At 31.1% G+C, this 72,089-nt stretch overlaps 1 protein-coding gene and 1 long non-coding RNA gene across 2 annotated transcripts; one reads left to right on the top strand and one right to left on the bottom strand.

The window, feature by feature from the left end:
- Window positions 1-42,770: 42,770 nt before the first annotated feature.
- Window positions 42,771-43,717, bottom strand: LOC111288304 (uncharacterized). Its single transcript, XR_002690072.2, has 2 exons — window positions 43,275-43,717; window positions 42,771-43,174 (listed from the first exon to the last, which is right to left on the bottom strand). It is a non-coding gene; the product is annotated as an uncharacterized LOC111288304 (long non-coding RNA).
- A 9,326-nt stretch (window positions 43,718-53,043) lies between these two features.
- LOC111288954 (uncharacterized) lies at window positions 53,044-53,631 on the top strand. The gene has a single exon (XM_022879873.1). The coding sequence runs from the start codon at window positions 53,044-53,046 to the stop codon at window positions 53,629-53,631; it is 588 nt and encodes a 195-aa protein (XP_022735608.1).
- The last annotated feature ends 18,458 nt before the right edge of the window (window positions 53,632-72,089 follow it).

The raw sequence follows: 72,089 nt of genomic DNA, 5'->3' as shown, positions 1-72,089 counted from the left end.
AATGATTGCATTGATTATGCTCGTAAATGTCATAAATACCAGATATATACTGATAAGACTCATGCTCTACCATCTGCTTTACATGTTATGGCACCACCATGGCCATTCTCAATGTGAGGCATGGATGTCATTAGTCCAATCACCCCAAAGGCTTCTAACGGGTACAGATTCATTTTTGTGATGATCGATTACTTCATAAAATGGATAGAAGCAGCATCATATGCAAGTGTGACATGTTCTGTGATTTGTAAGTTCATAAAGAAAGAGATCATCTATAGATATGGACTTTTGAAAAGAATTATTTCAGACAATGCCAAGAATCTAAATAGTAAGATGATGCAAAAAATATGTACTCAATACAAGATCAAACATCATAACTCGGTACCATACCGTCCGAAAATGAATAGGGCAGTTGAGGCAGCCAACAGGAACATAAAAAAGATTTTGGAAAAAATGATCGAGACTTACAAAGATTGGTATAAGAAGTTACCATTTGCATTGCATGCATATCGAACGTCAGTTTGTAACTCTACTAGGGCAACCCCATTTTCTTTGGTTTATGGGATAGAAGTTGTACTACCAGTAGAAGTAGAGATCCCCACTTTGAGAGTTTTAAAAGAAGTTGAGTTGGAAGAAACTGAATGGATTTGAGAATGTTATGAGCAGTTAAATTTCATAGAAGAAAAGAGATTGATTGCACTGTGCCATGGTCAGCTATATCAAAAAAGAATGATGAGGGCTCATGATAAGAAGATTCGACCCCGTTGTTTTCGAGAAAGAGAGTTGGTCTTGAAAAGAATTCTTCTAATCCAACACGATAGTAGAGGAAAATCGACTTCGAATTCTAAAGGATCGTATGTGGTGAAACGGGCTTTTTCGAGTGAAGCGCTGATACTGATTGAGATGGATGGAAATGATTTACCCCATCCTATAAATTCTGATGCTGTGAAGAAATACTATGCTTGAAAAAAAATAAAAAATGAAAAAATGAAAAAATGAAAAAATGAAAAAAATGAAAAAAAAAGTGAATGAAAAAGGAAGACTCAAGGCGAAAATCCTAAAAAGGCGGTTTGAGTCATAAGGGGTTTGTCTAAGTTGAAAACCTGAAAAGGCAGCTTAGATAAGGAGAATACAGCATCGAATTTAAAAGTCTACTAACATGGAGGCTAGTAAATTCAAAAGAGTTCCAAGTTGTTAAGTTCATCAGAGGGTTGGGTTTTCAAGAAAAAACTTTGAGATATGTTATCATGATCATCTGATTGGTCATTTTTAGACTTCATCCCTACACTTATCCGTGTAATTCTTTCTTGGCCAAAGTTTGCCAACATTTTGTTAATAAAAGACATTCTATTTCATTCTTTATGTTTTTTTCTGATGACTGTTTCTCAACCATTCATATTCTTTTCTTCCTAATACCCCACCATAAAAGAAATGTGCAAATGCATTCTTACTTTTTGAGTTTGAAATAATGATTGATGAATGAATTACAACATGAAAGATTTTTACATTACATTGAATAAGTCAAGAGTGATAAAGGCAGAATTGAGATGTTCAGTTCTTGATTAGGACTTTGAATTTGGGAAGAGATTTCTTACAAGAATGTGAGTGGAAAAGACAATTGAGAGCTACACTGGTTCGATCTTAAGAGAACAGTGTAATTGGATCTTTGAAGAATCAAAAGGCTTGACACTCAAGAAAAAAAAAAGCTTGAGAAACTTGAGTAACATACATTGAATAAGAATTAATTGGCCAACATTTGCATAGCATGCATTGAAATTCATATGCATTACATAGCATACACTACTTTCAGGAAAGTATAGTGTATAAATTCAAGAAGCAGGAGTGTTCCAAGATCCCACATATAAAAGATAGATGTGAAGACATTTTCAAAATTGAAAAAAAAGGCTTGTCAGGTAAGTTCCTAATCCTTGAAATAGGATGTCTTTTGGTATCAGGGTTGATTTATAAGACCTTTGGGCATAATCTCCTGAAATTCCTTCAAACACAACTTTCAACTCCTTTGGACATGATTGTCAAGGAGCAATTTACTTTTCCAAAGTCGTGGTGCCTCTTTTTAGAGGAACAATTTACTTTTTAAAGTTGTGGTGCCTCTGTTTAGAGGAGCAATTTACTTTCCAAAGTCGTGGTGCCTCTGTTTAGAGGAGTAATTTACTTTTCAAAAATCGTGGTGCCTCTGTTTAGAGGAGCAATTTATTTTTCAAAAGTTGTGGTGCCTCTGTTTAGATGAGCAATTTATTTTTCTAAAGTTGTTGAGCCTCTGCCTAGAGGAGCTTTGATAAAAAAAATTAAAAAAAAAAAAAGTAAAAAGGTCGAGTTGAGTCTTGATTGGGTGTCTATGTCTTTGCGTAATTTTTGTTTCACAGAAAATGTGCAAAAAGGGGCAGCTGTAGACACCCAATTTGGTCTAAGCCCGGATCAATTGAGCCTAGTCCAAATAGGTAAGTCTATGTTCTTTTTTTTCTTCATTTTATTTTTATTTTTATTTTTATTTATTTTTTGTATTTTACATTTTTATTTTATTTTTATTTTTATTATTGTTTTTATATATATTTTTTTTCTTTTATTTTTTTTATCTTAGGTATTTACGTATTTATTAATATGTATATATCTTTATTATTATTTTTTTCTTTTTTTTCCTGTTAATATTTATGTATATCAGATTATGTATTATCTGTTATTTAATTTTAATTTATCTGTTAATTTTCTTGATTTATCTGATTTATTTTCATTTGATTTTTTTTATTTTTTTGATTTATATGGCTGGAAAATGGATTGGGATTCAATAAAAAAAGTCCATGTTGGATTCAATGATTGAATCCCGATCCAAAGAGGAATTGGGATTGATCAGAAATTCTTCTAATCAATCCCTATAAAAGGGATCCTCAGGAACATAATAAAACAGAAAAAAAAAACAGTGAGGAAAGAAGCTACTGGTTGAGAGAAAAGGGTATATAGAAGATTTTTGAAGGCTAAGAAAAAGTTTAGAAGTGTTAGAACAGCTGTAGGAATCGAAAAAAATTTTTAGAGATTTTTGGCGAAATTTTTTTTGGAAATTTCTGGAAAATTTCCAAATTTCGGTGAACTTTCCGACGAAAGTTGAATTTTTTGACGATAATTCCAGCCAAGTTTGAAGTTCTCGACCAGCTGCCCAATTTTCGGTGAAGATTCTCAGAAACCGACCAACTTTCTAACGAACTTCTGACGAAAAACCTAGATTCCGATGAAAAATTCCAGAATTCGATGAATATTCAACTAGAGTTCTTCGGCCGCTTTAGAGAGAAGGGAGAGAAAAGGAAGGAAGAGAGAGAGAGGGGATAAGGTTTCTGTCGAAAAAACAAAGGAAACAGCCTTATATACCATTTCAAAACGACGTCGTTTTTGCGTTAAATAACCCAGAGAATCAGCACGTTTTGTCAAGATCCGACTCGACCCGACCGTCGACCCGCTTTTCGACCCATACTTATTCTACCTCTCCGAGTCGTTAGTCGAGCCGAGCCAACGTCCCGAGCCGCTTCTTCGAGCCGTTTTTTTTCCTTGAGCCGAAACATTCTCCGAGCCGCTCTAGGTTTTTTTTTTTAATTAATTAATTAATTATTATTATTATTAGATTAGGTTTATTTAATATTTTTTTATCTTTATTTTTATTTTTTTTTTCACTTTTATTTTGTTATTTTCTTTAAATAAAATCAAAAAAATATTTGTAGGGAAAAGTTAAAAGTATCAATTTTTCTTAAAAATAAATTTTCAAAAAAAGGTTTTTTTTTTTAGGAAAAGTTGAAAGTATTAATTTTCCTTGAAAATCAAAGTTTTCAAAAAATATTTTTAGGGAAAAGTTGAAAGTATCAATTTTCCTTAAAAATCAATTTTCAAAAAAAGGTTTTTTTTTAGGAAAAGTTGAAAGTATCAATTTTTCTTAAAAATAAATTTTCAAAAAAAAAAGGAATTTTTGAGGAAAAGTTGAAAGTATCAATTTTCCTTGAAATCAAAGTTTCCAAAAAAAATATTTTCGAAAAAAGTTGAAAGTATCAATTTTCTTTAAAAATAAATTTTCAAAAAAAAAAGGGTTTTTGAGGAAAAGTTGAAAGTATCAATTTTTCTCGAAAATCAAAGTTTCCAAGAAATATTTTTGGAAAAAAGTTGAAAGTATCAATTTTCCTCGAAAATAAAAGTTTTCAAAAATATTTTTGGGGAAAAGTTGAAAGTATCAATTTTCCTTAAAAATAAATTTTCAAAAAATAAATTTTTTAGGAAAAGTTGAAAGTATCAATTTTTCCTGCACAAAAACAATTATTCTTTTCTTCTTTTTTATTTTTTAATGTTAAATATCTGACGATGGAGCCTCTGCAAGTGAAACAGTAGTTTTTCTTGCATACTCTTGAGGTGAGGGAATTTTCTTAATTTTTTGCTAAAAGTATTAGAGTCAATTGAGAATAATTTCCAATAATTAATTACTTGGTAAAATTTTAAGGCTCATTGGATAACATAAATTTAAGCTGGTACCATCTTTTGATGGGCGTTGTGAGGATGCTATAACCTTCCTCACACGTAACCGAACTCCCCAACCTTGTTCTGGTTAGTAGACCTGAACCTATTCTTTTAGGGACCCTTAAACTTAGGTGTTCCCTGAAAGAACAGATTCTTTAGGTGGCCAATCGCACCTAGATAAAAAAAGATTGGTGGCGACTCCCTTAAGTCAATGTCTAGCGATAGATCCCCGGATCTAGACGTTATGACACATGGTAAAAAAAATTCTTCATCAAATGACAGTGCTTCAAGTCTAAGCAATCATCAATTTCATATATTTTAAATTTATGGTTAATGTACTAAAACAATTTAAATATTATTGTATTAAAGTTTGTGTTACATGCATACTAGAACAAATTATGTATTTAGATATTTAAATATTTATAATATTCAGTTTATGAATTTAAATTCATTTTTATGAATTTAAAAATATTTATCTATTTTTTATTAATTATAGTAAATATTGAAAAAAATAAAAAAATAAATTTCCTAACCTAACAACATTTTTATTTATAAATACAGCTAAATTACAAAAATTAGTAGTGCTTGTGTAAAAAACCACCACTAAATTTAGTGGCATTTTTTTTTAAAATGTTGCTAATTTCTCTAATGTAAGTATAGTTGACATTCTTGTTATGTTTTTGGAAAACGTCACAAATCCTTTAGCAACATTTATAAATGCCGCTAAATGTGAAAAGAAATGGCTAAACACCTATTCCTATGAAGTGATTGTGATTCACTAAAATTTGTGTTCACCTTTTATCCCCCATCAACAATCATCATGGCTTCTCAAACACAACCATATCATTACCCCTCTGCTCTTAATGTTGGGAACTTTATTTTACTTAAACTCAAACAAATCAACTTTCTACTTAGGAAAAATCAAATCATGGGGGTTACTGAGTCACAAGACATGACTAGGCTTATTGATAATTAGGAATGTCAATCTTACCCATATCCAATGATAAATCTGATTTTTTATCTGAATGTAGATAAGGATGGATTTTATATTATGGGAATAGAGATGTGTATGATTTTATATTTTTATTTGTAAGGGGTTGGAGATTGGCAATATAGCACTCATCCCATACTTATACCCTACATATATATATTTAGTAAATAAATTTTTTATTAAGTAATATAAATTATTATTTTAGATTAATTAAAATTAATATATTTTTATTGAAAAATATATTAATATACATTTATAAAAAGAATTTACTTAAATATACAAGATAAAAAAAAAAATTTTTGTTTTTCTTTTCTAAAAGCTAACCCATACCTATTAAATACATGTTGAGATAGAGATAAATTTAAAATATCCATTGTGTATCCATACGTGGGTAAGTATAATATAAAAATTTGGCGATGGGAAATATTCTACCCTCTCCATATCTTACTAATTGATATCCTTGTTGATAATAGCCTTTCCTTCCCTAAAAATTGTCTAAAAATTTTTATAATTGAAGTTCTTGTAGGAAAGCGTGTGACAATCAATCCAAATTATTTAGCATGGAGAAAGTCGGATCGTTTTCTCCATGGTTGCATCATTGGTACATTGGCTGAAGAGGCTCTTGGAATTGTTGTTGGACTTGGATACATCTGTTGAAGTTTGGAAAACTTTGTTGAACGCTTTCGCTCAAAGCACTCAAGAGCATGAGTTTGCTCTAGAGCAAAAACTTCATTGCTATCACAAAGGCAACCATAATATGCCAGAATATATCAGAATCTTTAAAGAGATTTGTGATGAATTTACTGCCATTGGAAAGCTAATTAGTGACAAAGACAAAGTGTTTGCTCTTCTCACTGGATTAGTACATGAATATGAGTAACTTGTCACAACCATGCTAAAACCTCCAAGGCCCACTTATGCTGAATTGGTCTCTTAACTTCAAAGTCATGAGATGATTCAAACTATGAATTCATAATCTATTATAGGAACCAACAATAATCTTCATGGTTCAACATTAATGAGGAAGAGGAAAAAATTTTCACAAAAAGGGAGACAGCCACCAAATCAGTCCATATCCAAGGGGCGTGGGTTTACTCATTTTGCCCAATCCTCAACTAGACATGACAAATCCTCTTTTAATCAAAATACCAACTCCTCTCAAAACAACTCTAAGTTAAAGAAAGACAAAATTGTTGTGTTTCATATATGCAAGAAAGCAAAGCACACTGCTCTTGAATGCCATCAAAGATTTAATCATGCCTATCAATCAGAAGGTATTGATCAACAATTTGCTGCACTGTCCTTGGATGAAAATCTAGATGACTCACGGTTTCCTAACGCTACAGCATGTTCTCAAATGACTTCTGATCTTGGTAATCTTACTTCAATTATTCCTTATCATGGCTCTGGAAAAATAATCATTCGAAATGGTGAGGATGTTGATATAACTCATTTGGGTTGAACAAAATTAAATTTTGGAACTAATGAAATAAAACTTTAATGTGCTAGTTGTACCTGATATTAAAAAAAATTTAATTTTTGGTAGTTAACTTACAACTGATTTTCCTTATAATATTGAATTCCCATCTAATGTATTTGTGATAAGTGACAGGAAAACAAGATCGGTGATTGCCACAAGGACTAGAAGTAATGATCTTTATTCATTGCAACCAGTACATGGAGTAGCCTTGTTTTTAAAGCGATTCAGAGTAGTTAGCACTTAGGCTTGGCATCCACTATTGGTTCACTCACAATTGCATGTGGTCAAGTACTTAGAAAGAAATAAATTTATTCAAAGTTCTAGTGCTAAAGTTGGCCATTACCTAAATTTCATTGTGATTTATGGGGGACCATTCCCAATAAGTTCTTTCCAAATTTCACCATCATGTCATTTTCATTGATGAGTGCACTCGGTTTACATGGTTTTTCCACTAAAATGCAAAAAATATTTTTTAAAATGTTTTATAAACTTTCACAAATTTATTCAAAATCAATTTGATAAAAAAATTAAAAGCTTTTCACTTTAATGGTGATGGAGAATTTAAAGATTTTTTAAAATGTTTTTAGTGAATGGTTTCCAGAAACAATGTCAACCTTGGTTCAAAGAACATGTTTTATGGAGGAAAGGTCAACTAGCAATTTTTCAATGCTTAATGAAACACCAACATCACAACCTAGTTTTAAAAAATCCTTCATCCACCACATATTCAGACACTTGTACCACAATCTTTCAACTCAAAACCAAGTTTTACTACATGAAAGCCTCGTAGAATTCACTACTTTAGTTAATTGCACTCATCTCATTAATGCACTTCTATCTCACGATTCTAGTTTAGAACCACCTTTAATTGAGCCACCCCATCAATCCCAAGAAAATTGTCATTCCATGATTACTCGATCCAAGGTAGGGGTTGTTAAACCAAATCCAAAAGTTTTCATGACCACTATTCCAATTGAGCCGAAAACTGTCCATACAACCTTTAAACATCTAGGCTGTCATAGAGGTATACAGGAAGAAATTGATGCTTTACATCACAATGATTCTTGAAAGATAGTTCCTCAAACATCATATATGAATGTTGTTGGCTGTAAATGGGTGTTTAAGACTTAGCTTCATGTAGATGGAACTCTTGAGCACCTTAAAGCTCGTCTAATAGCAAAAGCGTTCACCCAAATTTCAAGTATTGGTTTCTTAGAAACATTTTCCCCGATTATCAAGCCAACAACAATTCAAGTGGTTTTGACTATTGCATTAGCCAATAAATGGGATATACGTCAACTATATGTGACGAATACATTCATTCATGATCATGTAAATGAATTGATACCATGGGTCATCTCAACAAACTAGTATCATGGAACAACCACCAAGTATCATAAACAAAAATAATTCAAATCATGTGTGCACACTTAGGAAAGCCTTATATGCACTCTGTCAAGCTCCTAGAGTATGATTTGATCGATTTGCTTCTTATCTCTTATCTATGGTGTCATAATAGTTTTTTGTCTAGGGGGACTCGATCGCTGGACTTGACAAAAATTTTCAGAGTCGCCACCAATCTATTTGTAGGGCATGATTGGCCACCCAAAAATATTATTTTTTTTATAAAAATCTTAAAATTAATTAAGATTTACTAAAAGAAGTTTAGGTCTGCGAAATCAGAATTAGGTCTGAGAGTACTGCAGCGAGTAAGGAAGGTATAAGCACCCTCATGTCACCCGTTCGAATAATGGTACCAACTAAAAATGTGTAATCCTATAATCTTGATAATGTGGTCTTTTTTATATATTTAAATTTAATTTCTTAAAATTTATTTATGAAAAAAAATTTCTTTGTTGTGAAATTAATATTATTATTATTTCTGTATTCTATAAATTTTTCAACGCTTTGATAGAATTTATAAAAAATCTTTATTAAGAAAATATTTCAAAAAAATTGACCATTCACAAAATTCTTGAAATCTCATCATAAGATATTTTACTTATAAAATAAGATCATTTTTAGGAACATCCTGACTCTTTAGTGAGTTCCTAAAATTTATTAAATAAATTTTAAGATTATCTTGACTCTTCGACAAAATCTTAAAAATTTTGAACAAGTTTTGGGATCATTTCAACTTTTTGACGAGATTTTAAATAAGAATCATTTTTTAATTAAGAGATTTAATTAATTAATTGTTATTGTGATTATTTTAATTATTATTGTTTATTGTTTTTATCTTTTTTTATCATATTATTTAAAAAAAATTAGATAATCCCGACTCATCGATGAAATTTAAATATTTATCTTTTGCTTGTATTAATGAAAATCAAATTCTTTCAATTTTCTTTAAAAAACATTTTTTTAAATTATTCAAAATATCAATTACTATTATTTTTTATTTTTATTATTTTTATATTATTTGAAGAAACCTTTATTCTAGTAAAAATAATTCTAGATCATTTCAACTCTATGATGAAATCCAAAAAATTATTTTTACTTGCAATAATTGAAGAAAACTAAACTCTTTTAACTTTCTCTAAAAATTTCATTTAAGAGATTCATTTAAGCAACTTATTTTTTTTATTTTATTTGTCATTTTTATTTTATTTTTTTAGCAAAAATTACATTTTAAATTATCTCAACACTTTGGTGAAATTTAAATAACATTTTTGCTTGTAATAAAATTTTATTTTCCTTAAATTGTTATTATTATTAAATTTTTTTGCATATTATATTTTTTAGGTCCATATTTTATTTTATTTTTATTTTTATTTTTTTATTTATTTCTAAAAGAATTATTCTAGTAATAATATAAAATAACAATAATAATATTATTATTATTATAAAAAATAAAAATAAAATAAAATAAATAAAATCAAAATCAAAATCAAAATAGAAAATAAAATGAAAAAGAAAAAGGAAAACCTATGAAATAGGTCGGTTCGACGTGCAGGTTGACACTCAGATCCTGCGCTGGTAGGGCACGATTCAGATGCCCAAAATGGTGTCATTTTGAAGTGCCTATAAAAGGCTTGTTTCAGTTTTTTTTTTCTAATTTTTTCTTTCCCCTCTCTCTACCCTAGAGCTTTCTCTTTAAAATCTCAGCCCTTCTCACTAGCCGTTGTAGCAACCCAGATTCTGATTGGTGGCCATCGTGCATCGATGGTCAAAATCTTCAACAAGGCCAGAAACTTCAAATTTTCTCAAATTCCAACAATGAACCCAGATTCTAATTGCCAGAAAATTCAACGGTCACAAAAAAAATTCAAACTTTTTCAGTTTTCAATGACCCAAAAAATTTTTTAAAAATTTTCAAAAAATCTCAAATTGGTCTTTTTTGTTTTCTAAACACTCTATCCAAACTAGATTTTTCAAAAGCAAAAAAATCTCAAACCTCTTAGATTGAGAATTTTATTCTCGAAGATGTTTTTTGAAAATTTTTTTGTGTTTGCTGCTGGTTCCTCTGTCAAAAAAGACTGTGATTGTCTTTGTTTTCATTTTTGTAGAACCCTTAGGTTTTCCCCTTTTTTTTTTCATTCTCTCTCCCTTGGTTCACTATGTCCTTTTTTTTTGTAGAAATTCGTTCTATTAACAAAGCTTTTGGGATTCAAATTCCATATCTCCTGGGATCTTTGTGTGGAAAATTTTGGATCCTGTTTGGTGACTTTTGGTCAATGGATTTCATGCTACCAAGTTAGGTAGCGTCAAAGAGAAAAACATCACTTTGGCAACTTGATTTCAGCTGCCAAAGTTGAAACCAAAAGATTTTTTTGACTTTGTTTAAAAGATTAATTAATTAATTAATTAATAATAATAATAATAATAATATAAACAAAATTATATTTAAGATAAAATCAATGTTTACAACTACCCCTCTTTGCTTATTTATGAGAATTAAGAATAAAGCAAAGACAAAAAGACACCAATTTTGTTTAGGCAAACACATACAAAGGACAAAACATTGAACATAAAGTTTTTTTTTGAAAGAAAATTGGAAAGACTCCTCTAGACAGAGGTTATGAAATTTTAAAATCAAAAGACTCCTTTAACCAAAGGCAATGAAAGTTTGAATGTTAAAAGGCTTCTCTGACCAAAGGTAACATACTTTAAATTCAAAAAGCTCATCTCACTAGAGGTAATGAACTTTAGATTCAAAATGCTCCTTTAACCAGAGGCAATAAACTTTAAATGTTAAAATGCTTCTTTGACTAGAGACAATGAACTTTAAATTCAAAATGCTCCTTTAACCAAAGGCAACAAACTTTAAGTGTTAAAAGGCTCTTCTAACTAGAGGTAACAAAATTTAAATGGCTCTTTTAACTAAAGGCAACAAACTTTTTATGTTAAAAATCTGATAAAACTTATAGATTATGCCATTTGGTCTTATAAATCATGTCTACTTTTGATAGAGTCCTTTCATTAGAGGCTTTTAAAATTAAAAAGCTCCTCTGACCAGAAGCTATAAAACTTTAAATGTTAAAACACTCCTCTAACCAGAGGCAATGAACTTTAAATTCAAAAGGTTGAGACGCAATGGTATTTGAAAGATTTCTCTAAACAGAAGGTTCACATTTTTCCTGCGTTTGACTTTTTTTTATTGGTCTTGGACTATCCTAAACCCATATATCTGTTGTATCACATGTGTGTGTCAATGGCACTTTCATGTTTTTGCAATGCTATGCAATGAATGATGATCATGATGCAAATGCATTTATTATGCAAATGAAGAAACCATCTTCTTTCTTTCTTTTTTCGTCATTTTCTTTTAATCCTCAAAATTTCTCAAGGTTTGTTTCTTTTAATCTTCTTTCCTTTCTTTTTCTCTTGAATCCTATGCATTTCACTAGTTAATTAAGTTCAAATAAAAAAAGATTTCTCTTTATATTTCCCATATTTAATGTCAACCACTTTTATGACTTATAGGCCACCCTTCTCATTGACTTTTGTTCCTTAATATTTTACTTATCTTTTAAAATCTCTTTCAAAATAATATGTATGTCTTTTATGGTCATTGTTATTCTTTCATCATCTTTTGAATTTCACAATAATTATAACATATTGCACATTTCTCTTTTTAATGAGAGGGACAAATGAAAGATAAATAAAGAGGTATTTTATTTTGGTAAAAAAGAAAAGTGTTTCATGCATTATCCAAAAGAATATAACAAGGAAAACAAGTAATCATCTAACAAATATTTAGATCATCATGAACTAATTCATCATAGATTTTTTTTTTGAAAACTCTTGATTGATGCTCTTAACTTTCCAAAAATGTAGCAGACTAAGCTAGTTCAAAACCAATGAGATCTTTTGGCACATATTGAGAATTGGCCCACTCCATTCACTATCCCTTTTTTTTTTTCTAAACGACCCTTTCAGGTTTTCAACTCAGATATCTTTTCAATTTATTTTGTTTTTTTAATCTTTTTTTAAGTATAGTACCTTTTTACTGTGTTGACATTGACTGGATTTGGCAGATCATGTTCATCCATTCTTGCCAAGATCAGTGCCTTACCAGAAAAGACTTTTTTTCACCACATATGGACTTTCTCAATTAAGAGTCCATTTTCCCTGAAGATCATGTTGATTAGAAAAAATCTTCTTTAATATTAATTCTTCCTCTTGAAATTATCATGGGTAAACTTTCTTGTCATGAGCTCGCTCTTCTTTGATAAAGTTGGCCATGAAAAAATGTAGTTAATCTCTTTTTTTCAATGAGATTCAATTGTTCATATCGAACACGAACCCACTTAACTTCTTCTAACTCAACTTCCATGAAAATGTGTAAGGAAGGAATGTTAACTTCAATGGGCAATACTACCTCTATCCCATATACTAATGAAAATGGTGTAGCTCTTGTAGATGTGTGAATCAAAGTTCAATAAGCATGTAATGCAAATGGTAGCTTTTCATGCCAATCTTTATACACATCTGTTATCTTTTCAACAAATTTTTTTATGTTCTTATTGGCCTCTTCAACTACCTCATTCATCTTTAGACGACAAGGAGCTGATTTGTGGCGTTTGATTTTGAATTGAACACATATCTCAGTCATCATTTTATTATTCAAATTAAAAGCATTATTCGAAATAATCCTTTCTGAAAGGTCATATCGACATATGATCTTTTTCTTGATGAACTTGCAAACCACCATTCTTATCACATTAGCATATGAAACCACCTCTAACTACTTTGTGAAGTAGTCAATTACCACTAAGATGAATCAATGTCCATTTGAAGCTTTTGGTGTAATAGGTCCTATTAAGTCTATTCTCCATATAAAAGAAGGCCAAGGTGTTGACATAGCATACAAGGACGTTAGAGGAACTTGTATCTTATCTTCATAAATTTGACATTTATGGCATTTTCTAGCATAGTTAATGCAATTTTTTTCATTGTCAACCAATAGTATCCTATTCTCATGATTTGCTTAGTCATCATGTGACCATTTGCATAAATTTCATAAACACCTCTGTGGATTTCTTCTAGCAACTTTTTGGCTTTAGCAGTATTCACACATCTCAATAGTATTTGGTTTCAACTTCTTTTATATAAAATTTCTCCATCTAGAAAAAAAATCCATTGCCAAATTTTTTTAAAGTTCTCTTATCATTCTTTGATATGTGCTCTGGGTATTGCTGATACTTAACATATTGTAATATGTCAAAATACCATGATTTTTCATCAACTCTTTCCTCAATATTTGAATAGTGATCTGGTTTCTCTCACAAGCTCAGTTTGATAGGTTGGATTTTAGCATTTTAATTTAACTTGAACATTTCTGCCAATGTAGCCAAAGCATCAACCATCTGATTCTCTTCTCGGGGTAAATGATAAAAATGAATATTCTTAAATTCTTTGATCAATTATGATATGTACTTTTGGTATGGAGCCAATTTTGACTCTCTAGTTTCCTATTCTCCTCACAATTGGTATATGACCAAGGTAGAGTCTCCATAAACTTTCAATGTATGGGCCTTCATTTCAAAAGTAGCTTGAAGACCTAGAACGCATGCTTTATATTCTGCCTCATTATTGGTGTAATCAAAACTTAGTTTTGCAATGATTGGGTAGTAATCTCCTTATGAAAATATCAAAATTACTCATATTTCATGCCCCAAAGCATTCGATGCACCATCAAAATATATCTTTCATAAATCTTTGTTATGCTCTTCTTTATCTATGTGCAGTATAGACATTAAGTCTTTATATGAAAAATCAAATTTCATAGGCACATAATCTTTATGAGCGCGTTTTGTAAGAAATTCAACAATAACACTTTCTTTGATTGCCTTTGGGACACATAGATAATGTCGTATTCAGAAAGTAACACTTGTCATCTTGCTATTCTTCCCGTCAATGAAGGCTGTAGACACCCAATTTGGTCTAGGCCCGGATCAATTGAGCTTGGCCCAAATAGATAAGTCTATTTTCTTTTTTATTTTTTATTTTTTTTATATTTTTACACTTTTATTTTATTATTATTATTATTATTATTGTTTTTATATATATATTTATTTTTATCTTATGTATTTATTATTTATTTATTTATTACTACTATTTATTAATATATATATCCTTATTATTTTTATTTTTATTTTTTTCTGTTAATATTTGTATGTATATTTATCAGATTATATGTTATAATTTATCTGTTATTTAATTTTAATTTATCTGTTAATTTTTTGATTTATCTGATTTATTTTCATTTGATTTTTTTTATTTTTTTGATTTATTCGACTGAAGATTGGATTGGGATTCAATCAGAGTCCATGTTGGATTCAATGATTGAATCTCGATCCAAAGAGGAGTTGGGATTGATTAGAAACTCTTTTGATCAATCCCTATAAAAGGGATCCTCAAGAACAGAAGAGAACACAAAAAAATAGAAGGAAAACAGCTACTGGTTGAGAGAAAAAGGCATACAGAAAAGATTTAAAGGCTAAAAATGGTTTAGAGGCATTAGAATAGCTTTAGGAATCGGGAAAATTTTTTTTGGAGATTTTTCTGCGAATTTTTTTTTTTGAAAATTTTTGAAAAATTTTCAGATTCCAATGAATTTTTCGATGAACGTTGAATTTTTCGACGATAATTTCGGCCAAGTTTGAAGTTTTCGGTCGCTGCCCAGTTTTCAGTGAGATTCCCAGAAACCAACCAACTTTTCGGTGAACTTCCGACGAAAAACCCAGATTTCGATGAATTTTTTAGAATCCGATGAATATTCAATCGGAGTTCTTAAAAAATTTTAGAGAGAAGGGAGAGAAAAGGAAGGAAGAGAGAGAGAGAGAGAAGAAAAGGCTTCTGCTGAAGAAATGAAGGAATTAGCCTTATATACCCTTCCAAAATGATGTCATTTCTGCGTTAAGTAACCCAGAGGATCCGCGCATTTTGCCAAGATCCGACCCGACCCGAACGTCGACCCACTTTTCGACCTACGCATGACTCGCCCCTCCGAGTCGTTAACCGAGTCGAGTCGACACCTCCGAGCTGTTGATCCGAGCCGTTTTTCTTTCTCAAGCCAAGCTGAGCTGAACCTTAAGCCGAGTCGTTCAAGGTTTTTTTTATTATTATTATTTTTTTATTTATTATTATTATATTAGGGTCGTTTAATATATATTTTTTCTTTTTCATTTTATTTATTTATTTTCATTTTATTTATTTTTATTTATTTCATTTATTTCATTTTCTTTAAATAAAACAAAAAAAAAATATTTTTGAGGAAAAGTTGAAAGTATCAATTTTCCTTAAGAATAAATTATCAAAAAAAAGATTTTTTTTTAAGGAAAAGTTGAAAATATCAATTCTTCTCGAAATTAAGAATTTCAAAAAAAAATATTTTTAGAGAAAAGTTGAAAGTATCAATTTTTTTTAAAAATAAATTTTTTAAAAAAGGTTTAGGAAAAGTTGAAAGTATCAATTTTCCTCGAATTAAAGTTTCTAAAAAATATTTTTTGGGAAAAGTTGAAAGTATCAATTTTCCTTAAAAATAAATTTTCAAAAAAAAAGATTTTTGAGAAAAAGTTAAAAGTATTAATTTTTCTCGAAATTAAACTTTTGAAAAAATATTTTTGGGAAAAAATTGAAAGTGTCAATTTTCCTTAAAAATAAATTTTCAAAAAAAAAGGATTTTGAGGAAAAGTTGAAAGTATCAATTTTCCTCAAAATTAAAGTTTTCAAAAAAATTTTTTGGGAAAAAGTTGAAAGTATCAATTTTCCTTAAAGATAAATTTTCAAAGGGATTTTTGAGGAAAAGTTGAAAGTATCAATTTTCCTCGAAATTAAAGTTTCAAAAGAATATTTTTGGGAAAAAGTTGAAAGTATCAATTTTTCCTGCACAAAAACAATCATTCTTTTCTTCCTTTTTATTTTATTTTTTTTAATGTTAAATAATCCGATGATGGAGCCTCTACAAGTGAAACAGTAGTTTTTCTTACATACTCTTGAGGTGAGGAAATTTTCTCAATTTTTTGCTAAAAGTATTAGAGTAAATTGAAAATAATTTCCAATAATTAATTACTTGGTAAAATTTTAAGGCTCATTGGATAACACAAATTTAAGTTGGTACCATCTTTTGATGGGCGTTGTGAAGGTGCTATAACCTTCCTCACACGTAACCGAACTCTCGAACCCTGTTCTGGTTAGTAGACCTGAACCTATTCTTTTAGGGACCTTTAAACTTAAGTGTTCCCTGAAAGGATAGATTTCTTAGGTGGCCAATCGCACCTAGATAAAAAAGATTGGTGGCGACTCCTTAAGTCAATGTCTAGCGATAGATCCCCGAATTTAGACGTTATGATAGCTTGGCCACTCCACTGGGGATCTGAGAGTCAGGCCAGCAAATAATTTGTGTTATCCAAAAGCTTAATAAAATTGAACCTTTTTGTATATATGTGTTATTATTCATTCATGTTTATTTACTTTGTTAATTATGTCATTTATATGCATGTGTATAACATGAGCTCTACACCCGAGCTCCGTCCCTCTAGGAGGGAGTAAAGTACCTATTGCTTTCATGAGGTCTAATGTCTCCGCAGTGGCTAGCGAAATACTCCTACTCAAATTGAACCTTTTTCGCTTGTAGCCTGTAATGGGTGAAGATTAGGGTGCCTTACTATTCTGTGATGGACAAGGATGTAAGAAGCAATTTGGAAACCTTTAGACTTTGACCTTAAAACCGCATATAGTGAACCTTAAGTGTGCCTAACCTATAGATAGAGCCATCACTCTTTCCTTTTAGAATTGACCAAAAGCATAGGATTCATTCCTTTTACTCTGTGTGATGTTTAAATTTACTTAGTTATTTATTTATTCTTTTTTTGGGTATATTAACCTTTTTCTTATTCTTTTGCATTGGTTCATACGCATATCATAAAGTTGCATAAAGAACATTTGCTTGAAAAATGGTCTTCAACAAATTTTTTTCATGGACTCCACTAAACGACTAGTTTGTTCTTCATCCGTATTAGCACCTTGTGGGACACCCAATGAAGTAAGGGCCCAATAAAAAAAGATTCAACTGAAGATGGGAGATTGCTTGCCAATCAGGTATGATTCTACTTTATCTCCAGAAACATCTATCCTCCTTAAACAGAATAATTTAAAGGATTTGGTTGATATCTGAAAGAAGATGAGTCCGTCAAGACAAGAGCAGTTTTGCCAGAGACATGGGCATATAGCACACCTTCTAGTAGTAGTTATTGATGATCAACTAATCAGAGCTACAGCACAATTCTGGGATCCTGCATACAAGTGTTCCATCTTTAATGAAGCTAATATAACTCCCACCATTGAAGAATATTCTATTCTGCTGGGTTTGCACCTCAAGGCTCCTGACAAGATATATGTCAAAAAATACAAGTCAAGATTTCGTAAAGGTCTGGCTTAACTCATGGGGATAGACAAGGAAATTGTGGATTCTCATACAAAGAAGAAGCAAGAACAGGTTTGCCTACCTTGAAAATTTTTTCATGAGTTTCTGATGCAACATGCCAATGAAGAACGGGGGTTAGATGTATTTGCCTTGGCCATATACGGACCAGTGATCTTTCCAAAGATTTTAAGATATATTGAGATAGCGGTGGTTGACTTCTTCGAGAGTGTGATCAATGGTTGTAATCCTTCAACGGTAATATTAGCAAAGACTATCAGATCTTTGAGTTATTGTCATCGGAATGGAAGGCGTTTTATAAGTTACATACAGTTATTGTACTTATGGATGAAAAGCCATTTTGAACAGGGAAATGGTGCTTTCTCGAAGCTTTACATCCGTAATCGTGTTTCGATCAAAGAATTCTGTAAAAGTGGTGGTCCGAATGAAAGTGTAAACAAGAATGGATAACTTTCTTACAAAAGTTGAAAAGCACCAAAGTGAGATGGTTGGCCCTATGGATGAATCGTGAGCCTATGTTGTACCAATGTGGGGATAGTACAGTGGTCCCACTTTTAGGTTTATGAAGAGCAACAAATTATGCACCACTCTTAATGAGAAGGCAATTTGGGGGAGAACAGTTCATTCCTATGACTTATGGGCTTCATCAGTTAGATTTTTCTTACAGTGAGCTAAAAGCATTTCAAAGGATGAATGAGATGATTAAAGCATAGAAAAATCCTTGAAAAGTGAGTCCTGGACCGTTCACTGATAAAGTCACCCCAGGGTACTTGGTTTGGAGAACAAAAAAAAGACAAGAAATGGTATTCACTTATGAAATCTCTCAACCACCAACAGAAGAAAAACTTGAAAAGACACCATTAGAATTAGAGCTTGCAACAAAAGAATTTGAGTTTGAAAAGGGCAACTTAAAACGAGAAATCTAGAAGCTTCAAGAAAAAAAAGCCCAGTGGAAAGATAGAGCTGAAAGTCATGAAGTTAAAGTTCATAAGATTGCTAGAGAACGTGATACAGCTATTGAAGATCTAACAAAGCTACACCAAGAACATAAAAGGTTATGTGTGAGAAAAAAGGGCCAAAGAGATAACCATTGTCTAGCTGACTGAGGAAAATACAAAATTGAAGCAAGAGTATGCTGAATTGGAAGAAGAAAGTACCAAAGCACAGGCAGAGAATAACATGCTAAACAGTTACTTGAGTAGACTAAGTCAAAAGTTGAATGAACAAGGAGACCACATTGCTGTATTGGTTAGGGAACATAAAGAATTATCATACCAAGTCTAGTGTGGTAAAAGAGAGAACTTAGGAAGGCAGAAATACAATGAGCACCTAATGACCCAAATCTGTAAAAGGGTATGCAAGGCAAGAGAGATGATGGAAGAGGCAGAGGCATTAAGACAAATGGTGACCCCAGTAGGAGAACATGGACAGCGTCGTTGAACTTCATCGAAGAAGCCAAAGCCCAATATGAACAAATCAAACAATTTTATGGCTATAATTCTAGGATAATAAACACAATGTAGATAAAAAATTTTTTGGAATAAATGAAATCTTTTAGTTGAATACCGTTTTTAAGGCAAATGTTCTTTGCATCATGTATTTTTCATTCATTACATTCTCATTCATTACGCTTAATAAAGTAACCATATGATAGTCATACAAATTCACTAATTTTAAGATATGGTACTCAAGGTTCAAGGATAGCTCCATCTAGTAAGAACCTTACCCATCGATACAACACAAGATCTAGAGCAAGGCAAATGGAGCAAAAAAATTCTCACAGATTTGAAAAGATAGAAAAAGTATAGGAGAAGATTGAAAATGAGTTGAGCAAGATTCTAGATGCTCTTAATAACCTGAATAAAGGAAAGAAAGTTGAAGAAAATGCAAGCCAACAAGTTCCCCCATTGCAAAAAGTGGCTGACTCTTTATATCCTTCAGGTTTTAGCCCACCTCAAGCCCAGTCTGCTCAAGAGGTTCCACCGTAACACTTCACATATCCAACATATCTTGGAATATCGTCAGCTTCCAACCTAGGGTATTATAATAGCTATGTAAATCCTATCTTTATTGAAAAGGTAGTAGAACCAATTCCTGATCTAGATGATTTAAAAGAGAAAGAGAAAGAAAAGATAAGAGTGGAAACTCAAGAAAGCTCTAAGATTAGTATGCTAGAGCAAAGGCTACGGGCTGTGAAAGGATTTGATTTTTATGGCTCAGTTGATGCTACTGGGCTCTACCTAGTCCCTGATGTGATCATTCCTCATAAGTTCAAAGTATCAAAATTTAAAAAATATGATGGTACGAAGTACCCCAGAACTCACATTACCATGTATTGCCAGAAAATGGCAACTCATGCTCATGATGAAAAACTCTTAATGCATATCTTTTAGGATAGCCTTACTGGCTCTACGGTCGATGGTATGTTCAACTGAACAGAACCCGTATTCGCTCTTGGAGTGATATGGCACATGACTTCATCAGTCAATATCGATATATTATCGATTTGGCCCCTGATCGTTTGTCTTTACAGAATCTAGAAAAAAAGGCAAATGAGTCTTTTAAAGAGTATGCCCAGAGGTAAAAGGATGTTACTTCTCAAGTACAACCTCCTCTGACTGAGAAAGAGACTACAGTATTGTTTGTTAGCACTTTAAAAACCTTTCTATTATGAAAAGATGATAGGGAATACAATGAAGAACTTTGCTGATATGGTAATTTCGAGAGAAATTATTGAGAGTGCCATCAAGAATAGCAAGCTAGAAGAAAATGAAGCATCTAGCAAGAGAGTCCCGAAGAAGAAAGAAACTGAAACTGAAGCTGTGAGCTTTGATAGACAGTAATTTGGAGGCTATCAACCTTACTCACCACCAGAATATCTACCATATTATCCTACTATAAATAACACTTTCCTTCACCCATACCAACCATTTGCACAATCACCACACCCCCAAACATATCAAACCCTTTATAGGCCTCAAAATACCATGTACAGTCCTAACACTTAGCCTACCCCAAGATTCTAAAATTGCCTAACTAACTCCATTGGTGGTTCGCGAGAGCAACGAACTACCCGTGAGAAACCTGTGTTTGACCCAATTCCAATGACTTATACAAAATTATATAAAGAGCTTTACAACAGTCATTTGATTGCTCCAAGTAAATTGAAACCTCTCAAGCCACCTTACCCTAAGTGGTACGATCCCACAGCCCACTGTGACTACCATTATGGGATCACTGGTCACTCCATCGAAAATTGCACCACCCTGAAAAACAAAGTGCAACGGTTGATCAAGGATGGAATGATCTGCTTTGATACAGGAGGGGTGACTGCACCGAATGTTAGTGGCAATCCCTTACCAAATCATAATGTGAATACTATAAATGAAGAACAGGAGCGTTATGTGAAGAAAAGAATGACAGATATTAAGACACCTCTCAGCCAACTATTCGAAGTTTTATGGAGAGCCAACATGATACAATTAGTAAGTCCACATAGCTATCATGAAGCATATATAACTGGTACTAGTTGTAAGTATCATAATGAGGTAATAGGCCATTCCATTAAAACCTGTGAGCAGTTTCACTAAGAGGTACAAAAACTCTTGGATTCATATCAGATGGAGGTCTATGAAGAAATAGAAGACTTAAAGAATGTTGAGGTGTCCATGACTGATAGGCCTGTAAAGCTATTTCCAAAACCAGTGACAATTCAGTGTGGGAACAAACTGAAGTCAATCATAAATAAACTCATCCCCAGGTCGATAACTTTTAAAGTTTTGACTTTTTTCCTGTACAAGGATGATAAAGCTATACCTTGGAGATATGACTATGACACTGTAGTCCATGGGTAAAAAAAAGATGTCTTCAAAATCGACGCTTTTAATATAACTGGTGTAGGAAGCATTACCCGAAGTGGGAGGTGCTACACTTTAAAAATGTTAGAGAAGGCTAAAGAAGAAGAAATATGAAATAATCTTGAAATAGAACCTGAAAAAGATCGTCCAAAGCCAGTATCAGAAAGAGAGGTTTGTGAATTCCTAAAGTTGGTAAAACATAGTGAGTATTCAGTTGTAGAACAGTTGAATAAAATGCCAGCTAAAATCTCATTATTATCACTATTGTTGAACTCAAAGCCACACCAAAACGCCTTACTGAAAGTGTTGAATCAGTATATGTGGCACATAATGTATCTGTTGAATATGTGAACCACCTGGATGGAAATCTAGTCATGCCAAATCACATTTTATTCAGCGATGATGAGATTCCCTTGAAGGGGAAAGGAAATGCCAAGGCTCTACATATCACAGTTAAGTGTAAGAGTCATATCATAGCCAAAGTCCTTATCGATAATGGCTCTGCTATCAATGTCATGCTTATGTCAATTTTGGCAAGACTACCCATTGACTACTCTCATATGAAAGACAGTCAGATAATTGTGAGAGCTTTTGATGGGACCAAAAAAGAAGTTCTGGGGGACATTGAGATACCTTTATAGATTGGGCCATGCACTTTCAATGTAAAGTTTTAAGTTATGGATATCTCTCCATCCTACAGTTGTCTATTAGGAAGGCCGTGGATTCATATAGCAAGAGCTGTGCCCTCTACTTTATGTCAGAAGATCAAGTTCAATGTAGAAGGTCAATTAGTAGTGGTAGTTGGAGAGAAAGACATGCTGGTAACCCAACCATTGAATACTCCATATGTAAAGGCTATCGAAGAAGCATTAGAATGCTCCTATCGATCTTTTAAATTAGTTAATTCTGTAGGTGAAGGATTTAAAAGTCAACCCTTTTCAAGGATAGTGATGAGCCAAGTCATCAACAAAGTCTGTTATCCAGGATCAGGGCTAGGCAAAAACTTACAGGGGATAAAAAAACCTCTGACAATAATAGACAATAGTGACAAGGTAGGCTAGGCTATAAGATGGCAGAATAGGAGGTCAAAAGAAAGCCATCAAGAAAGACAGCAAGACTAATGGTTATCCTGCACCTGTATGAAACTTTTAGACCTGAAGGATTCATGTACCTAGATATAAGAAAAAGCGTGAGAGACATTTTTGCCCAGTTAACCATTAATGCTGTTGAAGATGAAGTGGGGTTTAATCAAGAGGAGTGGGTTGGCCTTTGTCTGTCAGATTATGAGCTGAATAATTGGAGTGCCATCAAGATGCCTATGACTTTTGAGACTAATACAATGTAATTGTAACATCTCAATAGTTATTGCCCAAGGCATTGGGGTGATTTTTCTTGTTTGGGTCGTTTGTCTTTTATTATTTTTAACAAAAAATAGGAAGGATGCATTTTCATTCATTTTTTCTTGTGTTTTTATTATTTCCATCTTTCCAAGCACATCTTGCCAACATATCCTATTTCATTCAATTTCAGGTCTTTAAATAAACATGAAGATAATCATGATAACAATCAGGAGGTTAGCTTTGAGAATTCAATTAACACTGATGAACTTGACAATAAAGAGAATTCTAAAGAATATGTTATGCCTCCAAACCTAATGAGATTGATTGAACAAGAAAATAAGCCAATTGAGCCTTATCAGGAGATAGTTGACTTAGTTAATTTGGAGGATGAAGAGAATAAGAAAGAGGTCAGAATGGGCACTTCACTTTTATTAAGAGATAGGCAATGATTGGCAGACCTATTTCAAGAATTTGTAGATGTATTTGCTTGGTCTTACCAGGATATGCCAGGGCTAAGCATTGAGATAGTGAAGCATAGATTACCCCTAAAACCAGAATGTAAGCCAGTTCAGTAGAAACTGAGACGGATGAAGTCCGAAATGCTACTAAAAATTAAAGAAGAGGTGAAGAAACAATTTAATGCAAGTTTTCTACAAGTGGTTAAGTATCCAGAGTAGGTAGCCAATATAGTCCCAATTTCTAAGAATGATGAAAAGGTATGAATGTGTGTAGACTATCGAGACTTGAATAAGGCTAGCCCAAAGGATAACTTTTCTTTACCTTATATCGACACACTAGTAGATAACACGGTTAAGCATTCGATTTTTTCCTTTATGGATGGTTTCTCAGGGTATAATCAGATAAAAATGGTTACAGATGATATGGAAAAAACTATTTTCGTGACCATGAAGAACTTTTTGCTACAAAGTCATGCCTTTTGGGTTAAAGAATGCTGAAGCAACATATCAAAGGGCCATGGTAACACTCTTCCATGACATGATGCATAAAGAGATCGAGGTGTATGTAGACGATATGATTGCAAAGTCTTGTGAGGATGAAGATCATGTCACTAGCCTCAGAAAGTTATTTGAGAGGTTGAAAAAATTTCAGCTTAAATTAAACCCAGCCAAGTGCACCTTTGGGGTAAAGTCAGGGAAGTTGCTAGGCTTTGTGGTCAGTGAAAGAGGAATTGAAGTCGATCCCGATAAGATACAGGCCATTCAAAATTTGTCACTTCCTAGCACATCAAAAGAAGTTCGAGGTTTTCTGGAGAGATTGAACTACATTTTTCGATTTATCTCTCAGCTTACTTACAAATGTGATCCCATATTTAAGCTTCTTCGCAAGGATAATCCTGGGAAATGGAATGAAGAATGTCAAGAGGCGTTTGATAAAATTAAGCAATACTTATCAAACCCTCCAGTGTTGGTGCCATCTGTTCCAAAGAAACCTTTAATTTTATATTTAACAATATGTAAAAATTCAATGAGATGTGTGTTAGGGCAACAAGATGAGTCTAGCCGAAAAGAGAAAGCTATTTACTATCTGAGTAAGAAGTTCACAAAGTATGAATCTAAGTATTCTCCATTGGAAAAAATGTGTTGTGCATTAGTATGGATTGCCAAAAGACTTAGATAGTATATACTCTATCATACCATATAGTTCATAGCAAAACTAGATCAAATTAAATATATATTCGAGAAACCTTCTTTGTCCGAAAGAATTGCTAGATAGCAAGTAATGCTCTCGGAGTATAATATTATATATGTGAGCAAAAGGTAATAAAAGAGGGTGCTATAGTGGAGTTTCTTGCAGATCGTGCTACTAAAGAATATGAGCCAATGAAGTTGGAATTCCCTAATGAAGACTTAATGACTATTTCTCAACTGAAGAAATGAAAACATGAAGAAAAAGGTTAGAGAATGTATTTCGATGGAGCTGCCAATGCTTTGGGACATGGAATTGGGGTAATTTTGATCTCTCCAAAAGAACAATACTACCTTGTAACAGCAAAGTTAAAATTCAATTGCATAAATAACATCACTGAATATGAGGTATGTGTCATGAGCTTATAAGCTACTATAGATAGAAGAGTGAAAGTACTAAAAGTGTTTGGAGACTCAGCTCTAGTTATATATCAGTTGAAAGGAGAATAGGAGACGAGAGATTCAAAACTTGTTCCATATCATAAGTATATTCTAGAGTTGACGAAACAATTTGAAGATATCTAGTTTGACCACTTACCTCGAGAAGAGAATTTGATTGCTGATGCATTGTCTACTCTGGCTGTAATGATTCAAATTAATGATAATACCCACATTCAGCCCATCAAGTTAGATGTTAAAAATATACCAGCTTATTGCTCTAATGTAGAGAAAGAAAAAGATGGAAAACCCTGGTATTATGACATCTTACAATATATTAAGGATCAATAGTACCTAGTTCAAGCAACAGAAAATGATAAAAGGGTCATCCGAAGATTGGCTATGAGCTTTTTTCTGGATGGGGATGTCCTGTACAAAAGAAGCAGGGATCAAGTATTATGAGGTGCGTAAGTAAGACTGAAGCGAGAAAAATCATTGAAGAGGTGCATGATGGAATATGTGGGGTACATACTAGTGGACATATAATGGCGAGACAGATTATGAGAGCAGGATATTACTGGTTGATGATAGAGAATGATTGCATTGATTATGCTCATAAATGCCATAAATATCAGATATATGCTGATAAGATCTATGCTTCACCATCTGCTTTACATGTTATGGCACTACCATGGTCATTCTCAATGTGAGGCATGGATGTCATCGGTCCAATCACCCCAAAGGCTTCTAACGGGCACAGATTCATTTTTATGATGATAGATTACTTCACAAAATAGGTAGAGGCAGTATCATATGCAAGTGTGACACGTTCTGTGATTTGTAAGTTCATAAAGAGAGAGATCATCTGTAGATATGAGCTTTTAGAAAGAATTATTTCAGATAATATCAAGAATCTATATAGTAAAATGATGCAAGAAATATGTGTTCAATACAAGATCAAGCATTATAACTCGGTGCCATACCGTCCGAAAATGAATGGGGCAGTTGAGGTAGCCAATAAAAACATAAAAAAGATTTTAGAGAAGATGATCGAGACTTACAAAGATTGGCATGAGAAGTTACCATTTGCATTACATACATATCAAACGTCAGTTTGCACCTCTACTAAGGCAACCCTATTTTTTTTGGTTTATAAGATGGAAACTATACTACCAGTGGAAGTAGAGATCCCCTCCTTGAAAGTTCTAAAAGAAGTTGAGTTGGAAGAAGCTAAATGGATTCTAGAACGTTATGAGCAGTTAAATTTCATAAAAGAAAAGAGATTGATTGCACTGTGCCATAGTCAGCTATATCAAAGAAGAATGATGAGGGCTCATGATAAGAAGATTCGACCCCATTGCTTTCGAGAAGAAGAGTTGGTCTTAAAAAGAATTCTTTCAATTCAGCGCGATAGTAGAGGAAAATGGATTTCGAATTGAGAAGGATCGTATGTGGTGAGACGGGCTTTTTCGGGTGAAGCGTTATTATTGATTGAGATGGATGGAAATGATTTACCCCATCCTAAAAATTTTGATGCTGTGAAAAAATACTATGCTTAAAAAAATAAAAAAAAGAAAAAAAGTGAATGAAAAAGGAGGACTCAAGGTGAAACCCTAAAAAGGCGGTTTAAGTCATAGGGGGTTTGTCTAAGTTGAAAACCTGAAAAGGTAGCTTAGATAAGGAGAATACATCATCGAATCTGAAAGTCCGCTGACATGGAGGCTAGCAAATTCGGAAGAGTTCCAAGTTGTTAAGTACATCAGAGGGTTGGATTTTTTTTTTAAAAAAAAACTTTGAGATGTGTTATCATGATTATCTGATTATTCATTTTAGGCTTTACCCCCATACTTATCCTTTTACTTCTCCTTTGGTCGAAATTAGCCAACATCTTGCTAATAAGAAACATTCTATTTCATTTTTTGTGTCTTTTTTTTTATGACTATTTCTCAACCATTCATATTCCTTTCTTTACCATGGAAGAATGTGCAAATGCATTCTTACTTTTTGAGTTTGAAATAATGATTGATGAATGAATAACAACATGAAAGATTTTTACATTACATTGAATAAGTCAAGAGTGATAAAGGTAGAATCGAGATGTTCAGTTCCTGATTAGGACATTGAATTTGGGAAAAGATTTCTTACAGGAAGAATGTGAGTGGAAGAGACAATTAAGAGCTATACTGGCTCGATCTTAAAGAGCAATGTAATTGGATCTTTGAAGAATCAAAGGGCTTGATGACCAAGAAAAGAGCTTGAAAAACTTGAGTACCATACATTGAATAGGAATTAATTGGCCAACATTTGCATAGCATGCATTGAAATTCATATGCATTGCATAGCATATACTATTTTCAAGAAAGTATAGTGTATAAATTCAAGAAGCATGGGTGTTTCAACATCCCACATAGAGAAGACAGATGTGAAGATATTTTTGAATTTGAGAAAAAACTTGTCAGGTAAGTTCCTAATCCTAGAAATAGGATGTCTTTTGGTATCAGGGTTGATTTATAAGACATTTGGGCATAATCTCCTGAAACTCCTTCAAACACAATTTTTAACTCTTTTAGACATGATTGTCAAGGAGCAATTTACTTTTCAAAGTCGTGGTGCCTCTGTTTAGAGGAGCAATTTACTTTTCAAAGTCGTGGATTTTCAAAGTCGTGGTGCCTCTGTTTAGAGGAGTAATTTACTTTTCAAAGTCGTGGTGCCTCTGTTTAGAGGAGCAATTTACTTTTCAAAGTCGTGCTGCCTCTGTTTAGAGGAGTAATTTACTTTTCAAAATCGTGCTGCCTCTGTTTAGAGGAGCAATTTACTTTTCAAAGTCGCCTCTGATTAAAGAAGCCATTTATTTTTCCAAAGTCGTTGAGCCTCTGCTTAAAGGAGTTTTGATCAAATCTTAAAAAAAAAAACAAAAAAAGAGAAAAAATGTTGAGTTGAGTCTTGATTGGGTGTCTACGTCTTTGCGTAATTTCTGTTTCACAGAAAATGTGCAAAGAGGGACAGCTGTAGACACCTAATTTGGTCCAGGCCCGGATCAATTGGGCCTGGCCCAAATAGGTAAGTCTATTTTCTTTTTTCTTTTTTATTTTTTTTTGTATTTTTACACTTTTATTTTATTTTTATTTTTATTATTGTTTTTATATATTTTTTTCTTTTATTTTTTTCTTATGTATTTATTATTTATTTATTTATTACTACTATTTATTAATATATATATCCTTATTATTTTTATTTTTATTTTTTTGTCTGTTAATATTTGTATGTATATTTATCAGATTATATGTTATAATTTATCTGTTATCTAATTTTAATTTATCTATTAATTTTTTTATTTATTTGATTTATTTTCATTTGATTTTTTTTATTTTTTTGATTTATTCGGCTAAAGATTGGATTGAGATTCAATCAGAGTCCATGTTGGATTCAATGATTGAATCCCGATCCAAAGAGGAGTTGGGATTGATGAGAAACTCTTCTGATCAATTCCTATAAAAGGGATCCTCAGGAACAGAAGGAAACACAGAAAAACAAAAGGAAAACAACTACTAGTTGAGAAAAAAAGGCATACAGAAAAGATTTGAAGGCTAAAAAGGGTTTAGAGGCGTTAGAATAGCTTTAAGAATCGAGAAAATTTTTTTTGGAGATTTTTTTGTGAATTTTTTTTTGGAAATTTCTAGAAAATTTCCAGATTTCAGTGAATTTTTTGGCGAACAGTGAATTTTTCGATGACAATTCCGGTCAAGTTTGAAGTTTTTGGCCAGCTGCCTAGTTTTCGGTGAAGATTCCCATAAACCGACCAACTTTCTGGTGAACTTCCGATGAAAAACCCAGATTCTGGTGAATTTTCCAGAATTTAGTGAATATTCAACTGGAGTTCTTTAGAAATTTTAGAAAAAAAGGAGAGAAAAGGAAAGAAGAGAGAGAGAGAGATGAGAAGGCTTCTGTTGAAGAAATGAAGGAATTAGCCTTATATACCCTTCCAAAACGACGTCGTTTCTGCGTTAAGTAACCCAGAGGATTCGTGCATTTTGCCAAGATTCGACCCGACCCGAGTGTCGACCTGCTTTTCGACCCATGTGTGACTCGCCCCTCCGAGCCGTTAGTCGAGCCGAGCCGACACCTCCGAGCCATTTTTCTTTCTCAAGCTGAGTCGAACCGAGCCTTAAGCCGAGCCGCTCAAGGTTTTTTTTTTAATTATTATTATTATTTATTTATTTATTTTATTTATTATTAGTATATTAAGGTTGTTTAATATATTTTTTTCTTTTTCTACTTTTTTTTATTTATTTTCATTTTATTTATTTTTATTTATTTTATTTATTTCATTTTCTTTAAATAAAACAAAAAAAATATTTTTGAGGAAAAGTTGAAAGTATCAATTTTCCTCGAAATTAAGAATTTAAAAAAATATATATTTTTTTAGAGGAAAGTTGAAAGTATCAATTTTTCTTAAAAATAAATTTTTTAAAAAAAGTTTTTTTGAAAAAAAGTTGAAAGTATCAATTTTTCTCGAAATTAAAGTTTTCAAAAAATATTTTTGGGAAAAAGTTGAAAGTATCAATTTTCCTTAAAAATAAATTTTCAAAAAAAAAAGATTTTTGAGGAAAAGTTGAAAGTATCAATTTTTCTCGAAATTAAAGTTTTCAAAAAATATTTTTGGAAAAAAGTTGAAAGTGTCAATTTTTCTTAAAAATAAATTTTCAAAAAAAGAGATTTTGAGGAAAAGTTGAAAGTATCAATTTTTCTCGAAATTAAAGTTTTCAAAAAATATTTTTGGAGAAAAGTTAAAAGTATCAATTTTCCTTAAAGATAAATTTTCAAAGGGATTTTTTAAGAAAAGTTGAAAGTATCAATTTTCCTCGAAATTAAAGTTTCAAAAGAATATTTTTGGAGAAAAGTTGAAAGTATTAATTTTTTCTGCACAAAAACAATCATTCTTTTCTTTCTTTTTATTTTATTTTTTTTAATGTTAAATAATCCGATAATAGAGGCTCTGCAAGTGAAATAGTAGTTTTTCTTACATACTCTTGAGGTGAGGAAAGTTTTTCAATTTTTTGCTAAAAGTATTAGAGTCAATTGAGAATAATTTTCAATAATTAATTACTTGATAAAATTTTAAGGCTTATTGGATAACACAAATTTAAGCTGGTACCATCTTTTGATGGGTGTTGTGAGGGTGCTATAACCTTCCTCACACGTAATTGAACTTTCGAACCCTATTCTGGTTAGTAGACCTGAACCTATTCTTTTAGGGACCCTTAAACTTAAGTGTTCCCTGAAAGGACAGATTTCTTAGGTGGCCAATCGCACCTAGATAAAAAAGATTGGTGGTGACTCCTTAAGTCAATGTCTAGCAATAGATCCCCGAATCTAGACGTTATGACAAAGGCTTTTCAAAGATGTACTTGATTGGATCTATTTTTGCAATAAGCCAAGTGGCATGATATAACATATATTGTCTAAGTCAATGAGCTGTCTAAGCTAGTGCACAACATATCTTTTCCAATGGTGAATATTTGGACTTGTAATCAGTAAACTTTTTGCTTAGGTAATAAATGGTTTATTCTTTCCTTTCTATTTCATCATGTTGCCCCAAAACACATCCCATTGATTTTTCATGCACCATCAAATATAGGATGAGAGGTCTTCTAAGGACAGGTGGCATGAATCTGGTGCATTTGATAAGTATTCTTTAATTTTTTCAAATGCCATTTGAAAATCTTCATCCCATTCTTTTGACCCATGTTTTTAAAGAATCTTGAATATGGGATCACACTGGGCTGTAAGTTGAGAAATAAAATGTGCAATATAATTCAATCTCCCTAAAATTCCCCTTACTTTTTTTTGTGTATGTAAAGGTGGTAGCTATTAGATGGCATGTATCTTATTTGGATCTATCTCTATTCCTCTTTTACTGATAATAAATCCAAATAATATTTTTTAGGTTACACCAAAAGTGCATTTAGCTGGATTGAGCTTGAGCTAAAACTTTCTTAATCTCTTAAATAACTTTTTGAGATTACTCACATGATTTTCTTCCTCACAGGATTTGGCAATCATGTCATCCACATATACCTCTATTTCTTTGTGCATCATTTCATGAAATAAAAGTCACCATGGCTCTTTGATAAGTTGTCTAAGAATTTTTCAAGTCGAAGGTCATGACTTCATGGCAAAATGTTCCCTATACTATCATAAAGGTAGTTTTTTTCCATATCTTCATATGCCATCTTATTTGATTGTAGCCTGAAAATCCATCCATGAATGAAAACAAAGAGTGCCTAGCGATATTGTCCACTAAAGTGTTAGTGTAAGGTAATGAAAAATTATCTTTTAGACTTGCTCTATTTAAATCTCGATAATTAACACATATCTTCACTTTGCCATCTTTCTTGGGTACTAGGACTATATTTGCCACCCAATTGAAGTATTTGACCACTTCTAAGAATCTCTCATCAAATTGTTTTTTTACTTCTTACTTTATTTTCAACAACATTTTAAGTTTCATCTTTCTTAGCTTCTGTTTAATTGGTTTGCACTCACGCTTTAAAGGTAGCATATGCACTACAATTTAAGCATTCAGCCCTAACATATCTTGATACAACCAAGTAAATACATCTACATAGTCATATAATAACTTTATCAGCTCTTACGTTAGTGGTGATGACAGCGAAGTACCAATCTTAACCTCCTTTTTAGTTTTTTCATCCCCCAAATTGATAACTTCAATGGCTTCTTGATAAGGCATGATTTGCCTTTCTTCTTGTTCTTTTAATCTTAATAATTCTAGGGATATTGCATGATCTTTCACATTTTTTTCATCATCAAGTTCATCAATATAAATAAAATTTTCAAAATCAAATCTCGAAATATTATCATGATGATCTTTATATTCATTATTCGAATACCTAAAAATAAGTGAAATGGATGAAATGTAAAAAGATGTATAGTAATGCAAGGAATTGAAATGAAAGAGGCAAAAAAAATGGACAAATGTGCAATGTTTGTCATTTATTCAATTGAAAATAAGGAAACAAACACATATAAGACATTTAATGCTTTTAACAAAAGCATTTAGATTAGGTTCAACACATTACTTTGAAAAAAATTTAAAAATAACAGGCAACTCATCAATATGCTAATTCTTCAGTTTTGTACCAGAATAAGTAAGATACACCAATAAATAGCTTGAATCTTTGTTCATTTTTTTTCACCCACCATTTGTATTGAAAGTTTAGTAAAGATATCTTCCAATAATGGTGTAAACCCCTTATCTATGTTTCCTACTACATCTAGATAAATATAGCCAGCTGAGATGAAATTTTCATAGAAGGGAATAAACGATAGGCCTTCAGTTTCTACCTCTTGTCCTAAAAAACAAGCCAACATTTGTTTTTCTTCTACTAACTTCATTCTTCCTTTTTGAGCTGGCTTGTACCCTATACCAAACCGATCATCTTTCTTAGGCATTATCCACGGTTGTTGTATTCCTTGTAAGTTAACCCATACTTGTTGTCCTTTTCCTATCACTTCTTTAAGGGCCATCTTGAAAGCTTTAGATAAACATGGAATAGGCACTTTTGATCCTTCATCCACATAGGTTGAATTAACAAATTTAAAGGATCTAAAAGAACATTCTGTGGCTTTTTCAGCTATTTCAATATATAATATAGTAAAGGGTTTAGTTACCAACAGATTTTTTTCACCAGTAATAATGACCACATTTTCATCAATTATAAATTTTACCTTCTGATGTAGAGTGGAAAGAATAGCTCCTACCATGTGAATCCATGTTATTCCTAAAAGATAGTTATAGGAATGAGTGATATCCATGACTTGGAAGACTATATCAAAAGTACATGGTCTAATTTGGATTGGTAGCTCGATATCGCTTATCACTTTATGACAAGTCCTATCAAAAGCCCTTACTATCATATGACTTATCTTCATATAAGACATGTCAACTGGCAATCTAAATAGTATAGTCATAAGCATGACATTCAAAGAAGATCCATTATTAATGAGCTCTTTTGCCAGTGTATGGTCCTTGTATCTTATGGAGATATGCAAGGTCTTAGCATCATCTCTACCACCAGGTGAAATTTCATCATCTCTAAATGATATAAAATTTTTTACTGTGATATTTTTTACTATGTGATCAAGTTTCTCCACAGATATATTGTGTGCTACATAAGCCTCATTGAGTACTTTGAGCAAGGCATTTCTATGAGGCTCATAATTTAACAATAATGAGAACATAAAAATCTGAGCTGGTAAGCGATTTAATTGCTCTACGACACTATATTCACTATACTTAATAAGTTTCAATAACTCATAAGCCTCTTTTTCTATAACCAAATTTTTACATTCTCGGTTTAGGATTGGGGTTGAGTGAGTCTCTTAATCGTTATGTAATTTATCTTTTTTTCATGCTTGTCTCTCATTCCTTTGCTTTTTCTTTTCGTGCCCTCTCAAGCACTTCTGGGGTATAGCACGCCATTTCGAGTTATGCCCTTACATAAGTTATATTTGCTAAACTTGCATCACATGAGCCATATTGAAGGGAACCATTATCCAAACCTTGTGATATGATATTACAATCATATTTTCAAGGGACTACCTTATCAGATTTGTTCAAAAATTGGTTAGGGACCTCAATTGTCACTTTTGGCATAGTTATACAAATTGGTTCATCAATTTTAGCATTCAATTTCTCATCATAAAAGATCGTGATAGGCTCAAAATTCATATGAACTAGCTTATCAACCTTAACACTTGAATTCTTTTCATAGAAAATTGTAACAAGCTTAAAATTTATTCGGTAAGGCCTACTTTTGGTTTAGTCTCCCATCACAACATTCACTAAACTTTCTTCATGTTTCTTATAAAATTCAACCAAGAAAGAATCTATCATTCTCTGTAACTTCTGTCAAAATGCTTTACTATCTTGAAGCGAATGACCAACCATCCCCATATGGAATTCACAAGTGTGATCTAAATTATATGTGAAATTTTTATTATCTGAGTTTTCAGGTATTGGATGAATCATATTAGCTTTTACAAGGGTAGCAAATATTTGATCCATAGAGGTTTTAATCTTACTTATTTCTCTTGTAATATTCTAAGTTGTCTCACTATTTAAAGCATTTATTGATTGCCCACTATGATTAGGTAAAAGATTGGCCTACACACTTGGTTCGACCATGGTTGTGAAATTTAAAATTTCATTACCAATCAGGCTTTGCACCCAACGTTTGAAAGCTGTAAAATTTTTTAAAAAGTGACCTTGAATTCTATAATGATAGTCATAGGAAGCTTCAGGATACCACTTTAGATATAAAGGTTTTAAAGGCTCTATGGGTTGTTGGGCCACCAAGTGTTTATGGAATAACTGAGGGAACAATTCTATGTATATCATAAGAATTTGATGAAATCATTGTTGCTCTTAATTATTTCAGGGTTCCCTTTGATTAAAGTCTATGGTATTTGACTGAGAGAAAGGTCATGGTGAAGGTGCTTGGGGATGAACACTGGTTTGGAAAGTAGGTGTCTAGGTTTGCACTAGGTGGTAATGGTATGGGTTTTAGGAAATGTTAAAAATGGTTGGGTAAAAAGGTTGGTAAATAGGATATGAGTGGTATGGGATAAAAAGTCTTGCTTTTGGTTTTTCAATAATGACATCTTGCACTTCTACTTCTTTCTTTTTGGGTAGTCCTCTTTTCTTTGATCCCAAAGCATCACCTCCATTAATCTTTCCATTTTTAATGGCAGTTTTTATTATCTCTCCCATAATCACCATATCAACAAAGTTTTTCATGGCATGACCAATGAGCCTATCAAAGTATAGGGCTTGAAGGGTATTAATGAATAAAATAGTTATTTTTTTCTCGGTGAGAGGAGGCTAAACCTGAGCGGCAACATCTCGTCATCTCTGGGCATGTTCTTTAAAATTTTTGTTAGTTTTTTTTTCCATGATCTACAATGACAGTCTAACTAGAGCCATGTATATGACATGTTTATATTGAGTAACAAATTCTTTGGCTAGATCTTTCCATGAATGAATACGACTCCTGTCTAATTGAATATATCATCTGGCAACTGGTCCGATAAGATTGTCCTAAAAATAATGGATAAGCAACTTGTCATTATTTGTATGCTCGATCATTTTTTGATAGAACATAGTGATATGTGCCTGAGAGCATTTAGTTCCATCATATTTTTCAAATTCAGGTACTTTAAACTTTGGTGGGATTATCGAATTTGGAACCAAATTGAGTTTACTGGCATCAATTAGGCCAAAAATATTTACACCTTCAATAGCTTGTAGCCTTTCTTCCAAGAGATCTAACTTCTGTTGTGCCTTTGTATCTTAAATTGTTTGGATATACCTTTCTTTAGTTTTTTCTATTCTCTTAGGTCATCTAAATCTGGGACCATAATAAGCTCAACTTGACTTGCCCCAATGTTTAGACCAGCATGTCCTTGACTATGTGGTTGAACCATGAATGGAGGTAAATTAAACTGAGCATGTAGCTACCTTTCAGGCTATGTCATTTTCGGATGAACTTGATGAAAAGTTTAAACATAGGGTGGGGTAAATCTTGATGGATGCAATGGATCTTCCTTATCACTCGTATTTTCTAGAGCTTGAGGCTCTTTCTCAATAGTCACTTTTTCAACTATCCATTTTTCTTTGATCATTTTTCTGATCATATCCATCATTATAGCCATTTCTTTTTGAGTTTCTTCTTGAGATCTAGTCATTTGTTGTATAAACTCTTGTTGAGACCTAATTATTTGCTCTTACATATCAAATTGAGCTTTTTCCATCCTTCCTATTCTAGATGTTTGCTCACTTTTCATGATTCTGACTTATGAGCAAGTGTTGTAATGATGATGAGTGATTTGATCTATGTTTTCTGATGGCCTAACTATCCTTGCACTCGATTGAGTTAAGGGAAACTTTTTGAGATTTATTATTTCAAGGCCTTTTTCTTTTAGTCATGATGCATAAAACACACATATGATGCATGAATGCAATAGATGTGCTTGCTATGTATCCAATAGATTTTAAGTCTAAATTTAAACCATGTATCCAATATTTGCAAAAGATTGTAAATTTGAATTTGAACCACTATATCATAACATCACATTATTCTTATGGAATACTTCTTTCATTATAGTATTAACATTTTCAAAAAAAGCACCCTACATGCTTATACTGTTCATAAGCATTATCTAGAAAATTGGTCAAGCGCTGGCTATGTTATCATGGGTAAACTTCTTCCTTTACTTGTTTAGCTTCTTTGGACATGTCTCTTACTTTGAAGCTGACTTCTCTTATTTGTTCTGCTAGGTGAGTGGCTTGAAATTCTTTCAATTAACATTCTTGCTTCCAATACTGTGCTTTCTATTCAAATTGATCTTATTCCTCTTTCAAAACTTGAATGGCTTCATGTTGATAGTGCATTTGTTGTTTCAAGTTCTTTACGAGACTTTGTAGTATCTTTTTTTTTCACAGATTGACTAAGCTCTTCTTTCTTAGACAATAAATTGGACCGAAGTTGTTTTGCATTCTTTCTAAATTCTTCAAGCTTTATGGTCATTGAAGTGATGGACCTATACCAGCTTTCAAAAATCTCTTCTTGTTCTTTTTCAAGCTTTCAAGATTATGCTTCACTCTTATTAGTCTTGTTTTTCCAGTTATTAATCTCATACTGAAGCTTCTTCTTTTCAAGCTTCCATATTTCTTTTTTTTCTTCAAATTTATGCTTTATAATCTTCATGTCTTCAATGATCTTTTCACAATGGGTATGTTCTTGGTGGCATGATCTGCCTTTTTTAGGGCCAACTTTGCTAGTGATAGGTTGACTTCTCCATATCAGATATTTAGGTGTGGCTTTATCTATATACCCCTCACGATCTTTTCTTCGGGTTCGCTTTCATTTTTTAATAATATCTGTCACATTTCTTAGAAATCCTGGCTCCTCGAAAGAGAATTCTAATTCTTGAAGCTCATGAGTCACCAGAACAAATTGCTTTGATCCTAACTGTCATTGAACCATTGCTGGAGCATAGCTTATACCTCTCTATAGTCCTAAGAGTAGGACCCATGGCTTCTCGTGGCATTCATGGAGCTCTCCATATAACTTGAGTACTGGTGATATTTTGCAAAATCAATGCCCAATCTTCCTTGTTCTTTGATTTTGGCCACTCAATATTGCATTATTCTTCAATTGGCCTACTTTTATTGCTACAAGTAGGATGAAATTTGCCCACAGGATGTTGAAGATGACTTTTTGCCCAAATGTAGAGCAATTGTGCATACCCTATGAAGCGTATTCTTCTTTTTCAATAGTGATTCAATGATCTAAAAGTTTTTACCAATATAGAAGGAATATGATTGATTTTGTTGTCCACTTGCTCGAGGAAGTCAATTACTAATAACTCAATGTGCCCCAGGACCTTTAGGAAAATGATCAAACCATAAATTGCCAAAGCTATCATTTTCATACCTTGTTCATCCTCTAAGTATTTAACGATGTAATCACATAAGATTCCTCATGGGATGCAATCACTTTTGCCTTTTGTTTAGATATATGAGTTCACATTCTGAGTGGGGACCTTTATCATACAAGTAAGTTTTTTTTTAGATCTAAGTTTTTGACCTACCAATTGATTTTATTTGGATTGGGAAGATGCAACCATAGCAATGTAGTATACTTTTTAATCATCAGGGTTATATCTATTTCATTGAATATGAAACATCTATATGCAGGGTCCCAAAACTGAACTAAAGCTCTTATCAATTGATTTTCTATAGACACCTCAAATAGTGAAGCAATATGGCCATATTTTTCCTCGAAAGCCATCTTCCTAGGAGTTGTTACACAGTGTTAAATCTTGACCAACTCAAAGATGTTATTTTGCTAAAGTACCAATTTGATTTCTTTAGGGAAAATTTCTTGTTCAAATTCTTCCAGATAGTTTCTCATTATACTTTGGGCTTCTAATGATAGAGTTATCACCATATTAGTCTTTTCACACACAGTGAGCTTCAATGCTGAGAACATCAGATGGTATTTTCAAAGCAAGATTGAAAATCTTTTGACTGATATTGGCATATTGATAATCACATCCCGTATGCAAGTGTTTATGATGATGCGTGGTCATGAAACAAAAGGAGAGTAAAACAAAATAGGGCTAGTAATCATGTTATAATAAGTATTCCCTTATGTGTCCTAATTTAGGGTATAATTTACAAAAATGGTATGGCCCTATCTAAGGTTGGTTTCTTAAGGTTCACTATATGCATGGTTTGGTAATTAACATAGGCTAAAAAAGTTTCAAAATTGATCCTTCCTATCATCTACTTTGGACTAGTAAGGCCCCCGATCTTCATCCATAATGGACTGTCGATGAAAAGGATTCAATTTGAGTGAAAGTATTTCGTTAGCCTAAATGGAGGCATTATAACCTCACCAAAGTGTAGGTACTCTACTCCCTTTTAAAAAAGGATAGATTTGGGAGCCCGGATATAGAGCTCATGCATGAATACAAATGTGCATGTGTGTGAGGGAACGTAACAATTATTAATAAAATTAACAATATAATTAGCAACAATATAAAACAAGTATGATAACATAACAAAACTAAATGAAACCATCAAAAAAAATTTTTTACTTTTTTATTCTAAGATGAGATACGAAATTAAAATTAAATATAAAAAAGATCCTAAAATCAAATTTTGGATGATGCTTGTTTAATTTTTTGGCTTGACTCTCAAGTGTCTCCAGTGGAGTCGTCAAGTTATCATAATAATTTTTTGTCCAAGGGGACTTGATTGCTAAACTTGATAAAAATTTTTGAAGTTGCCACTAATCTATTTGTAAGGTGTAATTGGCCACCTAAAACTATCATCTTTTAATAAAAATTTTAAAATTAATTAAGATTTACTAAAAGAAGTTTAGGACTACAAAATCAGGGTTAGGTCCAAGATAAGGTTACGAGTGAGAAAGGTATTAGCACCCTCATGTTACCCGTTTGAAGAACAATATCAATTAAACATGTGTAATCCTATAATTTTGATAATGTAATCTTTTTTATATATTTAAATTTAATTTCCTTAAATTTATTTATGAAAAAAAAATATTTCTTTGTTGTGAAATTAGTATTATTATTTCATTATTTTATAAATTCCTCAACGCTTTGGCAAAATTTATAAAAAATCTTTATTAAGGAAATATTTTGGAAAAATTGACTATTCACAAAATTTTCGAAATCTTATCATAAAATATTTTATTTATAAAATAAGATGATTTTAGGAACATCCCAACTTTTTCATGAATTCTTAAAATCTATTAAACAAATTTTAAGATTATCTCGACTCTTTGACGAAATTCTAAAAATTTTGAACAAATTTTTAAATTATCTCAATTTTTTGACGACATCCTAAATAAGAATCATTCTTTTAATTAAATGATTTAATTAATTAATTCTTATTGTGATTATTTTTTTATTATTATTTACTATTTTTATCTTTTTTTATCATATTATTTAAAAAAATTTAGATTATCCTAACTCACTGGCGAAATCTAAATATTTATCTTTTACTTGTATTAAAGAAAATCAAACTCTTTAAATTTTTTTAAAAAAAACATCTTTTAAAATTATTCAACATATCAATTACTATTATTATTTATTATTATTATTATTATTATTATTTAAATAAACCTTTATTCTAGTAAAAATAATTTTGGATTATTCCAACTCTATGATGAAATCTAAAAAATTATTTTTACTTGCAATAATTAAAGAAAATCAAACTCTTTCAGCTTTCTTTAAAAATTTCATTTAAAAGATTCATTTAAACAACTTATTATTTTTTATTTTATTTATCATTTTTATTTTTTTAGCAAAAATTATATTTTAAATTATCTCAACACTTTAGTAAAATTTAAATAATATTTTTGCTTGTAATAAAATTTTATTTTCCTTAAATAGTTATTATTATTAAATTTTTTTTGCATATTATATTTTTTATAGGTCCATATTTTATTTTAGTTTTATTTTTATTTTATTTATTTTTTTCTAAATGAATTATTACTAGTAATAATATAAAATAACAATAATAATAATAATACTTTTATAAAAATTAAAAATCAACATAAAATAAATAAAAGCAAAATCAAAATAGAAAATAAAATGAAAAAGAAAAGAAAAAACCTGCAAAATGATTCGGGTTGCGTGTGGGTTGACGCACGAATCCTACATGGGTCAGGTGCTATTCAGATGCCCAAAACGACGTTATTTTGAAGTGCCTATAAAAGGCTTATTTCAAATTTTGTTTCTTAATTTTTTTCCTTCCCTTCTATCTTCCCCCAAAGCCTTTTTGTTAAAAAACTTAGCCCTTTTAGCTGGCCGCCATGGCAACCTAGATTTCAATTGATTATCACCATGCACCAGTGGCCGGAAGCTTTAACGATGTCGAAAACTTCAAATTTTCTTAGATTTTGACGATGAACCCAAATGTCGGTCGTCGAAAAATTCAAACTTTTTCAGTTTTCCGTTGACCCAAAAAAATTTTAAAAAATTTTCAAAAAATCCTGAATTCATCATTTTTGTTTTCTAAACACTCTTTCTAAACCAGATTTTCAAAAAAAAAAAAATCTCAAACTCCTAGATTGAGAATTTCATTCTCGAGTATTTTTTTTAAAAATTTTTTTTATGTTTGCTGCTAGTTCCTTTGTCAAAGAAGACTGTGATTGTTTTTGTTTTCATTTTGCAGAACCCCTAGGCTTCCCTTTGTTTTTTTTTTCATTCTCTCTCCGTTGGTTCACTATGCCCTTCATTTGTAGAAATTCACTTTATTTATAGAGCTTATGGGATTCAAATTTTAAATCTCCTGATATCTTTGTGTGAAAATTTTTTTATTCATTACTTTTAGTCACCGTATTTCATGCTATCAGGTTAGGCAGTTTCAAAGAGAAAAACATCATTATGGTAGCTTGATTTAAATTACTAGAGTTGAAACTAAAAGATTTTTTTTTTACTTTCTTTCTTTTTTTTTTAAAGATTAATTAATTAATTAATTAATAATAATAATAATAATAATATAAAAAAAATTATATTTAAGACAAAATTGGTGCTTACATATGGGATTTATTTGTAGCTTCTCAGATTCTTCATTATTTATTCATCGTAATAATTGTGGAATAATTTTATTGTTGCTTTATGTGGATGATATAATCCTTACCGGTGATAGCTTCGAATTTCTAACAGGGTTATTGATTGTCTTAGCAAGGAATTTGCAATGCAGGATTTAGGACCACTTCATTATTTTCTTGGTTCAAGGACCAAAGAATGAGTTATTGTCTCTTTCTTAATAGAGCAAAATATGCCACACAATTGCTAGATCATGCTCAAATGGCAGGTCGCAAGCCAGTCTCAACTCCTGTGGTTACAAAGTTAGCACCACCAGCCAATGATAAGCCATTCAAGGATCTGCAACTTTATGGTAGTGTTGTGGGAGGATTGCGATACCTTACTTTCACATCCCCTAATATATCTTATAGTGTGAATTATGCTTGTCAATACAAGCATCGTCCTACCAACTTTCATTACCAACTTGTTAGACGAATACTTCGCTATGTCGCTGGAAAAACCACTCTTCCTATTAAATTACACTCTAATAATCCATCGGTGTTAAACGCATTTTCAGATGTAGATTGGACAGGTTGCTATCTCACTCGACGTTTCACCACGGGATTCAGAACCTTGTAAGAGGAAATTGTATTTCCTAGAGTGCCAAGAAACAACCCACTATGACGCGTTCCAGTGCTGAAGCAGAATGCCTAGCCTTAGGTTACGCTACAGCAGAATCGACTTGGCTTTCTTTCATTCTACACGTGACATTGGCCTTGCATACCTCAAGCTCCAACTCTGTTCTGTGATAATATTTTAGCTTTCCAGATGACATCAATCCAGTCTTTCATGCTCGCACTAACCTTGTGGAGATAAACTATCATTTTATTCGAAAAAAGGTTACTATTGGCTAACTTTTAACACGCTTTATTGCATCTTCCAAGCAAGTAGCAGACATATTCACCTAAACATTAGCAAGGCCCACTTTTGATGCTTTACAGACCAAATTTGGCCTTAGAGTTTCACCTAGGCCTAGTTTGAGGGGGAGTATTGGAGAAAATCGAGCGAAGAATCTAGCAACCGTTAGAATTCAAATCATCGAACAGCACACAAAACCAATGCGGCAAAGTTAGCTCAAATAGTCAAGGATACTTACATGTGTTTATTATATTTGATAACTCGCTTTTAATATCAGTCGAAGAACAACGTATATAGTCTGTTATAAATAGAAACAAGTGGAAGAACGAACGACTCACGGCTTAAGTGAGTCTTTTAACAGAACCTCAAACTTCTTCAGAGACTGCTTCTTTTAAAGTTCATAACTGCTATGTCAATGGGTTGATAAAAAAAAAAAAAAAAAAAAACCTGAAGGAATGGCATTTGACAGCCAAAACTTTCAGTCCTTGAGGAGGATGATAATCCTTTGTCTTAAGTAGTCATCTCAATTATTGCATATACCATTTTATAAAACTCAATAAATTAAAGGATCTCACACCAATTAAGCTTTGAAACGTATATGAAAGCATTTGATTAATACAATATGGTCAAGAAAAAAAGCAGACATATCTTGTTTAACACTTAACACAGCTCTAGAGTACAGAATAAATGGGATGGATATATAGTTACAAATACTAATTTGGTCTGTGCGATTCAATTTATTGCCTTATACTTTTCGAAACCATATTTATTCTCTTAAAATCAAATTAAAGAACATTTTTCTCTAACAGTAATGTCTTTTGCCCTTGTTCCTTTCATTCTTTTTCTTCTCAACTCGTTTTCAGAGTTACATCTTCTTATTTACAGCATGGTTGGCCTCCCCCTCCACTTGGTATACCCGGGTATGTGGTGGGAGGTTTATAGTAATCCAGAAGCTTCCGAACTGCAACATGATCAGGATCAAACCAAACATGTTTAATTAAAACACTGCAATTTGTCTATAACTTGGAAGCTGCTATGCCTGTAAGAGAAAAAGAACTTACCGAAATTGAGAGGTTTCAAGTTCAAATCCTGAGGGGTAACAGCAACAGCTGATGACATGAGAACCATGATGGCTAATAGAACCATCACCATCTTTACTTGAGAGGACTGGTTTAAAGCCATTTGGCAAAACGTGATTAAATCTGGCAAAAGAAGCGGAGGCCAAGGCAATGTGGTGATGGAGAATAATTGCCAGTTGTACCTTAGTATTTATATACAGAAAATCTTGACTTTTGGTGGATGAAGATTAATCAAAGACGTCTGAAGATTATTGTATTCCATAATATGAAATTTTCAAGTCAACAAGAGTAAAGCATTCAACGAACGACTTGGTCTTATGTTTAGCTGTCTACATATATTGAGAAAGATTGATACATGCATGTTTGAATTGGAGAAAAAAAAAGTGGAAAAAAGAGAAGGCAGATTCATATAACTGTGATTTGACTCATTTGTATGTATATGATACCGTATGTGAGAGGTAACTTTTACTTTAATTAATAATAATAAATATAAATGACAGTCTTGATTTATGAAATCAACATCATGGTAAGTTGGTTAGATACATGTTTGACTTTGAAAAGGTTTAAAAAATATATAAACATATTACTTACATTAATACATATTGTTTATATTTAATAATATTATCAATATAAATATTGGATTTTGAAATCAGCATGTTAAATTAAATGACATATTTATGGTATATTAGTTTGCTAGGTTATATATATTGAGAATGATTGTGTATGTTTGTATAATTTTCAAAACATCATGTTTATAAATGGTAAGTATATAAGATTCTGATGTATACATAATATAATAGGAATTCAAGCAAATTATTTTGTTTTCTTCATAAATTAATTATTTAATAAGTCCTAGAATTTGGCTCCCGCTATGCTTGGTTGATATTTTTCGTAAATTTTTTTTTATTTATTGTTATTTTAACAAAATATATAAAATTTTGATACACAAAATATTATAAAAATATTAAAAGTTTTAAAAATATATTATTTAATATGTTGTGATTATTATTTTTGTTATTGACTTTAACAACAATGAAAATTTAATAAATACAAACAAAAAAATTCACAATTTTCATTTTAATTTTTCTCTTTTTCTTATATTTTTCTATTTTTATTTTTAAGAGAAAATAAAAAATTATCTCAAAGTAAAAAGATAAATAAAAAAATTAAGGGTGGATAATTGAATAACAAATGCCATTCAATTAACCTCCCAATTAATCCCAAAATTAACACTTGGCTTCAAATCATCAATTATGGCCACTAGGATTTATCTTTTGTTGTATGTTATGTTATTGATATAGATTGTAAACATGTTCGGCAAAGATAAAGAAGCCTCAACAAGAAAACTCATTTTGTTTTTGACTTGGTTTACTGATATCTTTCAAGATTGTTACGAGTGATTTGAATTTCAAGAGCAGGGGGCGATTTTCACAGTTTTTGTAAACAATATTCCTCCACAAACACATTGGAGATGGCTGTCACAAAGGTTTCAGGAGAATGGAAAGGTGGTGGATGTCTTCATTCCACAAAAAAGGAGTGCAAGAGGCAGGAAAGATAGGTTTGTACATTTTGAGAAACTTGTAGAGGCAAAGAAAGCGGTGTATAATTTGAATGGATTATCGATTAAGGACCACAAGATTGGGTTTAATATGGCCAGATTCAATGCAAGATCGACATTTTGGGAAATAGTTACAACGAATAAGGAACATGGGAAGAGTAGATTGTTGGACAGTTATCAAGGGCAGGATAAAAACCTTCATGGTCGGTTGCAAAGGGAGTTGAGGAAAGGTTTAACGGGGGATGGGGGTGGTAGGAGGACAAAAATCCTATTTTCAAGCTGCTTTGAGTGGAGAAAAGATGGATAGGTCGACATTACTGGAATTGGGAGGTGCTTAGAGGCGAGATGAAAGCCCGTTGAGAATTAAGTCATGCTTAGGTGTGGTAGATGAGGAATCCATGCACAATCTTGAGAGATATGTGATTGGTATTGCTTGAGGTTACTATGAAGCGAACACTTTGATGGAAAATTTCAAGATAAATGGAGTGTTTGATACAAGAATTTAAATAGAGGTCGCGGTCACGTTTTCGGTCGCGTAGCATTTGTCGCGTTTTCGGATATAACGGAGATAATTGTGGTCATTGCAGTCATCACGGTCATGAAATTTTTTTTTTGCACAATTTATTATAAAATGTAATAATTATAATTATAATTATAAAAACTCTTATTCAATGATTTTAAAAATAGTTTATGACACTCTATGTTTTTTATTTTCTAAAAAAATTATTCACAATTTTATTTAGATTATAAAAAGCATTCATATTTGGTTTATCCATAAAATTTTTCTTGGCCAAGTTCATATTCAATATTAATTCTAGACAAATCAAATATTAATAAAACATAATATGTTAAATACCAAGCATTTAATTTAATAAAATTACAAACTTAAAAATATAATAAATGCAAATTCCATCAACTACAATTATTGATACATATTTCAAATTTACCACATGGTAAAATGATGAGGAGGATTAGATTCTCTATCTTCACTTTGAAAGCCAAGTTGACTCCATCTCCATCCCTGAGACTTTGTTCTTGATACATTTGAGGTGGAGGATATATTTGAGGATGATACATTTGTAGTGGAGGGTACATTTGTGGTAACTGATACATTTGTGGTGGAAGATATATTTGAGGAGGTGGAGGATACATTTGAGGTGGATAATAACCATATAGAGGTGGATAACCATGAGGAGGTTGAAAATTATGTTGTTCTGGTGGATAGTAATGTCTTTGAGTACTAGCAGATGATTCACTATACTCAAAGTTACTAGAATTTGGTCTCTCACCTGAAGATAAAGAACCTCTAAAATTTCATAGTGGTGCTTCTTTGCTTTTCCTTTTGATCGAGTTGTACGTGCACTTTGACCCTCACTAGATTCAGCAAATGGATTTCCTCCGTATTCTGCCATATTAATAAAAAGTCCACCAATAGCAGCAAGCCTAAATTCTCCTCCAAGTGGGCTGTAAGGTTGATTTGCATCCATATTATCACCAAAATTTGCACCATCACCATCACCATCACCATCTCCATCACCATCTCCATCACCATCATCATCTAGACTTAAACCACCACCATCATCACTCTGACTTGGTGTTGGACTTGAACTTGAATGAGACACATTCCTTTCTTGAGATTGATGTGATCGTTCAACATTCATTTCATTATCAAAATTATCTGCAGGCAACCAATCAGAGTTTTGACCATCTAATAGAGGATTTTCTTTCTCTTGCAGCCATTCTGTTAGTGGATCATCATCTTCAAAAATATGGTCAAGGCTAATAGGATTAAAACTATTATTTATTTCATCAATGCTCATTCTTTTTTGATGTCTCATCCTCAACCTCATGTTATAATAGGTATATATAAGTTTCTGGAGTCTTTCAAACTTCAATCTGTTTCTTGCTTTGGTGTGAATATAGCTAAATGTGCTCCAATTACGTTCACAATTTGATGCAGATGTTGTTTGACTAAGCACTTTGATTGGTAGTTTTTGTAATTTAGGAACACAAGTGCCATATATCATCCACCACTCAACTGTATAAAATTATTTAAATTAAATTTCAATAGGCTATACAATTAAACAATATAAATAAATTATAATTATTTAACTTACTATTTACCTGGATTCATTTTCTTCCAAGCTCTTTGTGCTTGTGGACTACCAAATGTTTCATACTTGTCTCGAAATAATAACAACTACATCGATTGAAAATACAATAATAAATGAATAAATAAAAAATAATTTAATTTTTAATACATAAAACAAATGTTAAAGTTATAAAATAGTATTAAATACTAACCTGATTAATCATTCTGATTTGAGTATCTATCGAAGATTTTAATCTTTCAATAACTGCTTTTATACCTTCTAATGTTTCCTTAAATACATTTGCAGAATGTTCCACTCCATATTGAAATTATGGATTTAGATAGTAACCTAAACATAATTTATAACAATATTATATTAAAGTAATAAAAAATAAATATATAAGCAATTTAAGTATAAAAAATAAACATATTTTTTAAATACCATCTATATTCTTGGTTTACTTACCAGCTGAATGCAAGTCAGAGTACATGAAACTCCATCTATTGTTAATAATCTTTTCATATTCAGCAGAATAACGACAAGTTTGTTGAATTGCTTGTTTAGCTCTATCCACAGCCTCGTAAATAAAACCCATTGTTGGTTTTTCATCACCATCCACAAGGCGCAATACTTTTACCAAAGGCTCATAAACTTTTATTATATCACCTGCTTTTTTCCAAAAATCTTTTCCCAAAATGATTTTTTTGACTTCATAAGCAAGTCCTGATTTTTGTTGTCCCCATTTTGAATCTTTAAATTCTTATATATTCATCAATAAATTTTTAGAGTAATATATTTTAAATTAATATTTTAAAACAATAAAATCATAAAAAGATGCTAGATTTAAATAATTGTATTAATTACTAAGTACTAACCTTTGAATTGAACATCTCTCTCAAACTTTGCTTTTGCCTCATTATTTCTTCTAATTGTATGAAATGAGTGACAAATCGGGTAAGAGCAGGACGAAGTATTTGCTTCTCTTGTGTATATTTCTTCATCAAATTAACAGTCCAAATGTGATTGTATATAAAGCAAGTCACTTTCTTCGCATCATCCAAAACCTTTGCCACATTTTTTTCCTCCCAATATCTTTAAGGCACAAGTCCAAACAAAGAGCTGAACATGCTGTCCAATACAAATGTTTTCTCTTCTCCATTAGTCTTTTTCCTGCGGCTTTAAGTGTTGCCTCGTTATCAGTGACTATTTGAACAATGTATTTTTCTTTAATTTCTTCCATAAATTCATCTAATAATCTGTAGTAAAAGTTTGTATCTCTACTACGAACACTTGAGACATCTACAGATTTCTAAAAATAGTCCATTTACTACAGTAAACAAGAAAATTAATGATATGCATTTGATTCAAACTATTGGTCCAACCATCACACATCAAAGTGACACCCAATTCATTCTAATAAGCTTTTAATCCATTAACCCATTCATGAACTTGTTGATACTCAGACTCTAAATACACATCTGAGACCTCATAAGGTGTTAGAAGTCTTACATGTTGGCCAACTTCTGTTGCCACAGAAATCAAATTATACAACCATGGGGAATTTGCTAATTGAAAAGGAAGTCGATCATATATCAAAAGTTTTGATACTGATTCACCCACTTTTCTTCTTAATGTCTTTAGAAATGAATTACTTACTTTTGGTTGTCTTGAACTTTTACTTCTAACCAATTCAATAATAGCTCCCCTTAATGAAAATTCAGACTCATTTGGAGTTGATTTCCTTGTTCTTTTTTCAAAATATTCAGCAACTGAACCATGAGAACTTCGTCCTTCTTCATATATGTTACTCCAACCACTAGTTCTTTGTCTGAATTCTTGTCTTCTGTGCCACTCATGTTGTGATTGGATACTATCTCACACGGCTTGTCTAGTAGCAATGTCTTCATCAATAAATCCTTCATAATCATTTTCCCCTCTTAATTGTGATAATTTCTTCTTTTGTTGTCTGTTTTTTTTTATTTGCTTTCTTGAAGGAGTTTCATCATACTTTCTCTTACTATACCTATTAATAATATAGTCAAAAAAAAAAAATTAGTTGCACATGCTTATGTAATTTTATAATTTTTATTAAGAAATTAACAATAATATTTTCAAAGAAATTAAAAAAACATAACATACCAGTAACGTTGGGGCATGGTGCAACATTGCCAGTTTTATGAGCAATGTGTTCTTTGAAACGTGTTATTCCTCATTTTACAACTTTACCACAAAGTTTACATGAAATATTTCCTCTTGTATTTGGCACAGGTGTTCCAAAATGCCAACCTATATCATCACTTGGTGCGCCATCTACTCTTTTACTCGAGAACTCTTCACGTGGTGGCATACTTATTATTTTGTATAAAAACAAAATAAACTTATATTTAAAAATATTAATATTACTTATTACATATTAAAAATTGATTTTACGCTAAATTTTTTAATTTTTGATTTTTAATCTTAAGAATATTATTAAATAACTTAATCCTTTTGATGCACTAATTGATATTAATTTTTTTATCACAAATAACTTCAAATAATTATATAATAAATACGATCTTCAATAATTACACAAAAATAATAAGAATTAATCTAATATCAAAAGAATTGACAACAATATAAATATCAAAACAACAAAAAAATTATTAAATTTCATATACAAAATTATAAATTAATATCTAACACAATCAAAATATAATATTTAATTTTAATTAATTTTTGTCTAACTTATATAAAAAATTTATCAATAATTTTCATCTACAATCTCTATGTATATCATATTAAATTATTAATCTCTTATTTTTTTTAATTATAAATCTTCAATCCCTCTAATTAGATTTTATTTAAAAAAAATTTCAAAAATTAAAAGTTTTCAAACTTATATTTTAATAAAATTTTCAAACCTATATTTTTTATTTTTTAGTTTTTACTCTTAATAAGAGTAATAGATCATAAAATGCTAAATTTGTTAAGTAACTTAATTTTTTTGATACACTAATTGATATAAAATTTTTTTTATCACAAACAACTTTTAATAATTATATAATAAACACAATCTTCAATAATTATACAAAAATAACAAGAATTAATATGATATCAAAAGAATTGACAATAATATAAATATCAAAACAATAAAAAAAATTAAAATTCATATACAAAATTATAAATTAATATATAACACAATCAAAATATAATATTTAATTTTAATTATTTTTCATCTAACTTATACAAAAAAATTTATCAAAATTTTTCATTTAAAATATCTATATATTATATTAATTATAAATTTTCAAAACCACTAATTAAATTTTATCTAAAAAATTTTCAAAAATTAATTATAAAATTAAATAAAAAAATTCAATCCCACCCTCCAAACACCCTACCACACCCAATCCGTCCCCACCCCCATCAATCCCTCTCCACCTTCCCCCCAATGCCCCACCACACCAATCCCTCCCCACCTTTCCCCCAATGCCCCACCACACCCAATCCTCCCCACCCCATCCAATCTCTTCACGTGCCTAATATATCAAATTTGTTCAATTCTTTCTAGCAAATAGAGACCCTTCTAGAAACGCTTTATTTTTCTGTTCATCTTCTTTTTCGTCTTGCATCTTACTTTCTCTGGTTTTCCAAAAATTTTTTCTTATTTCTTTTTTTTTTTCATCTCTCATTTTCTCTCACATCCCTTTATCACTATCACTTGTTGACTTACCTAGTATCTACAGATATCTCGTTTGTCTTTCGAACTCTCACAAGACACAACAGATCATTTTACAAAAATTTTACAAAAAAAAAAGGTAATTTAACTTTCTTTTCTTATTTTGTTTGATCTTGAATGTTGATTGAAAACTTGAGGTTGATTTGAATTTGAATGCTGAAAATGCCGTTTAAATGGTTAAAAGTTGAAACTTAAAATAATTGATCTGTTTTTTAGCTCATTTTAAAATTTCTTTTGATGATAAAGATCTGAGATTGTGAGCTTTATTTTTTGATTTGGCTTTTACTTTTACTTTTGCAGGTTTGTTGTTTTATTTTGCAGGTTTAAAATTTTATTTTTTTGTTAGAACTATTAGATCCGTGAGTAGAAAAACGGAATAGCACCAATAACGGTCCGTTATTGCCGCTATTATCCGTTACGCCGTTATTTTGCGGCCGTTACTCTCTGTTTTTGCTGTGAATGAATTTCTCAATCATTTTTTATCTATTAACGGTGGCGGAGGGCAGCGCTACCGTAATTTTGCGGCCGTTATTCCGCTATCAAATCGTTATTTGAATCCCTGGTTTGATATAACGGTAAAGAAGATTTCGGGCAGACAGTTCATGATTTGTTTCGACAAGGAGGAGACTATGGAAAAGCTTCAGTGGTCCTGGTTAAAGGAATGGTTCACTGAGGTTGAACATTGGTTGGAGAAGCTAGAAAAAAAATACAGAACAACTTAAATAACATGTCATGGCGTTCCCCTTCGTGCCTGGAATTATGAAACTTTAAAGAAAATATCGCTAACATTTGGGAAGATTTGATATCCGTGGACGATAACACTTTGAGATACAATGACTTCAGCAGAGGAGCGATGAGAATCATGACAGATCACATTGGCAAAATCGACGAAGTTGTTAAACTTGAATGTGGGGGAAAAGATTACCAAGTCAGGGTATCTGAAGTAGGTTATGATATAATCTCGTTAACTCCTTGCCATTGTGTAGCAAGGGGTTAAGGCCAGCACTCTCTGGACATAGTGAGAGTGACGATGAAGGTTCAGTTGAGTCAAATGTTGAAGAAGGTGTACAGGCAAACGAGAGGGATGAAGATAACGTTTCATTTCTAGTAGTAAATGAAGAAGACAAAGATACGGCTACAGTACAACCACCTGTGTGCATGGGCAGTGAAAATGGTATGGAAAATAGTGAAATTGGCAGAAAGCATAAGGAGTTAGCAGAAACCGAGGTCAACTCAATGGGGAATGAAAGAAGGAATTATAATGGGGCAAATGATAGTCTGGCAAGCATGGGTACATGGCCTGGGGATGTGTGTGGGGTAAGTTCAGATCCCAAAACGATGCGTTTACTGGGGAATAAGGAAGAAATTTGGTCTGGAAGTGTAGTGGCCGAAACAAGATCTGGATGGTGAAGGGATTAGAGTAACACGTGAAGAGTTAAGAGAAGTGGAGTTAAGTGGGCCTGAGAATGTGATCGGGCTGGTGGCAAATAGAGGTGCTACGGGGAAACAAATAATTCAAAAAAGAAAAGGAAGGAGAGACAGAAGCATATCAGAGATAGAAGAGTTGTACTACAAAAGGTTTTCGGGGAAAAAGGAGAGCAAGGGAAAAAACAGAAGAAAGGAGAAGAGGGTCCAAAAACAAAAACAAAAGAACGGTATCATTCTTAATGCATCACTATCTGACAGGGATTTTCAAAATCGAAGAAATATACTGTGTGCAGATGATGCCGAATCAACATGGAAGATTGGGAAAATGTTAGGAATGTAAGATAGTTGCGGAGACGAGATAGTGATCGAAACACTAAGAGAGATGCAAGTGTCAAAGAAACGGTGAGCTGGGTGTACAGGTAACATACTTTATTGTCTAAATGTTAAGTAGATAGAAATAGGTGAGATAGAAAGAGGTCGTGGTGTGAAGGTGTTAGTTTAAAGGCTGCGTCTACAGTATTGTGTAAATTGCTCAACTGAAAATCTTATCTTGGAGTGAGGGACTTAGGGAGTAAGGTGAAGAAAAGACATGGTGAGATCCATGGTGACCTCGAACAAGATAGAGTCGTTGTTGGTTCAAGAAACAAAATTAAAAGATTTAAATGATAGAACCATACAAGGGTTATGGCCAGATGGGATTTTGAATGGGCACACTTAGATGCAGAAAGGAACTCAGGTGGTATATTATTGGTATGGGATAAGGACTGCTTTAGACAAATAAACGCATGGAAGGGTAGAAGTATGGTATGGCTGAAGGAAAGTTTTGAATGTGTTATATGCAATGTTTACGTTCCATCCGAGTCTGAGCTAAAAAAGCAGTTGTGGAAAGATATACTAGGGAAAATGGAGGACATTGGGAAAAAATAGTGTGTAGCAGGGGATTTTAACACGATGAGGTCAATGTTGGAAAGATCTGGCTGTTCTACTGGAATACAGGAATTCAATAGGTTTATTGATGCTAGTGGTCTTGTGTATATTCCACTTAATGGGAAGCGATTTACATGGTTTGGTCAGGGTAACAAAATGACCAGACTGGACAGATTCCTACTGTCAATGGAGTGGATTAACGCATTCAGGGATTTATGCCAAAAAGGATTAAGGAGGTCTATCTCTGATCATGTGCCATTATTGTTACAGAATGTGTCGGTCAATTGGAGGCCAAAACAATTTAAGTTTCTGAACTGTTGGTTTCAAAAGGAGGGTTTCTTGGAAGAGATTGCAAAAGAATGGAGTGAGATAGAGGTTTCTGGTAGAGAGGGCTTTAAAGTGGTTAAAACAATGAGCAAACTGAAGTTTTTGAAAGATTGGAATAATCACGTGTTTGGGAATGTTGAAGAAGGCATTAAAGCTTTGGAGAATAGGATTGACCAGTTGGAAAATGCAGCAAGCAAAAGAGACTTGATTGATGACGAAGTGGTCGGAAGGAAAAAGGCTATACAGGATTTATGGGAAACGAAGTTGAGGAATGAGTCACTATAGAGGCAAAAGTCGAGGGCTCTATGGCTTAGGGAAGGAGATAGAAATACAAGAGTTTTTCATTGTAAGGCGAAGATGGGGGTGAAAAGGAATTGTACCCCTGGTTTTGATAAGAATGGAAGGTGGATTACGGAGCCAGGAGAGGTTAAAAGAATCATTTATGATTTCTTTAGGGAGCACTTTAAAAGATAAGGGGGCGATTGGTAGATTTCAATTCACTTCCATTCAAAAGATTACAGCATCTGGAAACAGAAGGGATGGAAGCGCCATTCTCGATTGAGACGGTCAACGATGCAATGTGGAGTTGTGAAAGTAGCAAAGCCCCTGGCTCGGATGGTTTCAATTTTCTCTTTTTCAAGAAAAGCTGGAGCTTTATCAAGGAGGATGTTATCACATTTATGGAGGAGTTCTACAGAACAGGAACGCTCAAGTAAGGTATTAACTCTTCTTTTATTTCCTTAATTCCAAAAGTTGATAAGCCGGTGTTACTTAGTGACTATAGGCCGATTAGCTTGATTAACTCACTGTTCAAATTGCTGTCAAATATTCTGGCAAAAAGATTAAAATTAGTTATAAGTAGTCTACTAAGCGATACATCAATTACATTCGTGTCCGGAAGACAACTTATGGATGGGGGTTATGTTAGCAAACGAGATTATTGACTCATTGAAAAAGGGAGAGGCGTGTGAAGGGGGAGGAGTAATTCTTAAATTAGATTTTGAAAAAGCCTATTATTCCATTGAATGGTCTTTTCTGGATCATATTATGGAAAGGATGGGTTTTGGTAGGACTTGGAGGAGATGGATAGGAGAATGTATTTCTATAGCATGGGTAGCGGTGTTATAGGAGAACGTTTTTCTATAGCATGGGTAGCGGTGTTAGTTAATGGAGCCACAACAGAACAGTTTCATATGGAGAAAGGACTGAGACAAGGAGATCCATTATCTTCTTTCCTATTCATCCTGGTTGCAGCAGCTCTACATCTAATGATGGTGAAAGCGAAGAATATGGGCCTGTTTAGAGGAATTTCTTTTCAAGGGGAAGAGTTGACTATTTCACATTTGCAGTTCTTAGATGATAACTATATTATTCTTGAGAGCTGAAAGGAAGGCAATGGAAAATGTCAAGAGCTTGTTGACTTGTTTTGAACTAGCTTCGGGCTTCAGGCTGAATTTTTGGAAGTCTCAAATGTATGCTGTTGGACTTGAGGAAAATGTGGAGGCGGAGATGGTAAGTGTGTTTCGATGTGGGAGAGGGAAATTGTTGTTCAAATACCTAGGAATCCCTCTGGGGGCAAACTCGAAAAGACTGGCCGCGTGGGAATCAGTGATTGATAGGATCCGACGGAAATTGGCACTATGGAAAATAAATATACTGTTCTTGGGAGGTAGAGTAACACCCATAAATCGGTTCTATCTTGTCTCCCAATATTTTACATGTTAGTCTTTAAAGCGCCTAAAGGAGTAATAAGGAAAATTAACAAAATAAGGAGGAATTTTCTATGGGGTGGAGGTGACACTCAGAGGAAAGTAGCAAAGGTGAGATGGTTTGACATTTGTCGTCCAAAAAGATCAGGAGGACTTGGAATCACTGAGTTACAAGTTAAAAATCAAGCCTTGTTAGCTAAGTGGTGGTGGAGGTATGCAAACGAAAAAGAGTCATTGTGGAGAAAGGTGGTAGTTGCAAAATATGGGGAGAATATACGACAATGGTTGTCGTGTAAGGTGTATGTTAGGAAGATCTCAATTGTGTGGTGTGATATGGTTGGAATAGCAATGGATCTGGGAACAAAAAAACTGGTTGGGAACCATTCTTGTAGATGGTTGGTGGGGAATGGGCAGGATACTTTATTTTGGCTTGACTGGTGCTGCTCTGAAAGACCGCTCAAAGAAGTATTTGCTCAACTTTGCTATCTTGCAAATGACAAGTTAGCGAAGGTGGCCGAATATACGAGGGACAATTCCTTTGATCATCAAGAGTGGCGGGGATATTTCAGGAGAGAGTTGTTTGAGTGGGAAAAAGGGACACTTAGAGATATGTGTATTATGGCACAAAATTGTCATCTACAGATTGGTAAGAATGACAAAATAATATGGGAAAATGACTTGAATGGAGTATTCTCGTTTAAAAAGGCCACAAGTATACTAAACACTTCATTTGAACAATCCCCATTTGAGTTTAGCAAGTTGTGGTTGCTCATAATTCCCCCAAAAATTCAGTGCTTTAGTTGGTTGGTGACATTAGACAGACTGCCCATAAAAGATTTCCTTATTTGAAGAGGTCTACCACTAAGTCACTTAGATAATATGTGCCCATGGTGTAAAAGGACCCTTGAGAGTGTAGATCATGTTTTATATAGTTGTGAATGGATCGCTAAAATATGGGTTTACTTTCTTCGATGGTGGAGTTTGACATGATGCCAACCGAAGACATTAAGATCGTTTATACTGAACTGTATGGGACCATCGTTCACTGGGGCTGTAAAAGCATGGTGGTATGCTTCCTTTTCAGTAGCTTTGTAGTTTATATGGCTACAAGAAATGAGTTGGTTTTTGACCAGAAAAGTATGTCTGTAGAGGATATTGTTTTTGTGATAAAATTAAGCGCACTTTATTGGATCAAAGCTATTAGGAAGGATGATTGCCCATTAGAATCAGCTTGGTGGTCCGATCTACTTGAGGGTGTGCCTGTGATAAATGGGAAACGCAGAAGAGAACATATTGAGTAGATGCCACCTGTGGCAGCTGTGTTAAGGTTCAATGTAGATGGTTCAGCGTGAATGATAAAGGCATGGTGGTGGCTATGTTTTCGGGGCCATGCGGTTCTCAAAAGCCATATATGGCGGTGTTACTAGCAATCAAAACAGCATTGGAAGTATTTAAACAGACTAAGTGGAAATTTAGGAAAAAACTTATTGTGGAGTCAGATTCAACGATTGCGGTTGGTTGAGTGTTGGATGGGACGATAAGACCATGAAAAGTTTGGAACATTCTCTCTGAACTTAACCAATATATTTCACGAAGCAAATATCTTGGCTGATGCGTTGGCAAAAGCAGGGGTGGAGTGAGAGAACATGTTTGTGGGCTGGTGGTAAGATTCTGGATGTGAACTATAGGCAGATGTGAAATTATAGGTATTGTTATTGATGAATCATGGGATTGTGATTTGTATGTCATGAAAGTTGTTGTGCTACGCTCTATTTGTATTGTAAAGCTTGGCTCTGTACCAGGGAGGGGGGCTTCACTCTTATCTGGTTGCAATAAAGAAATAAAACCTGACTTAGCAAAAATAAATAACTAAATAAAGAAGCCTTATCTCTATAACAGGAATGAGAAAAATAGAAAGACTATTCTTGTAGCTTAAAGGCCTCTACAAGTATAATACTGAAATTACTTTATAGATGCTTTTTTATTGTAATAGATTCCACAAGTAAACTTTCACAGTTTAGGAATCCTAAAAAAAAAAAGAGAAATTTATATAGAACCAAATTTTTTATCTGTAGAGCCATAAGCTAAATACACTCATATTTCAATTATGTTTTAAGTAAATTTGCTAACCACAGCTAATTGAATCATAAAGATATTTATCTTCAAATCCTTCGCACCTAAACCCCTCAAATTTGTATTTGTATTTGAAATTATTATGCGATTATAACATACGAAAATATGTTTACGTGAGATTTTTAAGATGACAAGTATGTACATCCGTCTATCTTTAAAACTTCATGAAAACATATTTTCGAGTAGTTTAAAATAAGAAAGGATATACATTTACATTAATTCTGAAAACAAATGGATATACATAGAAATTGATTGAACAATTGAAAGAAAAACAGAGATAGTAGTTTATGATAGCTGTTTAAGCAATAGTAAACATCATACTGAATGGCAAAGGACCGTTGACATGTCGAGATGAATAGTCAAACGTAAACTCCGCATACACTCTCCGTGATATTAGACTTTTTTATTTTCATTTCCTATCGTTACCAAAAGGAATAATGGTGCCACTAAAGAAGTCAATTCAACCCGAAATCGATGAGTTTTTGATTCGATACGATATTTTAAGATTGATTTTTTTTTTTAATTGAGTATCGGATCAAGTAAGATAATATAAAAAAATTTTGAAGTTGGGTTAAGACTTGGTTTTAGGCAAACCTAATCTTACTTGATCTGATATATATATAAATTATTTATTTAATTTTATATTTATATTAAAAAATAATATTTTATAATTTCAGATCGGATCGATTCAGGTATGATTTTATACAATGTCAGATTAAATCAGGTTCGGATATAAAAAATAAAAAAAAAATTATCAGGTCAGGTAAAGTTTGAATTTTATATTTATAAAATCGGATCAAATTCGATGTGAGCAAAAACTCGTCCTGACCTGACCCGTTACTATCGCTAGGTGCCACAATTGGTGTAGAGTTTTAGTAAATTCAAAAATACTCACGAGCCTTTAGTTATTGTTGCAAATTTAAATTTAAAACAATATTAAAACCCATTTTTTTTTAGAAAATCAAAATTTCAAAGCAAAAAATTGAAATATAAAAAATAAAATTTAAAATATTATTTTATTGATATCATAACACAATAAAAAATTTAAAATAAAATAAAATAAATTTAATTTAAAATATATAATTTAAATATAAAAATAAAAATTTTCTTTTCTTTTCCTTTTTTCTTCTTTATAAAATATATTTGAAAAAGAAAAGAAAGAAGAACTTTAATATTTAAAAAAATAGTTTCTTTTGGATAAAAATAATATTTTTTTATTATAATTTATTAGTAAAATAAAATTTTTAATAACGATAGATTTTTGGTTTTTTTTTAAATGATATGTATTTTTTTAAAAAGAATTTGAAAATTTTAAACTTACTTTTAACTTTTGAAAATCTATTTTCTATTAAAAATAAAAAAATTTAACTAATAAATTGTATTACAATAAAAAATATAAATTTTTTAAAAATTTAATATTTTAGAAAATATATCTAAAATTTACAAAAATTGAGATAATGGCATCTTGGCACCTGAATTTTGAATGAAATTTTACTTTGATCTCTCTATCTATAAGGTGATATGCTAAAAATGTCATCCTAAATGTTATCTATGTGCTGTCAGCTAATATTTATTATCAATTTAGATGATTTATAAATAAAATGATTAAAATAAAATAACATTAGATAATCGAGATTTCAATTAAAATTTTTAAAAGATTAATAATTAAAATAAAATTTTGTTTAAAGTTTAAATATACAAGTATTATTACCTCGGAAAGAAATTATAGAAATAGATAAAAGGAAAAATTAAGTCTATTTGGTTTTAAAAACCAAAACATTTTTGTTTTTTTTTTTTTCATGAAAAAAAAAAAAGGTGAAAAGGTGTTTGGTGATTAGAGAATGAAAATATCTTCTAAGAATCAAAAATGAAAATATACGTTAGTTTGAAAACAAAAGAAAGTCATTTTCACCGTTTTCTATTGAAATAAAATTTAAAGGTAAAAACAATGAAAATGCAAATGATGTGAATTCCATTAACGGGCAGCATCCATTAGCTGACACCAACCAAAAGTTAAAAAATATAAAAAGCGTTCATAATCACCCACAAAGACATGGTTTCATTCTATTAAATGTACACGTGTTTTACTATAAGTAGGCAACGTGTTTTTATGCCATAATTAGACATGATAATTTATATTTTCATGTTATGCCTTGTGTTTGTGTGTGATATGTGTAATAATACAAATTATTAAAATATGAATATAATATAAATTATAAAATATATTTAAATTTTAAACACAAACATGATACGTTTAATATACGTATTACAAGTGACACAAAATGATTAACACGTATATAATTAATTCGTTTAAATACGATACGAATAAGTACGAATAATATGAATATATATTAATAGATATGACTAACATGAATATACATGACACGACTAATATGAATATATACAAGATCATAACTAAAATAATAAATAATTATAAACTATCCATTATTTATAACTTAATAAATTTAACATATTAATATTATAAAAAAGTACTTACATATTAAAAAAATAAAAAAATTAATACTCATTTAATATGTATTTAATATATATATATATTTAAGTTTTAATTTATATTACATAACTATATTAATTTTTATTATCAAATTCAAAATGATAAACTATTAAAGATTAAAAAATATAATAATAATGTATGGGACTAATATTAATATTTATATTATATTTATATTATTAATATAAAAAATAATTTTATAGTAATTATTAAATGAGTATCATAATTAAATGTTTAAAATTATTTTTATATGATATTAAATAGTTAGTTAAGTATCATAATTAAAAGATTAAAAATTAAAATAATCTTTATATGTTTATATTAAATTAAAATAAATATAAAACATATGTTAAATGTGTTAAACATATTAAACGTGTACTCATATATCAAGATTAAATTAAATGTATTATTTGTATTGTATCACATGTTTAAACTAATCAATAAATATACGATACAAATTGTGTTGTGTCAAAATTCATGTCAACATAAATAAACATAAAATATGTTTTTTTAAAATACATATATAATTTTTTCTATATAATTTTCGTGTCATATCATTGTGTCATGTATGAAATTACTAGGTTTAGCTACAATGATAGATTTAAGTATATACGGTGCACAAATAAACTCTAACTTTTCTTTTTCTTTTCATTTTTTAAACAAAAAATATAATACCAAATATTATTTCATTTTTAAAAATAATTTTTCATTATAATTTACCCAACATAATTTCAATAAATAAAAAAATGGAATATGAAAACTAATTTTAGAAAATGAAAACACAAAATGATTTTTAAAACCAAATACTGATTAAGGTTTTATGCTCTTTATGACATGGATAAAGTTTGGAAATTTGAGTTATAGCAAAGGTATTAATGTTTTTTCTTAACTATGTAACATAGTTACTTCTTTTTCACGATGATAAGCAACTTCATAATTATAAGTGGTAAAAAATCTGAAGATGAAAGTGGAAAAGTTATGTGAATTTATCCAATATTTTGAAAGTTGTAAAGCATAAATTGGTATGATATTATACTTCCATTGAAACGAGAGACTAAAATAATATTTTCATTTGTTTATCACCAACAATGGAATACCTTGTAACGAACCATCACTATTAACATCAAATTTTCTATTAAGACAAACCAAATTAGCACACAACGCATCACTAGTAGCATTTCAATTAAACCAACTGACTCAAGATCAATCCACTTACAAATATCTAATTGGAAACTATAGTAGTAAACAAATAACTTATCTAATGACTTAGGATCATCACTTAACACATTATCTAATGACTGACCTAGTCACTTGAATTATCAAAATGTAATTCTTATCTAGAGACATAGTAAAGACTATAGGTTAGGATTAACTATGTTGTATAAGAGATAAGATTAAATTAGGTAATTTATCATCTAAACTTTCTTTTGTGTATATATGTACTACACATACCAAACAAAAAATAAGTTAAATTCTTCTAAAACCTTCTATTTTTACATGGTATCAGAGCCAGTTAAGCTTAATAATAGTTCCAATCAAATGGCATCAACAACTACTATAGCAAACAATACTATATTATCTTGATATAAAGTCATTCAAATTAAGTCAACCACTTAACTCCCACTCAAACTAAATAGCAGCAATTTTTCCTAATGATATCTTTAGTTTGGTACAGTTTTAATTAGTTTAGACTTAATGGGCTATGTTAATGGATTTATTACTATTGCTTCCAATCCATATTACTTAAAATGGATCAAATAGGATAAATTGATCATTCATGCTATTGTTTCTTCGATCATCAAATCAGTGATACCAATGTTAGCAACTTTCAAGACTTCATATGAAGCAATGACTACGCTTACCAATCTATTTGCTAGCAATATTAGATCGAAAGTCATGTTTTTTAAAAAAAATTTATCTTGGTATACACAAAGAGACAAATCAGTGGCTGAATATATGCAAGTAATAAAAGGTATTGTCGATGAACTGGCTTTGGCGCAGGCATTAGTAATAGAAAATGACCTAATAATCTTTATTCACAGTGGACTTGGATTGAAATTCAGAGAAATTTTTAACAATAATAAAAGCAAGAGAAAGTGCAATATCCCTAGATGAATTGCATAATAAACTCGCCAACTTTGAAACAATTTAGGGACTTTCAGGAAAGAGAATAAAGGTTTTAATCTTAATATTTTTCAAATTCCATACTTGGTCAGTTTAAACATATACTTTCTTTTAAAGGTATGGGAATAATCTTTTTGTTTTCATATCATAATTTGTCATGTTACATATATGATATAAATACTGTAACTCATTCTTTTATACCATGTAGAATATGCAAAAAAGTTAAAAACTTATTTGGTGATATTGACTTGTTATTACTTTTAGTTTTAGGGTTAGTCTAATTAAGTATGTTAGAGTTTCTTTTAATATAATTAATTATGTAACTTTGGATCGATAATGTAGTAAGTACCAAACGAATAAGAATTTGATGCAAAAGTCAAGATTAAGCCAAAAGCACCGAAATGGAGTGAAATTTTTTTTTAATTTTACATTTAAGAATGCATATGAAAATAATATGATATTCTGCCCATGTTTGAGGTGTGATAATATCGATTAGCAAATCTGTAAAGTTGTTTTAGAACATTTAGTTTGTATTGGATTTCTTTCTTTATATGATTTTAATTGGTATTTTCATGAAGAGTCTTTATAATTAAGGTCATCGACTAGAGTTCCTTCAACTTTAAGGACTCCCTAACACCAACTTGATCATATTGGATAAAATGACATGGAAGGCATGTTGTAAGGTGCTTTCAACATTTATAACCAACATTTCCATAATTTGTTTCCCCAAAATGATAGATTTAATAATTCAAATGTTGAAAGAGATGATTTTGGTGAACATAGGATAGGTGTAGGTAACCAAAAACCTAGTGGAGAAACATCAAAGTTTTATAGGTTGCTTGAAGATATGAATGAAGAACTTTATGAGGGATCTAAGTATTTAAGGTTGTCTTTCTGCATGCATTTTTTACACTTGAAAAGCATATGACGATAGACAAAAAAATCTTTGACTTTATTATTAGAGTTTATGAAAGAAATATTTCCTTTTGCAAAAATTACTAAATCTTGTAAGGATTCAAAGAAGATGATAAAAAAGTTAAGTCCTGGATATAAGAAAATTCATAGTTGTCTCATTAATTGCATGTTCTATTTGGGTGATAGAACAAATTAACAATCTTATCATGTGTATAGTAATTCTCGTTGGTTGGGCATAAATACCGAAAAAATGCTGATTAAGGATGATGAAAAGTACTTGTCAAAAAGAAACCTATAAAGGTTTTACGATATTTTTTATTAATGCTAAGATTTCAAATACTTTTTATGTCTTTCAAAACTATGAATTCTATGAGGTGACCACGTGACAAGTGGACGGATAATGGATCATTGAGGCATCGTGTTGATTCTTTGGCATGAAAATTATTTTACTATAGGTTTCTAAATGTTATGCTTGGATTAACATCTGACAGTTTCAATTCATTTAAAGTGATGAGTACTTTTCATTGTACTTGGCCAATTGTATTGATTCCTTAAACTTTGCTATCATAGATTTTCATGAAGCAACAATCATTTATCTTGTCTACGATAATTCCTAGGGAGAAAGATCCAGGAAATAATATAGACATCTATTTGCAACCTCTAGTTGAATACTTAAAGTAGTTATAGGAATGAGTTAAAACTTATAATGCTTCCAAAAAAAAAAAAAAGAACTTCAATATGAGTGTTGCCTTATTATGGACTATCAACAATTTTCTTGCTTATGCAAATTTATTTGGTTCTAGCATCAAAGGTCATTATGCTTGTTTATGTTGTGTTGTGCAAACATGGTCGAAGTGGTTATATAATGGTAGGAAATTCAATTATATGGCACATAAGTAATAGTTAGATGATAATCAATTAATTTAGATTTTAAAACATCTCGTTGATGGAACTAAAGAGTTAAGGAGAGTGCCTTTATAAATTATTAGGCTTGATATCTTGTTAAAGTTAAAAGATACCACTTTTACCTATTAAAAAATGATTTAATCAAGGAAAAAAAGTGAGAAAAATCTTTAAAGGTGTTTGGCGTCCTATTCCTCAAGTTCATGATGCTGACACTCAAGTTGTTGTTTGTGTCTGTTATGACATTTTGTGCCATTAAAAGGTAAAAATATAATTTTGTAGTTATATATTTATTTTAACAGTTTGGATAGCTTCAATACATGATATTAAATTTGTCCGAATGATTAATATTCTTTTCCAAGGTTGATATGTGTGAAAATGTTACCGTTTATGTTTTTTTAACACTTTTTATGCCATTAAAGGATAAAAATATAATTTACCGTTATACTTATATTTTAATAGTTTAGATAGCTTAAATACATGGTATTAAAGTTGTCTAAATGTTTGAACCTGATTGCCACACCTGATATGCATGAATTAGTTATGGTTTATATCTATTTAGGACTTTTGGTGATGTCAAAAGGTAAAAATGTAAATTTACAGTTATTATTTTATTTTAATAGTTTAGATAGCTCCAATACATAATATTAAACTTGTTCGAATATTTGAACTTGACTGCCATGCTTGATATGTATGAACAACTTACGGTTGATATGTGTTTAACAATAATATATGTTTTTATGTAGGAGATTGAGTTGGGTAAAAAAATTAGACGTGTAAAACTTTTTCAATTAAGATCCATTTTTTTTCAATTAATCCACATGAAAAAAATGGATCTTAATTAAATGTTGAAACATAAGAAGTTGTGTTAATTTCTTGGATTCATTTTATACAGAAAGTAAATATTTACTATTTCAAATATATTATGAATTAATTATTAAACTTGATAGCTTTATTTGACTAATTTATAAGAGAGAGAGAAAGAAAATGACCATTGAGATTGAAGTACCATCTAGTTGTTCTATCAACATGTAAAAACTAAAAGATTAGATTTTCACATAAGTTGCTGGAAAAGAAAGACATGGATGGTTTTAGGGCCTTGGATTGGGTCCAATGCCATCTAGCTACTATAGACATAGCTATCAACAATTTACATTCTTAACTAGTCAGTTTGCATAAAACATCTCTATATTGAGAGAGGAGTTGTAAACTATGCAACAATGAGTTAAGCAAATAGAGGTAGAGAGGGAAGAGAAGCATGCTAGAATTGAAGAAAAGCATGATAGAATAGATCAAGAACGTGTAAGATTTTAGCAGTTGCATGATCAATTTGATGTTCTTATGAATTTTATGCAAAAACAATTTTCAGGAACCAATCTAGGTGGTCCATTAACTTTGGTCTTGTATTTAGTAAGTATTTAAATTTTTTAATATTAGAAATAGCTTATTAGTAAGTGTAAAAACTTGTTTTACTTCATTTAGTAGGTTCTTGAGCACGCTAGTGATCATGGTGGAAAAAATTCTTCATCAAATGATAGTCTTTCAAGTCTAAGCAGTCATCAATTTCATATATTTTAAATTTGTGGTTAATGTACTGAAATAATTTAAATATTATTGTATTAAAGTTTGTGTTACATGCATATTGGAACAAATTATGCATTTAGATATTTAAATATTTATAATATTCAGTTTATGAATTTAAATTCACTTTTATGAATTTAAAAATATTTATCTATTTTTTATTTAATTATAGTAAATATTGAAAAAAATAAAATTCCTAACCACCACTAAATTTTGGCATTTTTTCTTAAAATGTCATTATTTTCTCTAAAGCAAGTGTAGCTGACGTTCTTAGCTATGTTTTGGAAAACGCCACAAATCCTTTAGCGGCATTTATAAACACCGCTAACCATGAAAACAAAATGGCTAAAGACCTATTCTTATGAAGTGATTGTGATTCACTAAAATTTGTGTTCACTTTTTGTCTTTCTTCAACAATCATCATGGCTTTTTAAACACAACCATATCATTACCCCTTTGTTCTTAATGTTGGGAACTTTATTTTACTTAAACTCAAACAAATCAACTTTCTACTTAAGAAAACTCAAATCATTGGGGTTATTGAGTCACAAGACACGACTAGGCTTATTGATAATTAAGAATGCCAATCTTATCCATATCTAATGAAGAATCTGATTTTTTATCTAAATGTAGATAATGATGGATTTTATATTATGGGAATGGAGATGTGTATGATTTTAAATTTTTATTTGTAGGGGGATGGAGATTGGTAATATAGCACTTGTCCCATACCTATGCCCTAATATATATATTTAGTAAATAAATTTTTTATTACATAATATAAATTATTATTTTAGATTAATTAAAATTAATATATTTTTATTGAAAAAATATATTAATATATATTTATAAAAAAATTTACTTAAATATACAAGACAAAAATAAAAAAGATAAAAAAATAAAATTTGGTTTTTTTTTTTTCTAAAAGCTAATCTATACCTATTAAATATGTGTTGGGATAAAGATAAATTTAAAATATTCGTTGTGTATCCATACGAGGAAGAGTATAATATAAAAAGCTGGTGATGAGAAATATTCTACCCTCTCCATATCTTACTCATCGATATCCCTATTGATAATAGCTTTCCATCCCCGAACCTTACCTAAAAATTTTTATAACTGAAGTTCTTGTAGGAAAGCATGTGACAATCAATCCAAATTATTTAGCATGGGGAAAGTTGGATCATTTTCTCCATAGTCGCATCATTGGTACATTGGCCGAAAAGGCTCTTGGCATTGTTGTTGGACTTGATACATCCGTTGAAGTTTGAAAAACTTTGTTGAACACATTCGCTCAAAGCACTTGAGAGTATAAGTTTGCTCTAGAGTAAAAACTTCATTGCCATCACAAAGGCAACCATAATATGCTAGAATATATCAAAATCTTTAAAGAGATGTGTGATGAATTTACTGCCATCGGAAAGCTAATGAGTGACAAAGACAAAGTGTTTGCTTTTCTCATTGGATTAGGACATGAATATGAATAACTTGTCACAACCATGCTAAAACCTCAAAGGCTCACTTATGCTGAATTGGTCTTTTAACTCCAAAGTCATGAGATGATTCAAACTATGAATTCATAATCTGTTATAGGAACCAACAATAATCTTCATGGTTTAACATTAATGAGGAAGAGGAAGAAATTTCTTACGAAAAGGGAGATAGCCACCAATCCAGTCCACATCCAAGGGGCGTGGGTTTACACATTCTGGCCAATCCTTAACTAGACATGGGAAATCCTCTTTTAATCAAAATACCAACTCCTCTCAAAATAACTCTAAGTTAGAGAAAGTCAAAATTGTTGTGTTTCAATATGCAAGAAAGCAAAACACACTACTCTTGAATGCCATCAAAGATTTAATCTTGCCTATCAATCAAAAGGTATTGATGAACAATTTGTAGCACTGTCCTTGGTTGAAAATCTAGGCAAAACATGGTTTCCTAACACTACAACATGTTCTTATATGACTTTTGATCTTGGTAATCTTACTACAATTATTCCTTATCATGGTTCTAAGAAAATAATCATTGGAAATGGTGAGTATATTGATATAACTCATTTAGGTTGAATAAAATTAAAGTTTGGAACTAATGAAATAAAACTTTAACGCGCTAGTTGTACCTAATATTAAAAAAAATTTAATTTTTGGTAATTAACGTACAAACTGATTTTTCTTATAATATTGAATTCTCATCTAATGGATTTATGACGAGGGACAAAAAAACAAGATCGATGATTACCACAGGGGCTAGAACTAATGATCTTTATTCATTATAGTCGGTACATGGAGTAGCCTTATTCTTAAAGCTATTTCGAGTAGTTAACATTGAGGTTTGGCATGCACTATTGGTTCACCCTCAATTGCAAGTGGTCAAGTACTTAGAAAGAAATAAATTTATTCAAAGTTCTAGTAATAAAGTTGGCCATTAGCTAAATTTCATTGTGATTTATGAGGGACCATCCCCGATAAGTTTTTTTCAAAATTCGCTATTATGTTATTTTCATTGATGAGTGCACTCAATTTACATGGCTTTTCCACTAAAATGCAAAAAAGATTTTTTAAAATGTTTTATAGACTTTCACAAATTTATTCAAAATCAATTTGATAAAAAAAAAAAGCTTTTCACTTTGATGGTGGTGGAGAATTTACAGGTTTTTTAAAATGTTTTTAGTGAATGATTTCCAAAAACAATGTCAACCTTGGTTCAAAAAACATTCTTTTATAGAGGAAAGGCCAACTAGCAATTTTTCAATGCTCAATGAAACACTAATATCACAATCTAGTATTAAAAATCCTTCATCCACCACATATTCAAACACTTATACCATAACTCCTTCAACTTAAAACCAAGTCTTACTACATGAAAGCCTTATAGAATTCACTACTTTAGTTAATTGCACTCTTCTCATTAATGCACTTCAATCTCATGATTCTAGTTTAGAACCACCTTTAATTGAGCCACCCTATCAATCCCAAGAAAATTTTCATTCCATGATTACTCGATCCAAGGTTGAGGTTGTTAAACCAAATCCAAAAGTTTTCATGACTGCTATTAGTGTTCCAATTGAGCCCAAAATTGTCCATACAACCTTTAAACAACTAGGTTGTCATGCAGGTATACAGGAAGAAATTGATGCTTTACATCATAATGATACTTGAAAGATTGTTCCTCAAGCATCATATATGAATGTTGTTGGTTGTAAATGGGTGTTTACGACTAAGCTTCATGTAGATGGAACTCTTGAGCACCTTAAAGCTCATCTAATAGCAAAAAGGTTCACACAAATTTTAGGTATTGGTTTCTTAGAAACATTTTCCCCGGTTATCATGCCAACAACAATTCAAGTGGTTTTGACTATCGCATTAGCCAATAAATAGGATATACGTAAACTATATGTGACGAATACATTCATTCATGATCATCTAAATGAATCGATATCATGGGTCATCTCAACAAACTAGTATTCATGGAACAACCACCAAGTTTCATACACAAAGATAATTCAAATCATGTGTGCAAACTCAGGAAAGCTTTATATGCACTTTGTCAAGCTCCTAGAGCATGATTTGATCGATTTGGTACTTATCTCTTATTTATGGTGTCATAACGATTTTTCATCTAGGGGGATTCAATCGATAGATTTGGTAAAAATTTTCAGAGTCGCCACCAATCTATTTATAGGCTATGATTGGCCAGCCAAAAATATCATTTTTTAATAAAAATCTTAAAATTAATTAAGATTTACTAAAAAAAGTTTAAGTATGTGAAATTAGGGTTAGGTCTGGAAGTACAGTTGTAAGTGAAAATGGTATTAGCACCTTCACATCGTTCGTACGAAAAACGATACCAATTACACATGTGTAATCCTTTAATTTTGATAATGCGATCTTTTTTTATATATTTAAATTTAATTTTTTAAAATTTATTTGTGAAAAAAATATTTCTTTGTTGTGAGATTAGCATTATTATTATTTTTGTATTCTATAAATTCTCCAACATTTTGACAGAATTTATAAAAAATCTTTATTAAGAAAATATTTCGAGAAAATTGACCATTTACAAAATTTTCGAAATCTTATCGTAAGATATTTGCTTTATAAACTATGATAATTTTAGGAAATCTTGACTCTTTAGTGAGTTCATAAAATCTATTAAACAAATTTTAAGATTATCCCAATTGTTCGACAAAATCCTAAAAATTTTGAATAAGTTTTTGGATCATCTCAATTTTTTGATGAGATTATAAACAATAATCATATTTTTAATTAAAGGATTTAATTAATTAATTCTTATTATGATTATTTTTTATTATTATTGTTTATTTTTTTATCATATTATTTTTAAAAAATTTAGATTATTCGAACTCATCGGTGAAATCTAAATATTTATCTTTTACTTGTATTAAAGAAAATCAAACTCTTTCAATTTTCTTTAAAAAAACATTTTTAAAAATTATTCAAAATATCAATTACTATTATTATGTATTTTTATTTTTATTATTTTTATATTATTTAAATAAAACTTTATTCTAGTAAAAATATCTTTGGATTATTTCAATTCTATGTTGAAATCCAAAAAATTATTTTTACTTGCAATAATTGAGGAAAACCAAATTCTTTCAGCTTTCTCTAAAAATTTCATTTAAAAGATTCATTTAAGCAACTCATTATTTTTTAATTTTATTTATCAATTTTTATTTTATTTTTTAGCAAAAATTATATTTTAAATTATCCCAACATTTTGGTGAAATTTAAATAATATTTTTAATTGCAATAAAATTTTATTTTCCTTAAATTTTATTATTATTAAATTTTTTTTGCATATTATATTTTTTAGGTCCATATTTTATTTTATTTTTATTTTTATTTTATTTATTTATTTATAAAAGAATTATTACTAGTAATAATATAAAATAACAATAATAATATTATTATTATTATAAAAAATAAAAATAAATAAAATCAACATAAAATAAATAAAATCAAAATCAAAATAGAAAATAAAATGAAAAATAAAAAGGAAAACTTGTGAAACAGGTTGGGTCGGCGCACGGGTTGATGTGCGGATCCTACGTGGGTCGGGCACGGTTCAGATGCCTAAAACAACGTCATTTTAAAGTGCCTATAAAAGGCCTATTTCAATTTTTTTTTCTTTCCCCTCTCTCTTCCCCCAAAGCCTTTCTCTCCAAAAACCCAGCCTTTCTCATTGGCTATTATGGCAACCCAAATTTTGATCGAATGTCGTCATGTACCAATGGTCGAAGTCTTCAACGGGGTTAAAAACTTCAAATTTTCTCAAATTTCGATGATGAATCCAGATTTTGGTTGCCAAAAAATTCAATGGTTGCTAAAAAATTTAAACTTTTTAGTTTTCGATGACCAAAAAATTTTTTTAAAATTCCCAAAAAATCTGAAAATTGGTCCTTTTTGTTTTCTAAACACTCTTTTCAAACTAGATTTTTCAAAAAAAAAATCTCAAACCTCCTAGATTGAGAATTTCATTCTTGAGGATTTTTTTTGAAATTTTTTTTGTGTTTGCTACTGGTTCTTCAGTCAAAGAGGACTCTGATTATTTTTGTTTTTGTTATTGCAAAACCCCTAGGCTTCCCTTTATTTTTTCCCGTTCTCTCCCCTTTGGTTCACTGTGTCTTTTTTTTTATATATAAATTCTCTTTATTTATAGAGATTCTGGGATTCAAATCCTATATCTCCTAGGATCTTTGTGTGAAAAATGTTGGATCCTGTTCGGTGACCAAAAGTCACTAGATTTCATGTTACCAAGTTAGGTAGTGTTAAGGAGAAAAACATCACTCTGGCAACTTAATTTCAGCTGCCAGAGTTGAAACCAAAAGATTGTTTTTGACTTTTTTTTAAAGATTAATTAATAATAATAATAATAATAATATAAACAAAATTATATTTAAGACAAAATAGGTGCTTATAGTTGCCTCTCTTTGCTTATTTCTAAGAATTAGGAATAAAGTAAAGACAAAAAGACACCAATTTTGTTTAGGCAAACACATACAAAAGACAAAACATTAAACAAAAAGGTTTTTTTAGAAAGAAATTTGGAAAAGCTCTTTTAAACAGAGGTTATGAAAATTTAAATTCAGAAGACTCCTCTAACCAAAGGCAATGAAACTTTCAATGTTAAAAGGCTTCTCTGACCAAAGGCAATGAACTTTAAATTCAAAAGGTTCCTCTCACCAGAGGCAATGAACTTTAGATTCAAAATGCTCCTTTAACCAAAGGCAACAAACTTTATATGTTAAAAATCTAAGAGGACTTATAGATTATGCCATTTGATCTTACAAATCATGTCTAATTTTGATAGAGTCCTCCAACCAGAGGCTCTTAAAATTAAAAAGCTCATTTGACCAAAGGTTATGAAACTTTAAATGTTAAAATACTCCTCTGACCAGAGGCAATGAACTTTAAATTTAAAAGGTTGAAAGGCAATGGTATTTGAAAGATTTCTCTAAATAGAAGGTTCACATCTTTTTTGTTTTTGACTTTTTCTTTTGTTGGTCTTAGACTGTCTTAAACCCATATATCTGTTGTATCACATGTGTGTGTGAATGAAATTTTCATGTTTTTACAATGCCATGCAATGAATGATGATCATGATGTCAATGTATTTATTATGCAAATGAAGAGACCATATTCTTTTTCTTTTTTTTGTCATTTTCTTTTAATCCTTGAAATTTCTTAAGGTTTGTTTATTTTCTTTTTCTCTTAAATTCCATGCATCCCAGTAGTTAATTAAGTTCAAATAAAAAAAGATTTCTCTTTATATTTCCCATATTCAATGTCAACCAGTTTTATGACTTATAGGCCACCCTTCTCATTGATCTTTATTCCTTGCTA

Source organism: Durio zibethinus, chromosome 4 (genome assembly GCF_047325235.1).
Source record: "Durio zibethinus cultivar Kanyao isolate XHJ-2024 chromosome 4, ASM4732523v1, whole genome shotgun sequence".
In the NCBI taxonomy this organism is placed as follows: domain Eukaryota; kingdom Viridiplantae; phylum Streptophyta; class Magnoliopsida; order Malvales; family Malvaceae; genus Durio; species Durio zibethinus.
The sequence above is the reverse complement of the archived record's forward strand: the minus strand, read 5'-3'. Positions and strand labels throughout refer to the sequence as shown.

Bases quoted from the DNA above. Each gene is read 5' to 3' on its own strand.
- LOC111288954 (XM_022879873.1), top strand. From the start codon at position 53,044: ATGAGGTCAATGTTGGAAAGATCTGGCTGTTCTACTGGAATACAGGAA.